Source organism: Mustela putorius, unplaced genomic scaffold (assembly GCF_011764305.1).
Source record: "Mustela putorius furo isolate JIRA1106 unplaced genomic scaffold, ASM1176430v1.1 tig00003913_pilon_pilon_pilon, whole genome shotgun sequence".
Lineage (NCBI taxonomy): Eukaryota > Metazoa > Chordata > Mammalia > Carnivora > Mustelidae > Mustela > Mustela putorius.
Genome location: NW_025422060.1, coordinates 4,495,618 through 4,567,706, shown reverse-complemented (window position 1 = coordinate 4,567,706; position 72,089 = coordinate 4,495,618). Strand labels below are relative to the sequence as shown.

At 38.6% G+C, this 72,089-nt stretch overlaps 1 protein-coding gene across 4 annotated transcripts; it reads right to left on the bottom strand.

Annotated features, from left to right (window-relative positions):
* Positions 1–21,871: 21,871 nt before the first annotated feature.
* Positions 21,872–67,256, bottom strand: ITGB1 (integrin subunit beta 1). 4 transcript variants are annotated; one of them, XM_045069213.1, is made up of 17 exons: positions 67,092–67,256; positions 49,436–49,502; positions 46,882–46,967; positions 44,245–44,467; positions 42,569–42,739; positions 41,791–42,029; positions 39,111–39,266; positions 38,243–38,338; positions 37,899–37,988; positions 34,873–35,013; positions 34,508–34,707; positions 32,488–32,726; positions 32,042–32,264; positions 31,187–31,419; positions 29,317–29,483; positions 28,294–28,374; positions 21,872–23,092 (listed from the first exon to the last, which is right to left on the bottom strand). In XM_045069213.1, the coding sequence occupies exons 2-16, from the start codon at positions 49,500–49,502 to the stop codon at positions 28,300–28,302; spliced, it is 2,406 nt and encodes an 801-aa protein (XP_044925148.1). In that variant the 5' UTR covers positions 67,092–67,256; the 3' UTR covers positions 21,872–23,092; positions 28,294–28,299. The 4 variants fall into 4 exon arrangements, with proteins under 4 accessions (XP_044925148.1, XP_004774338.1, XP_044925147.1 ...); XM_004774281.3 differs by lacking the exon at positions 67,092–67,256 and adding an exon at positions 66,625–66,740; XM_045069212.1 differs by lacking the exon at positions 67,092–67,256 and adding an exon at positions 58,811–58,829.
* Between the last annotated feature and the right edge of the window lie 4,833 nt (positions 67,257–72,089).

Here is a 72,089-nt window from a genome sequence, read left to right as displayed (position 1 = left end):
TAGATAGCATTTATGATACTGAATTATGTTCCCTCTATCCCTATACTCTGAAGAGTTTTAATCAGGAAAGGATGCTGTATTTTGTCAAATGCTTTTTCTGCATCAATTGAGAAGATGTGCTCTATCATGTTGATTAATTTCCAAATATTGAACCAGCCTTGAAGCCCAGGAATAAATCCCATCTGGTCATGGTGAAAAATCCTTTGAACGTACTGTTGAATCCTATTGGCTAGGATCTTGTTGAATACTTTGGTATCCATGTTCATCAGAGATTAATGTGATTCTCTTTTCTGTGATTCTCTTTTCTGATGGGGTCTTTGGCTTGGGGATCAGGATACCACTGGCCTCATAAAACAATTTTTGGAAAATTTCCTTCCATTTCTATTTTTTGAAACAGTTTCAGTAGAATAGGTATTATTTCTTCTTTAAATGTTTGGTAGAACCCCCCTGGGAAGCCATCTGGCCTTGGATTACTGATTTTTGGGAGGTTTTTGATTAACTGTTTCAATTTCCTTGCGGGTTATAGGTCTGTTCTGATTGTCTCTTTCTTCCTGTTTCAGTCTTGGTAGTTGATGTTTCCAGGAATGCATCCATTTCTTCCAGATTGCCTAATCTGTTGGCATATAGCTGTTGCTAATAAGTTTTAACAATTGTCTATCTCCTTGGTGTTGGTTCTGATCTATCCTGTTTCCTTCATGATTTTTTAAATAATTTTTTATTTTTTTATTAACATATAATCTATTATTAGCCCCTGGGCTACAGGTCTGTGAATCACCACGTTTGCACACTTCACAGCACTCACCATAGCACATACCTTCGCCAATGTCCATAACTCCACCACCTTCTCCCTACCCCCATCCCTCTGGCAACCCCAAGTTTGTTTTGTGAGATTGAGTCTCTTATGGTTTGTCTCCCTCCCGATCCCATCTTGTTTCATTTATTCTATTCCTACCTCCCAAACCCCCCACATTGCCTCCCAACTTCCTCATATCAGGGAGATCATATGATAAATGTCTTTCTCTGATTGACTTATTTTGCTAAGCATAATACCCTCTAGTTCCATCCATGTTATCGCAAATGGCAAGATTTCCTTTCATGGCTGCATAGTTTTCCATTGTATATATATATATACCATATCTTCTTTATCCATTCATCTGTTGATGGACATATAGGTTCTTTCCATACTTTGGCTATTGTGGACATTGCTGCTATAAACATTTGGGTGCATGTGCCCCTTCGGATCACTACATTTGTATTTTCAGGGTACATACCCAGTAGTGCGATTGCTGGGTTGTAGGGTTAGCTTTATTTTCAACTTTTTGAGGAACCTCCATGCTGTTTTCCAAGTGGTTGCACCAGCTTGCATTCCCACCAACAGTGTAGGAGGGTTCCTCTTTCTCCGCATCCTCCCCAGCATCTGTCATTTCCTGACTTGTTAATTTTAGCCATTCTGACTGGTGTGAGGTGGTATCTCATGGTGGTTTTGATTTGTATTTCTCTGATGCCAAGTGATGTGGAGCACTTCTTCATGCATCTGTTGGCCATTTGTATGTCTTCTTTGCAGAAATGTCTGTTCATATCTTTTGCCCATTTCTTGAATGGATTATTTGTTCTTTGAGTGTTGAGTTTAACAAGTTCTTTATGGATTTTGGATACTAGCCATTTATCTGATATGTTGTTTGGAAATATCTTCTCCCATTCTGTCTGTTGTCTTTTGGTTTTGTTGACTGTTTCTTTTATGATGCAAAAGCTTTTGATTTTGAGGAATTCCCAAGAATTCATTTTTGCCCTTGCTTCCCTTGCCTTTGGTGATGTTCCTAGGAAGAAACTGCTACAGATGAGGTTGAAGAGGTTGTTGCCTGTGGTTCTCCTCAAGGATTCTGATGGATTCCTGTCTCACATTGAGGTCTCTCATCCATTTTGATTCTATTTTTGTGTGTGGTGTAAGAAAATGGTCCAGTTGCATTTTTCTGCATGTGGCTGTCCAATTTTCCCAACACCATTTGTTGAAGAGGCTGTCTTTTTTCCATTGGACATTCTTTCAAGCTTTGTCAAAGATTAGTTGACCATAGATTTGAGGGTCTATTTCTGGGCTCTCTATTCTGTTCCATTGATCAATGTGTCTGTTTTGTGCCAGTACCATACTGTCTTGATGATGACAGCTTTGTAATAGAGCTTGAAGTCTGGAATTGTAATGCTGCCAACTTTGGCTTTCTTTTTCAATATTCATCTGGCTATTCAAGGTCTTTTCTGATCCCATATAAATTTTAGGATTATTTGTTCCATTTCTTTGAAAGAAATGAACAGGATTTTGATAGGGATTACGTTAAACATGTAGATTGCCTTAGGTAGCATAGACATTTTCACAATATTTGATCTACCAATCCATGAGCATGGAACATTTTTTCATTTCTTTGTGTCTTCCGCAATTTCTTTAATGAGTACTGTTTAGTTTTCTGAGTACAGGTTCTTTGCCTCTTTGGCTAGGTTTATTCCTAGATATTTTATGGTTTGGGGTGCAATTGTAAATGGGATTGACACATTAATTACTCTTTCCTCTGTTCTGTTGTTTGTGTAAAGAAATGCAACTGATTTCTATGCACTGATTTTATATCCTGATACTTTACTGAATTCCTGTACAAGTTCTAGCAGATTTGGAGTGGAGTCTTTGGGTTTTCAACATATAGTATCATATCATCTGCGAAGAGTGATAGTTTGACTACTTCTTTGCCTATTTGGATGCCTTTAATTTCTTTGTTGTCTGATTACTGAGGCTAGGACTTCTAATACTATGTTAAATAGCAGTGGTGATAATGGACTTCCCTGCCATGTTCCTGACCTTAGTGGAAAAGCTGTTTTTCTCCATTGAGAATGATATTCATGGTGGGTTTTTCATAGATGGCTTTGATGATATTGAGGTATGTGCCCTCTATCCCTACTCTTTGAAGAGTTTTGATCAGGAAAGGATGCTATACTTTGTCAAATGCTTTTTTCACCATCTACTGATGCAACTGATTTCTGTGCATTGATTTTATATCCTGACACTTTACTGAATTCCTATACAAGTTCTAGCAGATTTGGAGTGCAGTCTTTGGGTATTCCACATATAGTATCATATCATCTGCAAAGAGGGATAGTTTGACTTCTTCTTTGCCAATTTGGATGCCTTTAATTGCCTTTTGTTGTCTGATTGCTGAGGCTAGGACTTCTAGTACTATGTTAAATAGAATTGGTGATAATGGACATCCCTGCCATGTTCCTGACCTTAGCAAAAAAGCTCTCAGTTTTTCTCTGTTTAGAATATTTGTGGTGGGTTTTTCATAGACGACTTTGAAGATATTGAGGTTTGTCCCCTCTACCCCTACACTTTGAAGAGTTTTGATCAGGAAAGGATGCTGTACTTTGTCAAATGCTTTTTCAGCATCTATTGAGAGTATCATATGGTTCTTGTTCTTTCTTTTATTAATGTATTGTATCACACTGATTGATTTGCAGATGTTGAACCAAACTTGCAGCCATGGAATAAATCCCACTTAGTCGTGGCGAATAATCCTTTTAATGTATTGTTGGATCCTACTGGCTAGTATTTTGGTGAGAATTTTCGCATCTGTGTTCATCAAGGATTTGGTCTGTAGTTCTCTCTCTATTTTTTTTTTTTAATTTATCAGAGAGAGAGAGAGGGAGAGAGAGCGAGCACAGGCAGACAGAATGGCAGGCAGAGGCAGAGGGAGAAGCAGGCTCCCAGCCCAGCAAGGAGCCTGATACTGAGCCACACAGGCGTCCCTGTAGTTCTCTTTTTTGATGAGATCTTTGTCTGGCTTTGGGATCAAGGTAATGCTGGCTTCATAAAATGAGTTTGGAAGTTTTCCTTCCATTTCTATTTTTAGGAACAGTTTCAGAATAGGAATTAATTCTTCTTTAAATGTTTTGTAGAATTCCCCGGGAAGCCATCTGGCCCTGGGCTCTTGTTCGGAGATTTTTGATGACTACTTTAATCTCCTTACTGGTTATGGGACTGTTGAGGTTTTCTATTTCGTCCTGGTTCAGTTGTGGTAGTTTACATGTCTCTAGGAATGCATCCATTTATTCCAGATTGTCAAAATTGCTGGCGTATAGTTGCTCATATGTTTTTATAATTGTATTTCTTTGGTATTGGTTGTGATATCTCCTCTTTCATTCATGATTTTAATTATTTGGGTCTGTCTATTTTCTTTTGGCCAGGGGATTATCAATCTTATTAGTTCTTTCAAAGAACCAGCTCCTAGTTTTGTTGATTTGTTCTATTGGTTTTGTTGTTGTTGTTGTTTTGGTTTCTATATCATTGAGTTCTGCTCTGATAATTACTATTTCTCTTCTCCTGCTGGGTTTAGGCTTTGCTGTGTCCCACAGATTTTGAACCCCTGTGTTTTCATTACCATTTGTTTCCATGAATTTTTTCAATTCTTCCCTAATTTCCTGGTTGAACCATTCATTTTTTTTAATTTTTTATTTATTATAAACATATGTTTTTATCCCCAGGGGTACAGGTCTGTGAATCGCCAGGTTTACACACTTCACAGCACTCACCAAAGCACATACCCTCCCCAATGTCCATAACCCCAGCCCACTTCTCCCAAACCCTTTCCCCCAGCAACCCTCAGGTTGTTTTGTGAGATTAAGAGTCACTTATGGTTTGTCCCCCTCCCAATCCCATCTTGTTTCATTGATTCTTCTCCTACCAACGTAAGCCCCCATGTTGCATCACCACTTCATCATATCAGGGAGTCATATGATAGTTGTCTTTCTCCGCTTGACTTATTTCGCTAAGCATGATGCGCTCTAGTTCCATCCACGTTGTTGCAAATGGCAAGATTTCGTTTCTATTGATGGCTGCATAGTATTCCATTGTGCATATATACCACATCTTTATCCATTCATCTGTTGATGGACATCTAGGTTCTTTCCATAGTTTGGCTATTGTGGACATTGCTGCTATAAACATTCAGGTGCACGTGCCCCCTTGGATCACTATGTTTGTATCTTTAGGGTAAATACCCAGGAGTGCAACTGCTGGGTCATAGGGCAGTTCTATTTTCAACATTTTGAGGAACCTCCATGCTGTTTTCCAGAGTGGTTGCTCCAGCTTGCATTCCCACCAACAGTGTAGGAGGGTTCCCCTTTCTCCGCATCCTCCCCAGCATCTGTCATTTCCTGACTTGTTGATTTTAGCCATTCTGACTGGTGTGAGGTGATATCTCATTGTGGTTTTGATTTGTATTTCCCTGATGCCGAGTGATATGGAGCACTTTTTCATGTGCCTGTTGGCCATCTGGATGTCTTCTTTGCAGAAATGTCTGTTCATGTCCTCTGCCCATTTCTTGATCGGATTATTTGTTCTTTGGGTGTTGAGTTCTTTATACATTTTGGACACTAGTCCTTAATCTGATATGTCATTGGCAAATATCTTCTCCCATTCTGTCAGTTGTCTTTTGGTTTTGTTAACTGTTTCCGTTGCTGTGCACAAGCTTTTGACTTGATGAAATCCCAATAGTTCATTTTTTGCCCTTGATTCCCTTGATTTGGCGATGTTCCTAGGAAGATGTTGCTGCGGCTGAGGTTGAAGAGGTTGCTGCCTGTGTTCTCCTCAAGGATTTTGATGGATTCCTTTCTCACATTGAGGTCCTTCATCCATTTTGATTCTATTTTTGTGTGTGGTGTAAGGAAATGGTCCAATTTCATTTCTCTGCATGTGGCTGTCCAATTTTCCCAACACGATTTATTGAAGAGGCTGTCTTTTTTCAATTGGACATCCTTTCCTGCTTTGACAAAGTTTAGTTGACCATAGAGTTGAGGGTCTATTTCTGGGCTCTCTATTCTGTTCCATTGATCTATGTGTCTGTTTTTGTGCCAGTACCATGCTGTCTTGATGATGACAGCTTTGTAATAGAGCTTGAAGTCCGGAATTGTGATGCCACCAACGTTGGCTTTCTTTTTCAATATCCCTTTGGCTATTCGAGGTCTTTTCTGGTTCCATATAAATTTTAGAATTATTTGTTCCATTTCTTTGAAAAAGATGGATGGTACTTTGATAGGAAGTACATTAAATGTGTAGATTGCTTTAGGTAGCATAGACATTTTCACAATATTTATTCTTCCAATCCAGGAGCATGGAACATTTTTCCATTTCTTTGTGTCTTCCTCAATTTCTTTCATGAGTACTTTATAGTTTTCTGAGTATGGATTCTGTGCCTCTTTGGTTAAGTTTATTCCTAGGTGGGGCACCTGGGTGGCTCAGTGGGTTAAAGCCTCTGCTTTCAGCTCAGGTCATGGTCCCAGGGTCCTGGGATCGAGCCCTGCATTGGGCTCTCTGCTCAGCAGGGGGCCTGCTTCCTCCTCTCTCTCTGCTTGCCTCTCTGCCTACTTGTGATCTGTCAAATAAATAAAATCTTAAAAAAAAAAAAAGTTTATTCCTAGGTATCTTATGGTTTGCGGTGCAATTGTAAATGGGATTGACTCCTTAATTTCTCTTTCTACTGTCTTGTTGTTGGTGTAGAGAAATGCAACTGATTTCTGTGCATTGATTTTATATCCTGACACTTTACTGAATTCCTGTACAAGTTCTAGCAGTTTTGGAGTGGAGTCTTTTGGGTTTTCCACATATAGTATCATATCATCTGCGAAGAGTGATAGTTTGACTACTTCTTTGCCGATTTGAATGCCTTTAATTTCCTTTTGTTGTTTGATTGCTGAGGCTAGGACTTCTAGTACTACGTTGAATAGCAGTGGTGATAATGGACATCCCTGCCGTGTTCCTGACCTTGGCGGAAAAGCTTTCAGTTTTTCTCAATTGAGAATGATATTTGCGGTGGGTTTTTCATAGATGGCTTTGATGATATTGAGATATGTGCCCTCTATCCCTACACTTTGAAGAGTTTTGATCAGGAAGGGATGCTGTACTTTGTCAAATGCTTTTTCAGCATCTATTGAGAGTATCATATGGTTCTTGTTCTTTCTTTTATTGATGTGTTGTATCACATTGACTGACTTGTGGATACTGAACCAAACTTGCAGCCCTGGAATAAATCCCACTTGGTCGTGGTGAATAATCCTTTTAATGTACTGTTGAATCCTATTGGGTAGTATTTTGGTGAGAATTTTCGCATCTGTGTTCATCAAGGATATTGGTCTATAGCTCTCTTTTTTGATGGGATCCTTGTCTGGTTTGGGGATCAAGGTGATGCTGGCCTCATAAAATGAGTTAGGAAGTTTTCCTTCCATTTCTATTTTTTGGAACAGTTTCAGGAGAATAGGAATTAGTTCTTCTTTAAATGTTTGGTAGAATTCCCCCGGGAAGCTGTCTGACCCTGGGTTTTTGTTTGTTTGGAGATTTTTAATGACTGTTTCAATCTCCTTACTGGTTATGGGTCTGTTCAGGCTTTCTATTTCTTCCTGGTTCAGTTGTGGTAATTTATATGTTTCTAGGAATGCATCCATTTCTTCCAGATTGTCAAATTTGTTGGCGTAGAGTTGCTCATAGTATGTTCTTATAATAGTTTGTATTTCATTGGTGTTAGTTGTGATCGCTCCTCTTTCATTCATGACTTTATTTATTTGGGTCCTTTCTCTTTTCTTTTTGATAAGTCGGGCCAGGGGTTTATCTATTTTATTAATTCTTTCAAAGAACCAGCTCCTAGTTTCGTTGAGGTGTTCTATTGTTTCTTTTGGTTTCTATTTCATTGATTTCTGCTCTGATCTTTATGATTTCTCTTCTCCTCCTGGGCTTAGGGTTTCTTTATTGTTCTTTCTCCAGCTCCTTTAGGTGTAGGGTTAGGTTGTGTACCTGAGACCTTTCTTGTTTCTTGAGAAAGGCTTGTACCGCTATATATTTTTCTCTCAGAACTGCCTTTGTTGTGTCCCACAGATTTTGGACTGTTGTATTTTCATTATCATTTGTTTCCATGATTTTTTTTCAATTCTTCTTTAATTTCCCGGTTGACCCATTCATTCTTTAGACGGATGCTGTTTAGTCTCCATGTTTTTGGGTTCTTTCCAAACTTCCTATTGTAGTTGAGTTCTAGCTTCAGAGCATTGTGGTCTGAAAATATGCAGGGAATGATCCCAATCTTTTGATACCAGTTGAGTCCTGATTTAGGACCGAGGATGTGATCTATTCTGGAGAATGTTTCATGTGCACTAGAGAAGAATGCATATTATGTTGCTTTGGGATAAAATGTTCTGAATATATCTGTGATGTTCATCTGGTCCAGTGTGTCGTTTAAGGCCTTTATTTCCTTGCTGATCTTTTGCTTGGATGATCTGTCCATTTCAGTGAAGGGAGTGTTAAAGCCCCCTACCATTATTGTAGTATTGCTGATGTGTTTCTTTGATTTTGTTATTAATTGGTTTATATAGTTGGCTGCTACCACGTTGGGGGCATAGATATTTAAAATTGTTAGATCTTCTTGTTGGACAGACCCTTTGTGTACGATATAGTGTCCTTCCTCATCTCTTATGATAGTCTTTGGCTTAAAATCTAATTGATCTGATATAAGGATTGCCACTCCTGCTTTCCTCCGATGTCCATTAGCATGGTAAATTCTTTTCCGCCCCCTCACTTTAAATCTGAGGTGTCTTCAGGCTTAAAATGAGTTTCTTGGAAGCAACATATAGATGGGGTTTTTTTTTAATGTTTTATTTATTTATTTGACAGAGATCACAAGTAGGCAGAGAGGCAGGCAGAGAGAGAGTGGAGGAAGCAGGCTCCCTGCCGAGCAGAGAGCCCGATATGGGACTCGATCCCAGGACCCTGAGATCATGACCTGAGCCAAAGGCAGCGGCTTAACCCACTGAGCCACCCAGGCGCCCGGGTTTTGATTTTTTATCCATTCTGATACCCTGTCTCTTTTGACAGGGGCATTTAGCCCATTAACATTCAGGGTAACTATTGAGAGATATGAATTTAGTGCCATTGTATTGCATGTAAGGTGAATGTTACTGTATATTGTCTCTGTTCCTTTCTGATCTACCACTTGTAGGCTCTCTCTTTGCTTAGAGGACCCCTTTCAATATTTCCTGTAGAGCTGGTTTGGTGTTTGCAAATTCTTTCAGTTTTTGTTTGTCCTGGAAGCTTTGAATCTCTCCTTCTATTTTCAATGATAGCCTAGCTGGATATAGTATTCTTGGCTGCATGTTTTTCTCATTTAGTCCTCTGAATATATTATGCCAGCTCTCTGGCCTGACAGGTCTCTGTAGATAAGTCTGCTGCCAATCTAATATTTTGACCATTGTATGTTACAAACTTCTTTTCCCGGGCTGCTTTCAGGATTTTCTCTTTGTCACTAAAACTTGTAAATTTTACTATTATGTGACTGGGTGTGGGCCTATTCTTATTGATTTTGAGGGGCGTTCTCTGCACCTCCTGAATTTTGATGCTTGTTTCCTTTGCCATATGGGGGAAATTCTCCCCAATAATTCTCTCCAATATACCTTCTGCTCCCCTCTTTCTTCTTCTTCTGGAATCCCAATTATTCTAATGTTGTTTCGTCTTATGGTGTCACTTATCTCTCTAATTCTCCCCTCGTGGTCCAGTAACTGTTTGTCCCTCTTTTGCTCAGCTTCTTTATTCTGTCATTTGGTCCTCTTTATCGCTAATTCTTTCTTCTGCCTCATTTATCCTAGCTGTCAGAGCCTCAATTTTCTATTGTACCTCATTAATAGCTTTTTTGATTTCAACTTGGTTAGATTTTAGTTTTTTTTATTTCTCCAGAAAGGGCTTTTATATCTCCCGATAGTGTTTCTCTAATATCTTCTATGCCTTTTTCAAGCCCAGCTAGAACCTTGAGAATTGTCATTCTGAACTCTTGATCTGACATATTATCAATGTCTGTATTGATTAGGTCCCTAGCCTTTGGTACTGCCTCTTGTTCTTTTTTTTTTTTTTTTTTTTTTTTTGGTTAATTTTTCCGCCTTGTCATTTTGTCCAGATAAGAGTATATGAAGGAGCAAGTAAACTACTAAAAGGGTGGCAACAACCCCAGGAAAATATGCTTTAACCAAATCAGATGAGATGCCAAATCGTGAGGGGGGAGAAAGGGGATAAAAAGAGGTTCAGAAAGAAAGAAAGAAAAAAAAAAGAAAAGAATTTTAAAAAAACGAATAAAGAAAAGTATAAAAAAGAAAATATATATTAGATAAACTAGTTAAAAAATATTAAAAAAGAAAAGGGTAAAAGTTTTTAAAAAGTCTTTAGCAGAAGAGAAAAAAAATGAAAAAGAAAAAAAATTAAATTAACTGCAAGACTGAAAAATCACAGGGAGTAAGCCATGAGTTCCATGCTTTGCTTTCTCCTCTGGAATTCTGCTGCTCTCCTTGGTATTGCAACCGCACTCCTTGGTAGGTGTACTTGGTCTTGGCTGGATTTCTTGTTGATCTTCTGGGGGAGGGGCCTGTTGTAGTGATTCTCAAGTGTCTTTGCCTCAGGTGGAATTGCACCGCCCTTATCAGGGGCCGGGGTGAGTAATGCGCTGGGGTTTGCTTTCAGGAGCTTTTGTTCCCTGAACACTTTCCACTTTCCATAGAGTTCTGGAGGAAGGGAATGAAAATGGTGGCCTCCCAATCTCTGCCCAAGAGAAACCGAGAGCTTGGGGCCCCACTCTTCAGTGCACACTTGGAGAAAAGCGCTCAATCACTCCCATCTCCCTGGCCTCTGGCTGCGCTCCGAGCTCACTCAGCCTGTGACCAAGTGTCTCTGTCTCTGGCACAGCAGATCCCTGCGCTCTTCTGGGGGCGGGGGGAGGTCTCCCCGGATCCTGTGGGGTCCCTGATCAAAGAGCAGTGACCTGGCTATGCCATGGAGCACAGTTTAAGGTAACTTCGAGTTGAGAGCTCACTCCTTGGCTCCGTCTCTGTAGCCGGCTTCTCCGCTCTAATACCTCTGAGCTCTGTGACAATCAGACAACCCTGATCCTTCTGTGACCCTGTGGGACCTGAGACCACGCTGTCCCCACATGGGATTCACCCCGGCTTAGCCTCTGGAGTGATGTCCCTCAGTGGAGCATACTTTTAAAAGTTCTGATTTTGTGCTCTGTTGCTCCATCACTTGCTGGGAGCCAGCCCCTCCCCCCGTGATCTATCTTCCCATCGCCTGGATTCACTTCTCCGCAGGTCCTACCTTTCAGAAAGTGGTTGATTTTGTTTCTAGAATTTCTGCTCTTCTCTTTGATCTCCTGTTGGATTTGTAGGTGTTTGGAATGGTTTGATAAACTATCTAGCTGACCTCCTGCTACCTGATGTCATCCCAGCCTGCTACTCCCCCACCATCTTGACTCTTCCCTTCCTTCATGATTTTATTAATTTGGGTCCTTTCTCTTTTCCTTTGGTTAAGTGTGGCCAGATGTTTATTAATCTTATTAATTCTTTCAAAGAACCACCTTCTAGTTTGTTGATCTATTCTGTTTTTCTGGGTTTTATTTCATTGCTTTCTGCTCTAATCATTATTATTTCTCTTCCCCTGCTTGTTTCAGCTCTGTTCGCTCTTCTTTCTCCAGGTCCTTTAGATGTAAGGTTAGCTCATGAATTTGGTATTTTTCTAATTTTTTGAGAGAGGCTTAGATGGCTATGTATTTCTCTCTTAGGACTGCCTTTGCAGTATCCTATAGATTTTGATCCCATATATTTTCATTCTCAGTAGTTTCAGTGGATTAAGTTTTCTTTAATTTCCTTGTTGACCTAATCATTCTTTAGCAGGACGCTCTTTAACTTCCAAGTATTTGAGTTCCTTCCGAGTTTTTTCTTGTGGTTGAGTTCCAGTTTCAAAACACTGTGGTCTAAAAATATGCAGGGAATGATCTCAATTTTTTGGTATTGAGACTTGATTTGCAATCCAGTATGTGATCTATTCTGGAGAAAGCTCCATGTGCACTCAAGAATGAGTATTCTGTTGTTTTAGGGTAGAATGTTCTGTATATATCTACGAAGTCCATCTGGTCCAAAGTGTCACTCATAACTATTATTTCTTTGTTGATCTTCTTAGATCTGCTTAGATGATCTGTCTATTGCTGGAGTGAAATGTTGAAGTCTCCTACTAATTGTAATATTATCTATGTTTCTTTAATTTGGGTATAAATTTGTTGATATAATTGACTGCTCCCAAATTAGGGGCATACTTAAAATTGTTAGATCTTATTGGGTAGACACTTTAAAGACGATACAGTGTCCCTCTGCCTCCCTTACTAGTCTTTGTTTTAAAATATAACTTGTCTGATATGAGAATTGCTACGCCAGCTTTCTTTTGAGCTCCGTTAGCATAATAAATTCTCCATCCCCTCACCTTCAGTCTGGAGGGGTCTCTAGGTCAAAAATGAGTCTCTTGTAGACAGCAAATGGATGGTTCTTGCTTTTTTATCCAATCTGATACCCTATGTCCTTATATTGGAGCATTTAACCCACTTACATTCAGAGTAACTATTCAAAGATATGAATTTAGTGCCACTGTATTCCCTGTGAAATATTTGTTTCTGTAGATTGTCTCTGTTTCTACCTGGTTTATATTACTTTTGGGCTCTCTCTTCGTTTATAGGATCCCCTTTAATATATCTTGCAGGACTGGCGTGGTGGTCACATATTCTTTCAGTTTCTGTCCGTCCTGGAATTCTTTCTCTCTCCCTTCCATTCTGAATGACGCTTTGCTGGATAAAGTATTCTTGGCTGCATGTTGTTCTCATTTAGTACCCTGAATATATCGTGTCAGCCCTTTCTAGTCTCCCTGGGCTCTGTGGATAGGTCTGATGTAAATCTAATATTCCTACCTCTCTTGGTTAGGAACCTCATTGTGAGCTGCTTTCAGGATTTTCTATCTCTGAAATTTGTAATCTTCACTTTTATAAGTTGGGGTTTTGATCTATTTTTATTGATCATACCTCTACCTCTCTACCTCTTCGACATGAATGCTTATTTCCTTCTTGAAATTACGTATTGTTCCTTCAGCCTTCTTCTGGGGGAGAGGCCTGCTAGGCTGTCACTCAGGCAACCCTGCTTAGGCAGAGTTGCCCTGCCCCCTGTGGGGTGGTGGGCTCAATGGAATCCAGATTTTTGAGCTTTTGTTCTCTGGCGGCTTTCCACATCTCTGCCCTCTCTTCCAAGTCAAAGCAGAAATAACCACACCCAAACCTCAGACCCAGAGCAGACAAATCTTCTGCTCTTCACTGAGCTCTCCAGGGTACAAAGTCTCTGTCTGTCTGTACTCTAAAAACCACAGCCTCCCACAGTAGTATAGCCCACAGCAACCCTGGGATCCCAGAGTTTGATCCTAGGGCTGGGTACGTTTCTGACCTTTGTGCTTCTAAAACTTCAAACTACCCCGAGTTTGCACCTCTGCTCCTGCAGCTCCTGGATCCTGGCTGGGGTCTGCTCTAACGCCCTTTCACCACTGCTACTGGTCTGCAAGTCTGTACCTGGTCCCCAGCTCTGGATGCGTTTATGCTCTGGTGTTAAATCACCTTCTCAGCACCACCTTATGGTGGCTCCCTCCTCTTTCTGTTTATCTTCCAATATCTGATTGCAGAATCATGGCTCCACCCTTATACCTCAATACTGCCAGAGATTTTCTGCTTGTAGAAATTTAGATATATATTCTTACATCTCAGGCTGATTTCATGGGTGTTGAGAATGGTTTGGTAGATATCCAGCTAAATCAGGCAATCGGCTGAAATAGGGTCCCCTACTCCTCTGCTATCTTAACTTTCCCCCTTACAGTTAAAATTTTTAAGAAAAAAAAATAAACTGAAAATGAATTATACATCCAAACATAAAAGTGGAACAATTATAAAACTAAATCAGAACAGAAAAAAAAATCTTGATAACCTTAGGGTAGGGCAAAAATTTCTTAAACTCAAGCAACACTAGATGTAAAATTTTACAAATATAATAAAATAGGTTTCATCAATATATGTCTTCTGATCTTTGAAAGAACCACTACCAAAAAAAAAAAAAAAAAAGGCAACCCAGAGACTGAAGAAAATGCATAATACACAATACATATATCTAACCCAGAATTTCTAAGATATATAAACAAGTACTACAATTCAAAATAAGCAAACATTATAAGCAATTCATAATAAGCAAAATCAATTTTAAAATGGGCAAACGATTTGGACACTATGTAAGAGAAGAAAAGGGAGAAGGTGAAGTCATTTTCAGGCAAAACAGGGAAGACCTGCACTATGTAAGAAATGTTAAGGGAAGCTATTCAGAAAGAAGGGACATAATACCAGACAAATTTTTATCTCCACAAAAAAATTCAAAGAACTAAAAAAATGTATCAAAACATTTAGTTTCAGCCAAAGCACTAGTAGGAGGGAAAATTATACAATTAAATGCTTATATTAGCAGGGAAAGAGGTCTAAAGTCAATAACACAAACTTCTAACTTAAGAGAATAGTAAAATAAGAACAAATCAAACCCAGGGCAAGGTAAAGGACTGAAACAATAAAGAGGAGAAATCAATGAAATGAAAGCAAAAATACAAGGGCTCTTGGGTGACTCAGTCGGTTAAGCATCTGCCCTGGGCTCAGGTCATGATCCCAGGGTCCTGGAAGTAAGCCCCACACTGGGCTCCCTGCTTAGCAGGGAGTCTGCTTCTCCCTCTCCCTCTGCTTCTCCCCCCATTCCAGCGTGAGCTCTCTCTCAAATATTTTTTTAAAAAATTTGAAAGCTGGTACTCATATTTGAAAACACCAGTAAAATCAGTAAAACTCCAGCTAGACCAAGAAAACAGACAAAGATTAGGACTGAAAGAGTGGACAGCTCTACTTGTCCCACAAATAATGCAAATAATCAGAAATCTTACAAACTACTATATGCCAATAAATTTGACAAATCAGATATATTGGCCAATGTCTTAAAAACAAGCTACCACTACTGGGTATTAACCCCAAAGATACAGATGCAGTGAAAAGAAGGGCCATATGTACCTCAAAGTTCATAGCAGCAATGTCCACAGTCACCAAACTGTTGAAAGAGCCAAGATGCCCTTCAATAGACGAATGGATAAAGATACGGTTCATATATACAATGGAGTATTATGCCTCCATCAGAAAGGATGAATATCCCAACTTTTGTCTCAACATGGATGGGACTGGAAGAGATTATGCTGAGTGAAATAAGTCAAGCAGAGAAAATCCATTATCATATGGTTTCACTTACTTGTGGAACATAAGGAATAACATGAAGGACATTAGGAAAAGGAAAGGAAAAGTGAATTGGGGTAAATCAGAGGGGGAGATGTAGCATGAGAGACTATGGACTCTGAGAAACAAATGGAGGGTTCTGGAGGAGAGAGGTAGAGGGATGGGTGAGCAGATATTGCATGGAGCTGTGGGTGTGGTGCAAAACAATCTTAAAACACTGAAAAAATAAAATTTAAAAAAACAGTAGAATTCAAAAAAATAAATATAAAAATAAAATAAAAAACACAAGCTACCAAAGATCATGCAAGAAATAATAATCTGGATTGTCCTAGCTCTATTAAAGAAAATGAATTCAGAGGAAAGAACATCTCCCAAAGAAAAATCCAGGCACAGATGGCATTAATAATAAATTCTAATAAACATTAAGGAAAAAATAATACCAGTTCTACACAAACTTTTTCTAAAAGAAATAGAAGGTACATTTGATAATTATTTAATGAAACAAGAATACCAAACCTGACAAGTACATTATAAGAAAACTAGTCAGTATCTCCTCATGAACACAGACACAAAAATCCTCTCCAAAATATTGAATCCAACAACAGATAGAAAATTAATACATTATAAGCAAAAGTGGATTTTTGCCAAAAACGCAGGGAAGGTCAAATACTTGAAAATCAATTATAATAAAGCACCATTCGTTAAGTAAGAAGAACCATCTCAACAGATACAGGGAAAAATCTGTGACAAAATTCAACATGCAGTCATGATTAAAATAAACACACACACACACACAAAACAAACTAGGAATGGAAAGGAACTCCCCCCTCCCCGATAAATGGCATCTACTAAATGCATATTGATAACAGCACTCCTACTCAATATCATAATGGAAGTCCTGCCACTGTAGTAAGGCAAGGAAAAAAGTGGAAAGGCAGATGATTGCGAAGAAATAAGCCTGCTTAGATTCATAGACCACGTAGTGTAAACATAGTAAATCCCAACAAATACATAAAAAGCTACAGAACGAATAAGTGAGATTAACAAATTCATAAAATATTTCAAAACACCATTTGTGTTCTATATACTAGCAACCCCCCCCCCACCGAAAACTGGTATTTAAAAATAGTACCATTTAAAGAAGCACTAAAAAAAATTTTAAAACATGGGCTTAAATCTTTAAAAATAGTGGAATTTATGCTGTGTGCATGCTGAGAATTACAAAACACTGATAAAAGAAATCCACGATGATGTTAATGGGTAGAGAGATAATGACCACGAAAAAAAAAAAAAAAGACTCAAAGTTGTTAAGATTTCAGTTCTCCCCAGACTGATCTATAGATCTAGCCATCACATGTAAAACCATGTAAATGGGGCACCTGGGTGGCTCAGTGTCTTCGGCTCAGATCATGATCTCAGGGTCCCAGGATTGAGCCCCACATCAGGCTCTCTGCTCAGCAGGGAGACTGCTCACCCCCACCCCACCTGCCTCTCTGCCTATTTGTCAAATAAAATCTCTGTCAAATAAAAATCTTTTTAAAAAAAAGTAATGATTTTTGTAGAAATTTTCAAGCAGATGTATTTACATGCAATGGCAAAGGAACTGGAAAAACATACTGATTTTGAAAAAGAATTATAGGATACACTTTATCTGGTTTTAGGTTTTACTGTAATATATGCAGTAATAAAGAAATGTGGTATTGATGAAAAAGCAGAAACAGATTGTAAGAGCAGAATGCAAAATCAAGAAATGCATCCTCACATACTTGTTCAATTGATTTTTCTGTAAAAATGCAAAGGCAATTAAATGAAAAATGAATTTTTCAACAACTAGTGCTGGAAATACCAATGTACATATGCAAAAAAAAATCAAAAATTTAAATTCTAAAAAATAAATTCCAACTCATAAATATAAAAAAACCCAAAAAAGTAAAGTAAAACATAGAAAAAAGCCTTTTATTTTTGTTTTCAAGTAGGCATAAATCTCTTGATTTATAATTTTATGTTAATAAAATTAGCTTCATAAAAGTTAATAATTTAGACCTCAAAAAATTTTTAATTTCATCTTCCCAATAATTCTGTTCCAAGCCAAGATACCAGATTTAAAACAAATCAAATGAGACAGTTTTCAGCACTTGGGACATCCCCGAGAGATGGGAAATGGAAATGATCTCTAGAATCATCCCAAGTTACAGTCTTTAAAGCCTTGCCAGGACAGGACTCAGGGAAGGTGCACCAAGGCACAGTTTAGCAACCTCAGCTCCAGGGAGTCCAAGGACAACAAGCAGGGTAGAAGATGCAGGGCAGAGTGAAAGGAAGAACCCCTGCTGAGGGTCCCCGTAAGTATTGAGAACACTGGCAACTATGTTTGCATGAGGAAATGACCTAAGGTTGAGGAAAGTTATCTACCCTAAATGGTCAGAAGCTTGCAAATAGCCAGGAATGATGACTATTCCTACCAGACTGGAAAACCTCCTTAATCCCAAAAGCCTTGTGTAGGCTACCCAGAAGGCTCTTGCTTCACTAAATCCAAGGATTTAGTGGCTAAGCCCTGGATTAAACACTGGTCTGGTTCTTTGTTGGGTGGGCCCCAACCTGTTGATATTGACACTCTGGGCTAGGAATGCCCAAGGCACATGTCCAGCCCCATAGAACTCCTCGTGAGCTCCCAGACATGTCCCCCACCAGGGCCAATGTTGTGGCTGGATGGACCATTGTGGTTCTTACTATGAGGACAGGATACATATAAGGAAGAAATCATCAGGGAACTTGAAAAAACAAGATTTCTTACTCACAGTTTTCAGTGGGTACATGAAATGCCTAAGGGTCACACAGCGAGGTAGGGTAAAGAGAGACAAAGCACAGCGAGATGGGTCCCTGCCATCATCAGGGTCTCATGTTTTCTGCATTTGCTCTTTATTGGCCAATCTAAAGCACCAGAGTGGCGAGCTGTGGCTCAGGAAGGTCAAGGTGGGGTTCCCTGAACAGTTATCTAGGTTGCCCAGGGCTTTCTGCAAGAGGGATCTTCATGGGTGGGGGCAACCTAACTCCTTATCTGGTTGTTTAGCTATTAGCAAAACCACTTGGATTGTTTCTGCCTTTTGGCCGTTATAAATGCTGCTGCAGTGAATACTGGCACACAAGCATCTGAGTAACTGCTTTCAATTCTTCTACTAAACTAGAATTGCTGGGTCCTATGGTAATTTTAGGTTTAGCTTTTTCAGAAACTGCCAATCTATTTCCCAAAGCTGTTGCACTATTTTACATTCCTCCCAGCAAAGCACACAAGTTTTCTAAAATTTTCCACATCCTCAACCAACACTTGCTGTTTTCCACTTTTTTTTTAATTTTTAATTTCTTTTCAGCGTAACAGTATTCATTGTTTTTGCACCACACCCAGTGCTCCATGCAATCCGTGCCCTCTCTAATACCCACCACCTGGTTCCCCCAACCTCCCAACCCCCGCCCCTTCAAAACCCTCAGATTGTTTTTCAGAGCCCATAGTCTCTCATGGTTCACCTCCCCTTCCAATTTCCCTCAACTCCCTTCTCCTCTCCACTTTTTAAAATTATTGCCATCCGAGTAGGTGTGATGTGATATTTAACAGTGGTTTTAATTTGCATTTCTCTGTCGTACATCTTTTCGTGTGATTATTGACCATTTGTTTCTTCTTTGGAGAAATGTTATTCAAGTCCTTTGTCCATCATCTTTAATTTGGTTGTCTTTCTGTTGAGTTGTAACTCTTTATATATTCACCCTTTATCAGATATGTGATTTACAAATACTTTCTCCTGTTCTTATTACATTTTTATAAGTAGACTCCACATCCAACTTGAATTCACAACCCTGAGATCAAGGGTTGGATGCTCTTCCAACTGAGTGAGCCAGATGCCCCTTGTCACTTTCTTGATAACATCCTTTAATGAACAAAAGTTTCCAATGCTGATGAACTCCAAATCATATTTTTTCTTCTGTTGCTCATGCTTTTGTGTCATGTCTAAGAATACATAGATAAATCCAAGATTATGAAGAATTACCATGTTTTCCTCTAAGAGTTTTATGGCTTTAGCTCCTAGATTACTGATCCATTGTGAGATAGTTTTTGTACATGGTGTGAGGCGGAGACCTAGTAAATCTAGGGATAAGACAGAAACATAAAGTACAAGGGACATGTAGAAAAGCTCGAGGATCTGAAAGTGGAGTTGAAATGGGGACACTGAGACAGTACATTTTAAATGGTTGCTGAGAGGTCACTTAGCTATTTAAGGAGACCTGGATGCTGATTATCTCCCAGGAATAATCTTGATCAGCAAGCAATATTAATATAACATTGCTACCTCTAAGTAAATTCAGGAACATATCAAATACTACACATAAAATGAAGGCAACTTTGTCTTCTATAAATTATTACAATAAAGATGGGTTAAATAATGGAATTTAAATATTCTGAATAGTGTTTTCAGTCAGTGATTCATAATTAACTCTGCTTAATATACCAGTCTACTTTAGAATGTCTCAATAATAAACCCGGAGTAAATAAAAAATCCAATAAAATTATATGAAATATCACTAGTAAGCTTTTATGGGAACTCTATACCCTTTAAAAATTCAGAGAAGAGGGGCGCCTGGGTGGCTCAGTGGGTTAAAGCCTCTGCTTTCGGCTTAGGTCATGATCCCAGGGTCCTGGGATCGAGCCCTGCATCAGGCTCTCTGCTTAGCAGGGAGCCTGCTTTCCTTCCTCTCTTTCTGCCTGCCTCTCTGCCTACTTGGGATCTCTGTCTGTCAAATAAATTAAAAAAAAAAAAAAAAAAAAAAAAAAAAAAAAAAAAATTCATAGAGGATAAACCCAATGAACACTTAGAGGTATTACGGAAGGAAATGAACATAAGCATTGTCTTTATCACAGGCTTAAGGGAGTATTTGTTTCATGTATCATCCTAGCATTTTTGTGCCTCAGAGGTTCTAGTTGAGAAGACAGGTCATCCTTATAGTGGTAGAGGCTTAATGGGCTCTTCAATCTTGATCTAATCCAGCCCCTAAATCTGCTCCTACTGATCAGTCTGATCAGTCAAAAGCCACTTTGATTCTCAGAAGAATCCTAAAACATGAGAGATTCTAAAGACCCAGTCTCATGGGCTCAAAAAGGGTCCTGAAGATACTGTCTCCGAACTCCTTTGAGTACATTAGGTCAGAAACATCCAAGGCTTCAAGGAGACCGGCAATAAACAAAAGACAAATGGCCTCCAGTCAAGGTTGTCCCTCAAATTCTAGTAGCAACAGAAGGAAAAAGGGCCAATTTCACGTTTAAAAAGTTGACCATCGTGACTTTTTAAAGTAGTATGATGATCCATTCCTGTGACTCTAGGTTTTATCTGGGCATCTCTGCAACAAATGCCACTACTGACATTTGACACTCACCAAAGCATTCATTAATGATACTTACATTTTGTAAATTTTCATAACAGAGTTTGAATAAAAACAAAAAACTTTTAACTATTTTTTTATTTCAGGGTACTTATTTTTTAGAAAATGTTTCATTGGAGGTCAAAATATACTGTCACTAGGAAAATAAATATTTCAGTGAGAAAGTTCTATGCGACTTCAATCAAAGCTAATTTCCCATCTCTTGAAATTGTATTTTGGAATTACAAGTTTTACAACCTAAAATTATTCAAATGTCAATGCTCTTACAGTCAGTATGAGAAATAAACTCTATACAGTTCCACCAGCTTCCAAATAAAAGAATTTCCATCTTTGTAAGTTGTAATATAAAACCTGAAAATTCACCATATTTCAGCCTCAAGGACATATATGTCAGGAAAAAAAAACATGTATGTATACAACAGTGCCTTTGTTCCTATAATATTAAAAATGGTTTAGTCTAAGCTAGGAAATACAATTAAGTGGAATAAGTACAAACGGACACCAGTTTTTAGAAACGGGAGGATGCCGCAAATGTGAAGTTGAAAGTCTGAACACAGTCCTCCCCCCAAGTGTTGCTGACACTTGTTGTATGCTCTAGGAAGAATTATGTCTTCTAATATACTTTACACAAGTATGTTTTATAGGTGTACATACTTTCTCACCAATAAACCAAAACCAAATGAAAATAAAATTTCCTTATCAGAAAAGTAACAGGGACACCTATGGTGCTGTCAGTTGAGGGCTCCACTCTTGGTTTCAACTCAGGTCGTGAACTGACTTGTGGGATTGAGCCCTGGGCTTGGCCAGGAGTCTGCTTGAGACTCTCTCCCCCTCTGCCCCTCTTGCTCTACTCTTTCTTCCTCTCCCCTTAAATAAATAAATAAATATTTAAAAAAAAAAAAAAAGGAAGAAAAGTAACAATCCTGTCTGGATCTTAAACAACAATTTCCAGCTTCTAGTTACCAGTTCTAAGATACTCACAGAGTTAATCCTGCTTGATGCAGGGATGAAAGCCATCTCCCGCCGCAGGGTGCAGGGAGCAGGGAGCGAGTGGCCCAGAGAGGGCTGAGGATTTAACCACTATTATTTAAAGAGCCCAGAGACAGTCTGAAAAATCTCTTTGATCACACCACTTTCCTTCTGTCGCTGGCACATCTTTTCTTTTTTTAAGAAATATATTTTATCTTCTTAAGTGAAATATCCATTAACCAGAAATACTTTTAGTCAGTCTAAGCTATAAAAATGTCATGCACAGAAACTGACAAAACAGCAAAACATCCAACTTACATATTTTAGGCATATTTATTTAATAAATAACTTCAGTAAACAGCATGTAAAAAGTGAACTGTTAAAATTAAAAGGCACTTAACACAAGAATGTGACTAGGATGAAACAAAACGGGCAAATGGTGAGAAGGAAATATACAGTGGTCTGTTACAGCGTGGGCCGAAGGGGGGACGTAAGTGAGGACTGAGGACTTCACATGTTCATTAAAAAGGCAAATTTACAGCTGAAATGTCAAAGAAAAAGTACTGGTAAAAAAAAAAGTCTAACCCCCAAATTGCAAACAAATACATTAAATGATTAGAAGAGGTGAGGTGATAAAAAGCACCAGGCTTTAAAAGAAATACAATGAATAAAATAAATTCACCCAAAGGTCCTCAATTCAGCAAATATTTTGTAAATTAAGGCCATTATGTAAATGATGCTAAATTAAGGACTTTTTTGCAGAAAATTTCCCATTACTTTTATCCAAGGCTTGACTTCCTAAAGTAAAGGCAACGAGTTACCAAGACTAAGTAACTCTTAAAATGGCACACAGGTTTTAAAGCTATGTTTTCCCTTCCTAACTCTCTTTCTCCCGTGGCCTCTGTAGATCAAATATTTCAACTATTTTACACCAGTAATTCCCAATATGCTCAGTCTTTCAGATATGTTATCAGTCTTGTCTACTAGGCAAAGAGCAAAGTAACAAATTTAAAACAATTCTAAACTAGCTACGTCGGACATTTACTTTGGATTCTGTAAAACTAAAACCTGACATATCTGTAAAGCTAAAAATCAATTTTAATACTTGATTAATGGAAACTCTCAGCATACTCGTTACTTTAACTACTGTCCTTTCAATCACTCTAGCAATATCACTTAATCCCCAGTAAGAGCCTGATTTCAACAGTCCAGGAGGAAAAGGTCAAAAAGGCACAAAGTGACCTTCGCTGAGGAGGATAAGCATCGTGTCTCAAGTTTTTTTGTCAGTCCCTGGCATTGGTTATAACATTATTTTCAAAATAATAAAAACCTTTTTAAATTATACATATTGTACATTTCCAAAAACTGCACATGAGAGAAATCATAGTGCTACTGCCCTAAAGCTACCTCACTGTGACTGTGAAAATTACCACTCTGCACTCAGTGTCGTCAGTCTGCACAGGTCACGCTCATTTGCCCTCGTACTTTGGATTGACAACAGTTGTCACAGCACTCTTATAAATCGGATTTTCACCCTAAAAAAAAAAAAGTAAGAAAAACAATCGGTTTACTAAAATCGTGTAGTATTATTAAACAATATTGAAAGTGAATGGTCATTTTTGGACATTCTTTCCATTCTTATCTGTCCAGATATCACACTCAATTTTTAAAAAGGCATTCATGGGACGCCTAGGTGGCTCAGTTGGTTAAGCGGCTGCCTTTGGCTCAGGTCATGATCCCAGCGTCCTGGGATCGAGTCCCACATCGGCAAGGAGCCTGCTTCTCCCTCTGCCTCTGCCTACAATTCCACCTGCCTGTGCTCGTGCTCTCTCTCTCTCTCTCCCTCTAACAAATAAATAAATAAATAAAAATCTTAAAAAAAAAAAATAAAAAGGCATTCATAAAAGTTTACACAGAAATGAAACCTGAAAGCTTGGCTCTTGAAGTGGAAAGGCGACCCTGTAATCTGGCATCATTTCATTCCAGAGTCCTTCTACACAGCAGGATTAAGAATGTCCTCCATGGCAGAGAATGTGCTATTTATTAAGGCTTCTCTCCTCTCAACTATAGTTTTGAATGCCTGTCTTAAAGAAGAATTAACCCCTCTGGCATTAATTGCCTGATTCTTAACCCTTCATTGTGGGTAAGAAGGTTCTTGATAATTCCTGGGAATCCTGTACTGTCATCTCTGTGAGGGAAGCGTTCTCCTGAGGCTCTTCCACCACAGAACTTACTGATAGAGACAGTCCTGTGACAAGGCTGTCTGTCACAGGATTGCTGAGGGTCCTGTGCCTCCACAAGTTGTCACATTGCCAAATTTGCTTAAAATGTTAACACAAATAATACCATTCTTCATGAAATAATTGTTAACCTTCGGTATCACACTGGTAAAATGTTTTATCTTTATTGCAATACTAAATTGTGTTAAAGAGTACTGAAATCAAGCCCAGCGAATGACTCCAAGCCATCAATAAAAGAGCTCTTCCAAGATCCAAAAATATGCAGGCACTGATGTTTTCAGCAGGCAAACAACATACACTCCCACACTACCATTTTCTTAAAAAACAAAAACAAAAACAAAAAAGAACAAAACCCTTACAAAACCCTTATGCTAAGAGTGATACATTTCAATATCTACTATAGCAGTTTCTTTCTCCTATCCTTAAAAGCCAACTGAGAAGTATGGCCATAATCCTCTATCAGAGGAAATTACAGTGAGCACAAATCAATAAATGTTAAATAAAAACTTAAGGTATTAATTTTTAGGTAAAAATTAAGACTTTGAAATGCTGTTTGGTTTTGTATTGTACCATAGAGCCATTTGTGGTGACTTTTAAAAATATTTGTAGAAAGCATCTAAATAGTGATTTTTGCTTTTAAAATTTATTTATACTTCACTGCAGATTATATTTGGATACGGCTTTTATTGCTGCAATTTTTGCCCTCTACTAGGGTACAATCTGGTGGATGACACACATGCAAATAAGTTAAGGCACTTTGATACAGTACAAAATACAACTACGTACACAATATGGGAGCAGTAAAAGAAAAAAGGGACTTAGAGAAGATTAAAGGTATTTTCAGAGAAATTGATTATAGATAAAATATTAAAAGATAAATAGAAACACAAGGAAAATCGAAGTTCATAGGCAGTCAAGGTCTAGGGGAAAAAATGTCACATTTGTGTAGAAATACATAGAGTTTAGAAGTTTTTAACAGTGTGAGTGTAAGTGTATGTCCTGAGGTGTCAGCAAGGGAGAAGAGACAAGAGAGAAGGACAGTGCCAAATCCTAAAGGTCCTGTAGGCCACCCTGGAAAGACTGAATTTTATTGCACAGATAGGAAATCATTGAGGAAAGTATAGCGTGTAAAGTTGGGTGGTCCTGAAACACATCAAATAAACCACTACCACTTCAGCTCAGCAGTTAGTCTGAATTCCTATTAAGACAGGACACTATATTTTAGTCCAACCCCAATCCCACCCCACAAAATACAACTTGACCAGTCATTTCAGAAGCATGGAACTCAGGATCCCTCAGAGACAAACATTATATAATCTGGATGATTAAAAAAAATACAGGAGGATATCAACTTCTTATCTCTTATCCAACTGAAGCTAATACATTATTATACAGATATTACAACTGACACTTCATAACGGAGACAGGAAACTGGATCCTGGCAACTACATTCCTAGCAAGTTATATAGTACAAATAAGTTAAACTCTCTATTTCCATTCTATTTCCATGATGCTAAAACTAGATTCTTCCAAATATACTGACAAAAACATATCACGATTTTTCTTTAAAACAATACATTAGATCAAATATTTCCTACTTAAGAATTGTAAGGGGGGTAAACTCATATATAAACCAAACCAAACAAAAAAAAAAAAACCCCAAAAATAAAAAAACCCAGAAAACAAAACAAAACAAAAAAACACCCAAATTACTGATGAGTCCAAAGTACATAAGGCAGAAACTTACCTTTGGAGAAAAGTGCCTTTTCATATACACAAATGTTTATATATTTATTATTACATCCAAACAAAAGTTTAACATGCAAGGTTAGAGGTAAAATTAAACTATCTGTGTTAGGCATCATTTTTAAATGGAGGTAAACTAAAGTAAACCAGATTAGTTTCCATCGTTCAGAGTGCAACCCCACCCCTATCTTGAAAAAAAAAAAATTAAAAGCATATTTAAATCGAGAGAAAAGGCTTATATTCAGCAGTGAAGTTTTCTGCACTCAGTAAAATGTCATCTTTATGTTTATACTGGAATGACTGAGAGCAGTGGCTACAGAATCATTACGGATTATAAGATAACATACTAGATAGACAACACACAACTGTGAGAGATTAGGAAGCTGCATTTAAATTTGCATAACAGCAAGGAGGATAGACAATTTTTTAATCCACTTTAAAATTATAAAGTTAATAAATTTGACTTTACCTACATAATAGTCTTACGACATAAAGTAATTACAATGTCTGTTCATTACCTGAAATATGTTAACGACATAATTCATTGATTGGTAAACGCTGGTCCCATATCAGAAAAGTGTTTCACAATCAAAATTTATTTTCATTGCTTAATGCACATTAATTTCTATTGTTTATTTCTACTTTAATTTTTTGTGAGAAAACATCTCAGAATAACCGGTAGCCATTAATTTATTGGATTTCAATAATGAATAATAAAATTTTAATGAAACTTTTACTTCTTGAGTTATCCAAAAGGCTTATGTTGGCTGAAGAAGTAATTTTAGCCAAAATTAATGATATAAACCTTAAGTTTCACTATTACTGATTAATTTCCTTCAGTGTACAATTTCATGTGTAGTAAAGGTAGAAATTACACCTTTTAATAGAATACACAGAAATTTAACTCATTTGAGAAGTAACCATATAGAATTGTCAATATTTGACCTACCAAAAAAAAAAAAAAAAAAAAAAAAAAAGGGAAGGAAGGAAGGAGGGAAGGGGGGATAGGAAAGAAGGAAGGATGGATGGAAAGAAGGAAGAAAATTGAGCAAATCTGTTTCCTTCTAAAAATACTCCATGGAAAGGATTAAGGAAAGAGAACACACCAAGTCTAGACTACTACAAAAATGTACCAGCCTGCCCATATATGAATGTGACAGTAATCTTCTGCCATCAAATTTAATTTTGCCATTGAATAAGTCTTAAAATCTGCTTAGAAATAAAAGAAAAATCTGACAAGTAATGGTTTCCAACAGTCTTAAAAACACTGAGCAATCCTGTATTTAAAGTATACTCTCAGTAAATAAGCAAAAAAAGTGTCATTAAGTGGTATGTCTGTTACAATGTTTGTCCAATGCATTAATATTACAATGTTACTCTAAGTTACTACAAGCGTTAAAAAGCTGAAATTCTCTATAAAGAATGATCTACCTCTTCTTACCAGGTAACAGAGTCTCCTGAAGGTGAGTGACTGCTGCTAGTACACTGTAGTGGGTAAGAACACAGACCCTGGAGTCCAAACTGCCTGGGTCTGATTCTGAGCTCTTCCACTAACCAGTCTTGTGTGAGCCTGGTCAAGTTACCTAACCCTTCTGTGTCTCCATTTTCTAATATGGGAAATTTTTAAAAAATGTCCTTGGGAAAGCAAAGAGGAATTCTGAATCACCAACCAAGAGAATCTGTTCTTATTATAACCTTTTAAATCAGTTTTGGAGACTTACATAATTGTATCAAAATATGCTAGAAGCATTTCATGAAAATTCAGATATAAGGAAATCCTGACCACTAAAAGAAAATAAAAAATAATAAATAAAATAAAATAAAATTTTAATAATATTTAATAATATTTTATAAAATAATAAAACAAAAGAAAAAATAATAAATTTGTCATTCATGTAAAATGTACATTCACCAAAACAGATGACCCTAGCTCAGTGAATAGGAAAAGCAAGCCTTATTACAACTTTGAATTTTCAACTAAATTTTTATTTAAAACTGTAAATGGGACTTTCTCTTTAAAGTCTTATTTTTTTTTTAAGAAGTTCAGTGTTAGATTTGAATATTAGAACCATTCAATAACCAGAAAAAAAAATACATAAATAAAAGGTCTTCTGGTTTTTAATGGAATTTCAACTTAAATCAAGAACTAGAGAATCTCCAAATAGTTCTAGAACCAATGATACTGTCGTTGCATATTATACCAATGTTTCACCAGGTCACATTTATTTTACTATCTTGCAATTTAGATTTCACTTTTATTTTTCACTATTTCACCCTGAAATCTCCATATAGTGACTCATATGTAAGGATAATGCCACCTGAAGCGCAGAAGCATCGTGAAAATTATAAGTGACAGGCTGGTATCACAAACGCAGTTCATTAGCCAGACACCCACACCCACACAACAGAGGTTATTAACAGCTCCCCATTAAAGATGTGACAGCTAAGCTCTGAACAGCCACGCGGCTCAATGCTATCGAAGGGCTGGGCTCTGACCCCCGGTCGGTCTGACCACAAAGCACGTCCTCTTTTTACTACAACCCAGCTGCTGCTCCTGCACCAGAGAGCTGATTTTAAAGCCCTTGGAAACACTAACTCTAAATTAACACACACACCAAAAAAAGCCACAATATAGCCGTATAAATAAAGCCAGACTTTAAAAAAACAGCACCAGTGATAAAGCACACACAGTGCAGTAAAAAATAATACGAGTTCACATGCAAAGACAGAAAATGAAAGAAAATACGAACGGCAACTTAGAGACCAGCTTTACGTCCATAGTTTGGATTCTTGAAATTATTAATAGGACTCTTGTAAATCGGATTTTCTTGCTAAAGTAAAAGAAATAGTTTCTAATGATTTCATCAGAAAAAAAAATTGACATGTATAGTGTTTAACCACTATAAGAGAATTTTCACTATGTTATAAATTTTACTTTTATACTTCCAAATATCATTATATAAAAAATAACAAACTGCAGTAAAATGCAAATGACTAAAATTCATTTATACTTTAAAATTACCAAAGACTGCCTTCTTGTGTCAAAAGATAAATATATGAAGGCCAACATTTGGCCACCCCACCCTTGGACTTCATATTTCAAAATACATTATATGCTAGCACAACATTCCACTCACTCACAGCTTTTAAAAATTTTTACAAATGTTATTAAGTTGTAATTTGCAGAATGTTAAATATACCCCCTTTAAGTATAGAGTTGTACATACATACCCACAAGCAAGATCATCCCAAGAAGATCCCTTGTGCCCTCTCCCCCCAACTCCAGCCTCTGGAAACCACTGATTTAGTTCTGCCCCTATAGTTCTGCCTTTTCCACAATGTCATATACGTAGAATCATAAAATGTGTAGCCTTTTGAGTCTGGCTGCTTTTGATTAAGGTTCTTCATTAGAAAGGAGAGAGAGAGAGAAGCTTTCCACTGATTATCTTTTTACACAGGTAACATTATTTAGAATTCTACTTTACATGAGATGAGAAAAGGCAGAAGAGCAGATTTAAGATCACAATTAGGAAATAAAAACAATGACCACAGTATTCAGAAGATCCTTTCTTAAAATGTCTTGTTTTAAGGGGATATATTTAAGATGTTTTCTGCTTTTCACTAAATACAAGTTCTCTGAGGGACGAACTTCCGGAGAAATAAAAATACTTAAAGAGGACTTTAATAATCAGTTTTAGAGTTAACAGACAAGCCTTAGAAGTGTTACATTGACTTTGTAAACCTCCTTACATTTTAGATGTTCTGCAACTTACCGTGTCCCATTTGGCATTCATTTTCTCCTTTTCGAATTTCGCAAATTCCCTTCTGTCATGAATTATCATTAAAAGCTTCCAAATCAGTAGCAATGCAAGCCCAATAAGAACAATGCCAGCAACCACGCCAGCTACAATTGGAATGATGTCTGGACCAGTAGGACACTCTGTAAAATCAAAAGGAAAGAGTGAGCCCACAAGGAATGATATAGGCAAAGTACGGCCCAAACTACAAAGACCTCATTAGTCTCGTATCCAAAACATATAGGAATAAAAACCCAAAATAAGTAAATGAAAAGAATTCTGAAGAATCTATAAAAATGATTCTAGTTAGTGACTTGTTAGTGACTTTATAAAGCCATAGGATACATGATCAATAAATAAAAACTATATGCATTTATATTATACAGAAGTTCATTTCTACATACTGGAAATTGAAATTTAGAAAATAATATGTTTTACAATAGCATCGAAAATCATGAAGTACTTATGTGCACATCCAACAAAATATGGGCAAGATTTGCATGCAAAAATTACTAAGCACTGATGAAAGAAATCAAAGACCTGAATAAATGCTAAGATGTCACTTCTCCCCCAATTTGATCTACATAAACTCAGTGCAATCCCAATCAAAATCCTGGCGGGAATTTTATAGATATCAGCAAGTTAATTCTATATGCACAAGGAAGGCAGAGAACTACAAGTGTTTCAAAAACACTCTGGAAAAGAACAAAGTTGGATATCTCCTATCACCAGATTACAAGACTAACTATGAAGTAACACTAATTGAGATACTGTGGTATATTGGCTAAAGGTCAGATGCTCAGATTAATGGAACAGAATAAATAATCAGAAATAGGCCAACATACATAAGATCATCTGATTTTTCAACAAAGATAGAGAAGGGTCAATCTTTCCAACACACAGTGCTAGAAAGACTAGACATCCACATGCAAAAAACTGAACCTCACTCCATATACTAAGAATAACTCAAAATGAGTTATAGACCTAAATGGAAAACCAGAAACTATAAACCTTCTCGAAGAAAACACAGGAGAGAAGTCCTTTTGATCCTGAGTTAGGAAAAGAGTGCTAATGTAATAGTAAAAGCAAGATCCATAAAGAAAAACTTGACAAACTGTAGTTCATCAAAATTAAAGCTTCTTTTAAAAAACACTGTTAAAAAGGTGAAAAGAGAAGGAAGCATTAACTGGTAAACAATATTTGTCAAACACATACCTGGAAATGCAAAACAATACAGAAACTTCCAAAAACACAGTTTGCCTATTTCTTACAAAGTTAAACATATGCTCACCATATGCTCTGAAATTCATTCCTACTACACTTCCAAAAGAAATGAAAATTTACATTTCACAAAAACCTGTATACAAATGTAGAGAGAATATACAAAAAAGTGTCTATAAAAATCAAAATAAAAAATGTTTCATCTTCTGAGAAGCTGAAAATTTCATGCTTTACAATATCCTTTAACAAATTATCTTTCCCAGTAGTACCTAAACCTAAATCAACCTCAAACTTAAGCGTCATCAATAATGATCTAAGTCCTAGTAAGTTCTTGGTTAAAGAAGAGTCCGGCAGTATGCTGAGTGTATGCCAACTGTTTTATGTGGATTCACGCATTTAGTCTTCAAACTCTCCACTCCTAACATTCAAGACCTGCTTTCTCTTTTCCTTATGTCTTATATAGTTAACAATACTATTTTAAGCTTTGAGATTTAAACTGCCTTAACTTGAACCTAAAATAATCCAGCTGGAGGCTATCATTGGGTGTTAGAGAAAATGCCAAGAGGCCTAAGTAGTAGCAGAAAGAAGAAAAAAGAAAAAGAATGTACAACGATCAGATTTTTACCCGGAGTCTCTACAACATGAACGATGGCCTCATTGTTCCCATTGACTGAGTATGTGAAATAGAACCAGCAGTCGTCAACATCCTTCTCCTTACAGTGGGACAGGGGATCAACCTGGCCTGGCTGTGGTAATTTGTCCCGATTTTCAACCTTGGTGATGTTGAAATGTGAACATTCCTGTGCACACGTGTCTTTCTTTTCTCCTTTATTGAAGGCTCTGCACTGAACACATTCTCTGTGAAAATACAAATTATATTAAAAAAGTATTTAAAATTTAAAATGAGTATTTGCTGAAAGACTATTTCCTGTGAATAAATGGAGGCACACAGGACACTTCTAGATGGAAAAATTAAATATAAAAATGCTCGTTTCCCCAGTGAAATTACATAGTACAGTTCAAACTAAAATCAAAAAGAGAAGTAAAAAAGTAGTAAAATAAGACTAACCTTAACAGACATTATAAATGCATAGCACAAAACCAAAATGATTTCAACAATGCGTTGTTGATACAACAGTTCTTCAAAAGGCAAAACGTTCAATTTTGCTTAGTTTAGTCAAGAGACAGTAATTAAACAAGTGGTAATACTAATTCACAAAGGTCACCATGTGGAGTCAAAGACATAGCCAATTCGGACCAAAACGATGGCACCAACTACTCTCCTATAACAAACTTAAGTATCATACAACAAACACCAGCAACTGAGAAAGGATTTTTAAGACGCAGAGCGGGCCACCGTGTGTCAGAGATTTTATTTCCAGCGTGACCGAGTATCAGTACTATTCTGGTTCTAGTCTAATACTACACAGGTCAACAGACAGCAAATACCAACTGTTTCCGGCACCTGGGAAGGACTTACTTATGTTCCGCACAGACACCGAGGCAGGTCTGACACATCTCACAGGTCGGCCCTTGGAACTTGGGGTCAGTGCACTTACAGGCGCCACACTCGCAGACGCCCCGACCGTTGCAGATCTGTCCGTTCGTGGCCAGGCACGAAGTTGTGTCCAGAGAACAGTCACAGGCACTGCCAGTGTAGTTGGGGTTGCACTCACACACGCGACACTTGCAAACACCATTTCCTGGGATTAAGAATATCATTTCTCACAACAGTGGTAAAGATATCAACCATGGCACCGACTTCAAAGTCAAAATAAGCAGTGATGTAGAAGAACACGTAGCTAAGGATACACGGACCCTACAGTGCTGCCCTTTTTCTACTTATTCACCAAGAAAACTCCTAATGCTTTTTTACTGTATTAGATGAAATCACACTTTAGAACGATTTTCAGACCCTTTTCTCACCTCCACAAATTAAGCCATTGGATCTATCGCAGTTGAAATTATCACACTCGCAGAATTTTCCGGAATAAATTTCATTTGTATTATCCCTCTTCCTACAAACACACTGTCCACAGACACACTCTCCATTGTTGCTACAGATTTCCGAACTGTTTTCTTTCCTGCAGTAAGCATCCATATCCTCACTGTTCACTTCATCCGTGCTACATTCGCAATGTCTACCGACTCGGCCCTCGTTGCACCTAAAGAAAGAACCCAAAATTTCAATCACATAAAATAAAAATTTAAAATAACAAGTCATACTGTGAGAAAGATGGGGAGAGGAAACAAGACTGTGAATGGTATCTTCAAAATACAATTATATTAATGGGAGTGTTCACACCACATGTCACAGACATGTATGAAAGTGTTCATATGTGCACACATGTATGTGTGCATGCACCAGCTAAGTTCACATGGAATATAGGAAAGAGACTAGGGGAAAAAAATGTATTCAGGAAAATAACCATTTTGATCAGGATGAAAATATCATCTAGCACTGAACAGGTAAACAAAACATTTGGAAATATAGGAACAACTTACTTTAAAAGAGTATGTTAGTTCTGTTCTCAAATGATATGCTATCACATTTGGTATTATAGATGAAGCATCTCTAAATTTAAAGCAATGGTCCAACCATTAATCTAAAAAAGTACAATAAACACGCCCCAAAAAGTGCACAGAAGTTAAAGAAAAACATACTGACCACAGCATTTAAAAATATACTATTTAAAAACAGGTACATCCTATGGGTCCAGACTTTTCGGACACACTGCATTTTTTGAACAGCCAAGGGTTAAGGACACTGGAAATATACTAATGTATATTAGTATATACATTATGTAAATAATGTAAAGGGGAGGAAGGCAAAATATTGTTTTTTTAAAGATTTATTTATTTTAGAGAGAGTGAGCATGGACGCAGGCCCGCAGGCTGGGGGCGGGGGGAAGAGAGAGAAAGAGGGAATCCTTAAGCAGACTCCCCACTGAGTTTGGATCCAATGCTCCTAGGCCTCAATCCCACAACCTGAGACCATGACTGGAGTTGAAATCAAGAGCTAGCTAGCCACTTAACCAACTGAACCATCAGGAGTCCCAGGAAGACAAGACATTTTTAAGATTCTTTAGTTAATGAATTTTACTAAAAATGGATCTACATGACTCCATCAGGACACATATAACATAAAAAAGTAAAATGTAATATTTAAATTGTTATCTAGAATAGACAACTAGTAACAGATGGTGAAATCCAGCCATTTATTTTTCTCATGATTAAAAACCCTTCAACGCCTAGTCATTTGGGGCTGACCTTTAGATCAAAATACTCTCCTCTTCCTCCTATCTTTCAAGGAGAAAGCTATATTCAGAATCTATTCAATCTTAATTTTTAATTAAAAGGTAACCACCACAGTGTAAAAAAAAATTTTTTTAAATGATTCGATTGTAGTTTTATTAGTAGATTCCATGTTCAAAAAATAGTTTCTCTTTTTACTTTCACAAAATATATTTGTTTTTAAAAAATTATTCCAACAATGCAGAAGTACATGCACAAGGTGAACACCCTTTACTGCTTCCTGGTTCCACTTCCCCGATAAAACCACTGGAAGTTTGATATATCTTCCTAAAACCCTTTCTGTAAATGTATTTTATATAAGCTTATTTAGCTCTAGAAAATTCAGATTGCTACTATATGAGGGGAAAAACCCAAAAGCTACCTTAACAATTTGTTAAATGTATGTCTTAGATGGCTATAAAATTTTTTATTTCAAAGAACATCTTCTTGACAAAAAAGAAGGCAGGGAAGAACTTTCTATAAATACCACACAAGATCCTCAAACTGACCTCATGGTGAGCAGCACTGGTTGAAACAAAGAATTTACTTGCTCTAAACAGACTTTTTTCTGGATTTCTCAAAAGAGCCTGCCCACAACTTTCTAAACCTAATGTAGCTCTCTCTCTGTCATTCTCCATCAACCTCAGCTCACCTGCAAGCTCCACACTCGAACGTGCCATTTCCTTCATGACACTTTGGACTGCTAGGGATGCCTTCGCTTTGGCATTCACATTCACAGATGAACTCAAGAATAACTTCTACTTCTTCAGTAAAGCCTAGAGGCTTAATTTTAATGGTTTCAGAATTCTTATTTGGACATTTATTTGAAGTTATGCTAATTTCAAATTGAACCTTGAAGGAAAAAAACAATTAAATTAACCACTAGGCAATTTAAATCTGTTAAAAAATATTTCAAAATGCTCATTTCTTTTACTATTTCTCAAATTATAAACTAGATTTGCTTATAAACAAGCATTTTTTTTTCTTTTTCTTCAGAAAAATGCTTATATAACTTACCTCATCTCCAATGGAAATATTGGAACATTTTCTTCCATTCTCCCCAGTTCCGTTTACTCCATTCTTACAGTAAGATTTGTAATTTATTGTTACTCCTTCTGGTAACTTGCTATTTTCCAAAATGACTTCTGAGGATAGGGACTGAAAGAAAGACAACTATAAAATATACTGAATGCATAAAACCAACAGGCAAAATGAACTACTAAGAAATGTTATTATTTAAATAAAAGATTTGGAACCAAATCCTGAATGACCAGAAAACACATGACTACAGAGAAACAGGCTCAAATCAAAATTCTTCAAAATACTGTACATGATGGTCCATATACACTATGGAGTATTATGCCTCCATCAGAAAGGATGAATACCCAACTTTTGTAGCAACATGGACGGGACTGGAAGAGATTATGTTGAGTGAAATAAGTCAAGCAGAGAGAGTCAATTATCGTATGGTTTCACTTATTTGTGGAGCATAACAAATAGCATGGAGGACATGGGGAGATAGAGAGAAGGGGGTTGGGGGAAATTGGAAGGGGAGGTGAACCATGAGAGACTATGAACTCTGAAAAACAATCTGAGGGTTTTGAAGGGGCAGGGGGTGGTCGGGGTACCAGGTGGTGGGTATTATAGAAGGCATAGATTGCATGGAGCACTGGGTGTGGTGCAAAAATAATGAATACTGTTATGCTGAAAATAAAAAATAAATTAAAAAAAAATACCATTTCATGAAAAAAAAAAAAAGAATCCCCTTGTAACACACATATTCATTTTGTCATTTCTTTAAAATATATATCACCATGGAAACCAAAATTTTAAAATTCAGTAGTAAAGGCAAAATGTAATACGTTCCTTTAGGTTAAGACTTTTATTTCTTATGAACCTTCTTTGGAGGGTCTCCTTTAGACATCTGTCTTTCTCTTGAGCCTTAAGCACAAGGACAGTTGCCTCTTTTAATTTGGATACTGCATTAAGGTATCAGGGCTAGATAAGTCCAAAAACCACAGATTGTGCTAACAAGTGTAAGTTTTATGTCAACTCTTATGTCATTTGTGTTTTTACAAAAGATCAAGCAAATTAAATACTAGGACAAAAAAAAAAAAGAAAAAAGAAATCAAAGGAGTCCCAAAAACCCATCACTAAAGAAGACAGATGGCAAATAAGCATCGCATACAATGTTTCACATTACATGTCATCAGTTCTATGCAATTTAAAACATGAATAAGACATTACTATGTATCTATTGAATGGTCAAAGTCCAGGCAACAACAGGACTAAATGCTGATAATGATGTGGCACAGCAGAAGTGATCATTTTTTACTGGTAGGATTGCAAAATGACACAACCACTTTGGAAGATACTTTGACAGTTTCTTAATAAAATAAACTTGTCTTAACCATGCAATCCAGCAGCCCACAACGCACGAAAACATATCCACATAAAAACTACACTTCAGGATGTCTGGGTGGCTCAGATGTTGGGTATCTGACTTTGGATCCAGTAATGATCCCAGAATCCTGGAATCCAATCCAGCATTGGGCTTCTTGCACAATGGAGAACCTGCTTCTCCCTCCACCTGCTACTCTCCCTGTTTGTGCTCTCCCTCTCTCTGACAAATAAATAAAATATTTAAAAATTAAGAAAAGAAAGTAAGATGGAGGGCTTGGGTGGCTCAATCTTAACTCGAAGGCTCAGACCCTTAACTGTAAGCATCTGCCTTCTGCTCAGGTCATGATCTCAGGGTCCTGGGATCAAGCCCTGCATCAGGCTCCCTGCTCAGCGAGAGGTCTGCTTCTCCCTCTCCTTCAGCCCCTCACCCCTGCTCGTGCTCTCTCGCTCTTAAATAAAATCTTAAAAAAAAAAAAAAAAGGAGTATTTGTGCTTAATTATTGCTGATCATACAATACAGAAAAGTTTTCAGATTAAATACGAGGAATCCTAAGAACTCAGAACATATTGCCCCATTGGCAATATGGCTCTCCTCTGGCCCTACCACTTCCAGCCAACTAAGGACACAGGTAAACAACTGACTATATAGTCTAGGAACAAATCTGTTTAGGAGCCATTACAGACCAGGCGGCAAGCTGTCTCTCATTCACACACCTACATGCATGTGAGTTAGGAAAATAATGCGATATTCTGTTGAGTTGGAGAACAACTATAGGGAAGACATGGAATAATTTAGAGTCTTGAAAATCTTTGCAATAAAAAACCCTCCCTGAGTAGGATCTCTTTGAGTAGGGTCTTTCCAAAACATTTTGGGAAACCGTCCTCAGCATAAGGTAAAAAGTATCTAAAATTCAACCTGTCAAAAGGTTGAGGGGTAGAAACATAATGGGTACAATATTACAAATATCTTTTGACTACTTAAAATGATTGTTCACCAATGCTTAATGAGAATCACTAAATGTACTCTGGATTAGAGCTCTAGACAATTCGACTTTCTTCCATGTGTGAGGGAAGAAAAAAAAATCATATCAATCTTTCTAAAATTGCCAAGTCTCTCTCTCTCTCTTACACACACACACACACACACATATATTTAACTATGTACATATTTTATGGCAAACGTATATATGAGTGCCTCTGTATCTCTTAAGAATAGAAAACTGTATCTCTGAATCCATGGCAAGAGAAGAACTGGCAAAAAAGCTTTTCCAGAACAATTCCTCAAAAGAGATGAATCTAAACTGGGGGGAGGGGGAGAGGAGACAGAGGTAATCTTTTAAGTCTAAATATAAGTTATGTTTCACTTGTTTTCCAACAAGGAAACCTACTTAATAACATCAAACAGACATTTAGAAACCTCCCCAACATGCCTTTAATGTATTTTTGCTTTGTTTAGGATACGTACATAATTCTGCTTCTGTAAGAAAATGTAAGTGGTTTTTGCTCCAGATACACAACATGTTAGTTTTACGCTGTCCTCTGGGTTGCTAAATCATGTATGAAGGGACATTTACTTTCTCTGGGCAAAGTACATTCAACAGGGTATTGTTTAAAAGAGATCTTATGCAGAATGTACTTACATTGTAGGCATCAATAATCAACTGAATTACGTTGCTGGAATTTGCAGATAATGTTCCTACTGCTGACTTAGGGATCAAATTTTTCAGTTCCTGAAATTAAAAGATAAAAACTGTGAATACAAACAGTATTCATTCAACCGATAAGCACAGACTGAATATGTAAAATACTGAAGTATAAGCGCCCTAGACAGTCTCTAAATAACTTAAGGAGTCAAACCTGAAAAAAACTAGTCTTAGATGTAATTAAAAATAGAAAGCACTACTATAAAATCCAGTCTGTCTGGCTAGTAACACCTTCCCATATTTCAATCAGACATATTTTGCTTCCACACACATATACTTACCTTGTAAACAGGCTGAAATTCTTCTGTAACTGCAAAAATTGTCTGAATGTTATTTTCACTTAATTTCTGGACAAGGTGAGCAATAGAAGGATAATCCTACAAAATGAAATAAAATTTAGTATGTAATTACATCCAATGTATTCCAAGTTTTTCAATACTTTTTCAAAATGATGATTTGCATATTTAACTGCATTGCTTATACAAGCCTGCTTGAAATAACACAAATAATTGCTGAAGTGGGAGGTGTGTACATGTGGGTTTCTAATCTTCTATCTTCATATACACACACACACACACACACACACACACACACATAAATCAACTTCCACAATAAAAAGGTGTTAAAAAGCAAGATCTATGCTTATTAAATGTTAGAACAATAAAATTAAAGAACTGCCAATAACTATAGGTTATATCATGAATCACCAAAATTCACCAGGTTTAGACTGCTTCTAGAATTTGAATAATTTGCCAATCTTTGTTTTTGGTAAAAGCAGAGTGCCTACTTCCAAAAATCTTATATAAATAAGAGGAGGAGTATTGGACTATACAAATCATCTGTATGGACATAGTACCAAATTTGCTATGAAATGATGTGTGCAAGGGAAAAGACACATAGCGATGAGCGGAGGCATGGAGTGAGAGTGTCCAAGCAGCTGCTTTCACCTAATGAGGCCCTTGTCTACGCAGCAGGAAACAAGCACAAAACCACATCTTCAGACACAGGCACTAGCTTCCTTGCACATTAGGTTAGGGCCTGTACTTACCAAAATAACAAACCCACAAGCCAGTCGCCCACACTATATTTAGTATTAAACACCAAAATCCCACATAAATCCATTTAATATGTAAGGAATTCAGCACTCACATAATAATGGCTCATTGTGTACATATCATTTTCCAGGTGACACTGTCCATCATTTGGTAAAACAATGCCACCAAGTTTGCCATCTCCGGCAAAGTGAAACCCAGCGTCCGTGGAAAACACCAGCAGCCGTGTAACATTCCTCCAGCCGATCAAGGACTTGAAAAGAAAATGATTTCAGCTTATATACCCTATCCACAATCACTGGGCATGAAGCTGTCATCCTCACATAGGCTCCCACTGTACTTTTAACCTCATTCTAGACATTCCCCGTAGCTTGTCTTTTTGCGGTGCTAACATTCGTACTGATACCTGCACAGAGACCATGACAGAGGGCTCCTCCATCCCCCAGGAAAACTGTGTCTTGCCTGTTTGTCCATTTCTCTCAGCTCTTTTTAAAAAACTGTATCTTTTAAAACCAGTATCTCCCTCCCCGAGCACAGGGTAAGCTCACTGCATGTGCGGCAGGGACCACATCTGGCTCTGCTCATCATCATACCTCCAGGAGCCAGCATAGGGCTTCACAAACAGCAGGTGTTCAATGGGTGCATAAAAATGTATCAGCCCATTCCGTACTTCACCTTACTGCTACTCTCATGTTCCCATCCATCCTTCACCCTGCTTTTAGCTTCAAAAGTATATACCTCCTTTATCAAGACTCCACATTAGGCCTTCTTTTTTTTTTAACTACAGAAGAAATGATCTTCTCCCAAGACCTGCCCTGCTTAATTCCACCCACCATGCCTCATCGGTACTACTTGTTCTCGTACTTTATTCTCCTACTCATTCAACAAAGGATTTAAGGTAGCAATAAAGGGGCACCTGGCTGGCTCAGCTGGTGGAACATGTATCTCCTGATGTAGGGGTTGTAAGCCCCACTTTGGGTGTTGAGATTACTTAAAAAATAAAATCTTAAAAAAACCCAATAAAGTAGCAAAAAAAATCCTTCTCTCTCTATGGTAAATTTATAATTGTATTTGTCTAAATTTACTCAATACATCTGTGTATAGCCCCATAAAACTGTAAATTCCTTGAAGGCAAGAATGGAGGGCACTGATGCCGGTGATCCAAGCATTAGGACGCTGCGTCTAGAGAAGCAGGCGGAATGGTTGCTCTCAGTCAGCATGGTAAAACACAGAAGGACGGCAGCAGCCGTGGGTGCTATGGCTTGTTTTAATCCCAAAGACTGAGGCACAGATGGAGCAGCCCAGACAATGTTCTCTCCACACTGAGCTGCTAACAGGATCATGAATCAATAGCTCCAAGAGAAGGGTGGCAGGCGAGGCAGTACCAGGAATATTAGTCTTTCTTCCGCATTAAAAGCAGAGGCTACCCTTTGACAACTGTCCTAGGGAGAAATCAAAACTAACTAATACATGGGTGCCTGGGTGGGTTAACTCTCAGTGGGTTAAAGCCTCTACCTTTAGTTCGGGTCATGATCCCAGGGTCCTGGGATGGAGCCCCGCATCAGGCTCTCTGCTCAGCAGGGAGCCTGCTTCCTCCTCTCTCTCTTCCTGCCCTCTGCCTATTTGTGATCTCTGTCAAATAAAATCTTTAAAAAAAAAAAAATTAACTAATACAGTACTTAATATTTGCAGAGAGCCTCCTGGCACTCTGCAAATACCGTATTGAAGCTCTGCATATTAATTAGTATTTAAGCTTCCTAACAGTCCTACTATCCCTTCTCATGGAGAAGGAAACCGCCCTCCAGTGGGACTAAGTACATTGTCCAGACTCGGCGGCAATGGGACAATGTGAAACAGTGTCCTAACAGTCTAAAAATGGTTCTCTCAACCACCACAACCATATTGTTAAACCACATCATTATCTTAGATGTAGCTGTACCTTAGCAAAAACTGGTTGAGGAATAATCATTAAAAAGCACCTGGAAGCAGAGAAGGTCTTCTAGGGAACAGGGATACCACAAGGAAAAAAAGGGGGGGGAATGAGACAGAAGTAGGTACTTAAGACAAACCTTATTTACCTCACAGTGCTCTCTAGTATGAGCTGCAGCTGTGTCATGAAAACGTCACCTCAAAACCTTCAGCTGCTAAATGTGTCATAAAATACTACCACTAGTCTAATGGAGATGAACATGCCACTACTAAAAATCTCCCAATTAAAATGATTACTAAGCTATGACTTCTCAAAATCTAGTTCTCATATAGTTTATAAAGTAGGATGCAAAAAGTTCCTGCTTTTTGAGTCACTAAGACACAGGGAAGACATCCTTCAGAGGTGACAGGCAGAGCAGAGCCCATCGAAAGGAAATGGCACCTGAGACGCTGTTCTAGCTGGGCTCTCTTGGTGCTTGGCCAAGCATAGCTCCACCTTTGTCTGGCACAAGCCGGAGTCAGGACACCTGCGCCTCTTCTAAAATCCTAGAACACCAGCCTAAGTACAACTACACCGCCGCACTGTTTCAAATGGTGAGCATGCTGGCTTTTAAGATCCTATGGAAATGAAGTAGCTGCCCAGTTGAAACAGGGGACATAATGATTAAATAAGCTTTTACAAAGCACCTGTGTAGCTAGAAGGAATTTAAGGGATCAAATTCTGTACTCCTCTGAGATCATGAAGTATGATTTGGTAAGCAGGTAAGTTCTTCCATCCTCACCGATAGTAAAACCACACTTACAATTCATACAAGTAATGTTCCCTTGTAGGAAATGAATGCACTTACTCCACAAACCGCAACTTGCATGATGGCATCAAAGCCACCTTCAGGAGAATCCAAATTTCCAGATATGTGCTGTTTACCAACAAGTTCATTAAATACTTCCCCTTTATCAGTAAGACTGAGCACATTTTTGTAGCTAAATGGGCTGGTGCAGTTCTGTTCACTTGTGCAAGGGTTCCTCAGCTTGGCTGGTGTTGTACTAATATAAGGCATCACGGTTTTCTCCACAAATGAGCCAAATCCTGTGAAGAAAAAATGCATACAGAGAGATGGATAGATGGATGGGCAGACAAACTTGCGTTAAAAAGAATAAAGTTATGTTACCACATGTACATCAATCTTCCATAAGAAATAAGATTTTAATAATAAAGTTTGGAAAGGAGATCATTATAATATGAAAAATCCGGGGCTGAAGAGAGATTATTATTAGAGATTATTAGATTATTATTAGGCTGTACAGACAGGTGTGGTCATATTAATTAGTAATGGAACAGAACTGGAATACTCAACATGCTAATTCACAAATGAATGAATACGCTCCTATGAAAACAAGCATGCATTTCATTATCTACGTGATATAATCTGTGTTAAGTAATATGACAGCATAAAGTAAAAGAGGAACAAGGAGGCACAAAAATTGCAGATATGTGACAGGAATATCAGTTTCACCTCTGAAAGAAAAGGCTAAAAACTGGCCTACTTATTTCACAAGTATACAATGAAGAACAAAACTGCCAGGACTTATACAAATGAAAATTACGAATGTTCCCAATAATCCTACCAATTCGGAAGTCTGAAGTAATCCTTCTCATTTCATTCATGAGATCTGTTCCGAGACTTTTAACATTCTCCAAATCATCTTTCATAGAGTAGGAGAGGTCCATAAGGTAGTAGAGATCAATAGGATAGTCTTCAGCTCTCTTAAATTTTAACGTAAATATCTGTGGCTCCCCTAATTAAGCAGAGATTAGAAAATGAAGTTAGTTGCCAGCAATCACAAACAAATGAGGAAAAGCAAACTGGATTTACAGACTGTATTATTGCCATAATTTTTACAAGACCCTGGGAAGTCCACTGGCTAACTAAACTCAATCTCAACAAACACTTACCATGCCAACCCTGGGCACGCAAGATGAAAAGGACAACACTCCACGTGGGCAAGACAGACAGACAGCTGACTTAGAACTATGACCAAGGACAACAAATAGATGGGAGAGCACGCATCAGACTGGGCTGGGTGAGGCAGGGCGCACTACAGCGTGCACCTGACCTTTTAGAGACCAAAAGTTCTAAAAACAGTCTGTTCCCTGTTTATATACGTAAGTGAACAAGATCATCTGATTTTTACTTTCAAAAACATGGCAAAAAAAAAAAAGTTTTAAAAATGAATGACAGAGACAAGAGATTTGTTAAGAAACTACTGCAAAACTCTTAGGGGAAGACAGGAAGATCCGAACCAAAACCATAAGGAATAAGAAGGGGAGAGAGACACAAGAGGCGTTAAGGTAGAATTTGCTCAGGAAACAGAGGAGAAAGAGAATATTTGGGTGAAAAAACCATTGCATGTTAACTTGCAGATATTCTCTATACAGATTTCTAGTATGCAGCTGGGTGAATGGGTTTGGGGCTTAATAGAAAAGGCTATGTTACAGCACACAGATGGTTTTAATGCCATGAGAGAAAAATCAACAATGAAGTGGACTGCAAAGAAGAAGGAAGTAGAAAGACACGGGAAGGAGTCTGGAAAGCAATATTAAGAGAGAAGAAGAAAAACCAGGAGTGATGTAAGAGCCAAGAGGGAGCATTTCAAGAAGTTCAAAGGTGTTACTTGGTACAAGAAGGTTAAGGGAAGGGCGGGGGGGGAAGGGCCTGACAAGAGTCTATGAGGTTTGGTGGTTCAAGGTGAAGGCAGAGCTTTGTGAGAAGAGGTTGAGAAGCAGGCTGAACAGCGGTCAAGAGGGGAACTCATGGAGACAATGACTGTGTACCATTCTTTTCAGAGAAAAGGGACGGACACTGGAAAGAGTAGGAAAAGAGCTTGTTTTCTTTTTTCTTTTCTTTTTTCAATGCAAGACTGTCAGAGACTCTTATAATAGTTTAATATTTTAATGACATTAAACATATACAAAGGAAAAACACAAGTTAGAACAGTGTGTTTATATCAGGTAATTGTACCACAGGATGGACACTTTTATTTTTAAAACCCATTAAATAGAATACTTTCTCTTTCACAGAATTTCCTTCAGACATTAGGCAACCTTCATTATTTCAAGTATATGTGTCTAACAAATTGTTATGTCTGCAAAAAACTTCCAAAATTTGACATATTCCACATTTCTGTTTGAGTGCCGGTCCATATGTGAAAATGAGCCCTATAAGGAAAACTCAAAAGAGGCTTACATAGTCGTCAAAATCTCAAGCTGAAATAAAAGTTGTCATACAACTTGATTTCTGTACCTGATCGTAATTGCAAAACCAACTGCTGAGGTTGGATCTGAGTAATATCTTCTGGCTGGAGCTTCTCTGCTGTTCCTTTGCTACGGTTGGTTACATTTTTATTTTTCTTTATATCTTTGGAGCCTCTGGGATTTTCTATGTCATCTGGATGGCAACCCTTCTTTTTTAAAGCTTCTAAATCATCACACCGTGCAGAAGTAGGCATTCCTTCTTGTAAAAATGTCTAAGTGACACACAAAATATAGGTATAAACAATAAGTATAATGGTCCAACATTCTGAGTAATCATAATTGCATATGTGCAATTAAAATGCAAAAAAAAAAAAATCAAGTGACACAACTAATATACTTCATTTCTGGTTTTTAAACAAAATGCTCCCTTCACCCCAATCATACGCTCTTATTTTAAAAAAAATGAACTCATTCTCTAGAAGAGTAATTCCTTTATAATTACTATATTACTAGTAATGAATTACTTTAGTACTATAGAGTTGACCTAAGTGTACATTTTAACTGTCCCACCTTCAAATTCAAAGTATCTAAATCAAAGAAATTCTGCAGTAAAAATCACACAGTCAGCATGCTTAATGGCCACTAATAAATAATGTATATACCCAAAAAGTCCTATATAATTCTCTCATATTATGTAGTATTCTCCTTATTTTGAACAACTCAGTGTTTAGGGAAAACATATTACCCTGAAGGTGTTTCAGTGAATGACGTAATTTTTATAAAGGAGACTGAGAAATTTAACACAGAGGTAGTAAGTATTCCTGGAGACATGAAAAAATTTCAAGTGTTGGTTATTACTTTAAATAAGGCTTTTAAAATTCATTTTGAAAAACAATAATCACAGTGGTGATTACATGACAATATGAAACAGCAATCAATAAAATCTGATCACATGATAAGGTCATGAGTATATTTCCATAGAGTACATTTTAGTATAAAAATAAAAAAGTCTGAGTGCTATATAAATGCTACTTGTAGCTTGGGGTAAAACTTCCAGTAGTGATATGATTTCAAAATGTGTTATAGCTCCAACTTAGATGGAAATAAAAATTTTATCAGATGACTGAATAAGTATCTTAGTGAAAGCAAAAACACTGCTGTTAAGATGGATGCAAAACCTTTGAATAAAAGTTTTTCATGAAATGTGAGAGTGGAGAAAAACAATGGCATTAGTGTGTGGGTATGTGTCACTTTTAAACAAGTACCTATAGTAATCAATTATTATAATAGACATGTGATTATTTCACATATATCCCTACAAATTTTGTATGTAGTTATACTAAGCCAAAGATTTCTTTTTTTTTTTCTTTTTAATCTTGACATTGGGAAAATGAGGAAATGCCTTTTCTCTGAGGTCACTTTGTGTTCAATTTTATATGCTATTTTTTTCATGCCTAAGTGAGGATATTTAAACACAAGAATACACAATGGTTTGAATCAGTTATTTTGAAGGGACACAACACTAATGAGAGCATTTATGGAATCAGAAAAACAACTAGAAGGGAATACAAAGGGTCAGATAGTTCAAAGCTGAACAACTTTTACATATCATCAAACCTAAAATACAACACCAAAGCACAGGAGCCTAGCGTAGAAACTTTCAAGACCGTAACTCAAATAAAATTTCACTAAACACATTCCAAAATCATGCCACAAATTTCAAAGACTAAATTATTTAAAGAACAGTTTGGCAAGTTAAGCCCTTCCTGAGACAAACTGAATTCCAGAATACCATTTTTAGGAGAACAAAAGTATCACTGGAAAAATTTTGAAGTAACAAAACAGCTGAAATGTATAAAGTCCAATGCCTGAGTAAAAATCAACAATAAACCTTTGAGCTTCTGATATTATTCACTCTAAGAATAAATTATATTTCCTCGAATGACTTCCCAGTACTTCCTGTTCTGACACTCATTCACACGTTTATTTCTTTAATGTTTAGTAGGCTTTGTGAAAGGAATCAAGTTAAGCAATGTACACAGATGACAAGAGTGAATAAAATTTAAACCGTAACCTGAACAGGTTTTTATTTGGGATGCAAATCAATCCTATATTAGTTCTAACTCAGATATAATTAGTAAGATTAGCTTACACCTCTCCTGAAAAAAAAAAAAAAAAAAAAAAAAAAAAAAAAACCTCTAAAAACAATCAAATTAAATGGCTAGGGATTTGGAGAAGCTATTATAATAGAAATATAATGCATTTATAATAGAAACATAATGCATGCCACAAGGGTGAGCTATATATGTATTTTAAAATTATCTAGTAGCCACATTAAAAGAAAAAAGAAACAGGAAATTAATTTTAACAATATATATAAAATATTACCATTTCGACATTATTAATGATTGTTTTTTCATCATTAAGTCTTCAAACTCCAGGATACATCTGAGGCTTATAGCAATTCTCAATTTGGACCAATGTGGAACACGTTTCAAGTGCCCGACAGTGACATGGGCCTAGCGGCTACTGAATTAAACAGCACACCTCTACACCATCACATAGTTGATACCTACTCAATAAACATTCAGTGAAAATTCTTATCTAACATTTCCCAAGGATTCAATATTGGATCATAGTAAATGACTAGAGAATAAATGGAAAGGCCTTGAACAATTTTACTTACTGAATTTGTACACCATCCACAATTTGGCCCTGCTTGTATACATTCTCCACATGATTTGGCATTTGCTTTTAAACATCTATTTTCATCTGTTAGGACGAAGAATAGACAACTTTACTTGAAGTTTCAAGAAAGAAAATAATTAAAAATGATCAAAATGACAAAATACAATACATATAAACCTTAAGTATGAATAACACAACATATGTCATGTATTGTTACAATTATATATTATAAATATGTATTACATTTTATTAATAACGTATAAAAATTGTTAATACACTGATCCAGACCTACCCCAAAGAGGTGATGTTACATTACCTTGGCATAGAAAGCCATGAAAAGATAGTTAGCTTTCTTGTCTTCTATAGCAAAGGCTAGGTACTGGTACTAGTAATCTATACATTCTTCCTTTCTTCAAAGGCATAATTTTAGGATCTACTATGTTGGACAGTCATAACTATCTGGAGTTTTCTTACAACTACATATAATATTATTTCCTTTAATTTAAGTCATACTACCACACCCATACCCACAAAAGCATCTGCAAAAGACTTCCCTTCATTTTTAAGAAGGTAAATACTTAAAAAGCCCATATTCATCCAGTCCACAATCCCATGATTTTTCAGGCTCTATGTGGTAAGAATGTCTCACATTTCTTTGAATCCACCTAAAGATCAGCATGCCTTTCATGTGGTAAAAGCACTAACATGGACTGTCTCCAATGTGTCTGCTCTGATTATAAATCTAACATATATTCAAAATAAGAAAATTTGCAAAATATATAAAAGCATAAAGAACAAACTCAAAATCACCCATAATCTACTCACTAAGGGATAACTACTGCTAACATTTTTGTATATTTCTTTCCAGTCCTTTTTCTATGTAGATTAAAAAAAAAAATAGCAAGAAAGTACACATATAGACATTATTTAAATAAATTGAGAATATACATTTTGCATACTATTTTTATACTTAATCCTAAGTGTTTCATTACAGATTCTTTAAAAAATGGCTCTTGATGATTATATATTTCATTATCTTAATGTGTCCTATTTGATGTTGGACAAATTTAGATTGTTTCCATTGCATGCATGCGTAGTTTTCACACATTTGCTCATAATGCACGCACGAACCTTCCAAATACATGTATACACATATGTGCACATACATGCACCCTTCTGAGGACCATTCTCACAGTGGAAAACTCTGATCCTTTTTTCCTTAGCACAAACTAAAAAGGAGAATACTTGAGTTGGAGAGTATTCATGTTTTTAATATTCTCAGTATACACTAATTTCTATCCAGAAGAAATATTCAAATTTATAATCCTACAAGCAGTATACAAATACCATTTTCACCAAACCTTCAACAAAGTACTTTTTTAATATAAAAAATCTTTTACTCATTTAATGAATATAAATTAGAATATCAATTCTATTGTCAGTTATTTAAGTTTCATTTTTACCAGATTTTACTGACCATATCTTTTATACATTTTGTTTGTATCTTTAGCAAATTTTTTTTTCTGTCATGCTCCTCTATTTTTACCGGATATCAACACATGCTAATCAAATTAAAACTCTGCTTAGTTTCTCATCTTGTTGATGGTGTTCTGACATCCAGACACTTTGGGTTTTTATGTTGTTGGTTTTAGATCATCAACTTTATCAATAATTTCCTTTAAGGTTTTTCTTCACTTTTCCATGTAGTTAAGTCCTTCTTATTCTAAGATTAAATAAGTGCTCTCTGCAATGTATTTTCTGAAATTTGGAGAAGAGAACTACAAATCCATTATTCCAGATGTGGATGTACCATGGTTTGTAAGAGGATTAAATATATTTTTTGGCTTTGTTTCATTCCTCTTCTAGATCATGCCAACATTTTGCAAGACTTTTTTTTTTTTAAAGATTTTATACTTATTTGACAGAGAGAGATATAGCAAGAGAGGGAACACACGCAGGGGGAGTGGGAGGAGAAGCAGGCTTCCTGCTGAGCAGGGAGCCCGATGCCGGTGATCCCAGGACCCTGGGATTCTGACCTGAGCCGAAGGCAGACACTTAATGACTGAGCCACCCAGGTGCCCCTTTGCAAGACTTTTTGATCAAAAGTAAGAACATCTTCTAGAAAGTGAGTTGTTCCTGGTTTCATTTTTTTAGATAGTAACGGTTCATTTATAATCCACCATTTTACACACTCACTTTATTTTCTTCTAAATGTGTGACACACCTTTGCTTTCTCTATGCTCACTTCAACACTCTATTACAGTCTTAAAAGACCTTTCTGTTGTGTTCTGTATTACTACCACTTCAGCATTTCTTTAGCCGACCTGCCCTGTCGCCCTGTCGCTGTTCTGGGTGGCAGCAGTGAGGGGCTGGATATTGAAGGGTCTCGCAGACGACTCTAAGAACCTTTACCCCAAGTGAAATTCGGCCCTTGCACAGCTTTCAGAAGGAGCAGTATTTTGCGGCTTAGACTTGCTCAAGAATGTAATTGGTCAAAAAGTAATACAAAACACTAAAATGAAAAGACAACTGAAAACTTTTTATTTTTTTACCTGCTTGGCCAAACACACAGCAAACTGAACCAATCAGCCCAATCCAGAAAATCAGCTGTAAATTCATCTGAAATACAAAATGTACATTGCTAAATATTAAGAAAATAACAAAAAACAGTAATACATTAAACACAAAACATTCCCACTCACCTTATCTTCTGTTGATTTTATAAATATAATCCCTCTCAAACCATTTCTTCTCCAATCCCTCTCTATAACTCTTTTATCCTCCCCTCCCCTCCCCCGTTACCTCCCCTGTCAATTACATTAAATTAATGTCCACACCAGATCCCTAGAATCCATTCTCACCTTTCTCCATGTCAAATAGATTTTAATGTCTAATTAACAATGCTCAAGACGTGTCACGTATTCCCAAACACTATAAGAGCCATAAACAGTCTTTGTTCCATGGAATCGCTATGTGTATTACCTCCTGTGGCTCCCAGGAGCCACACAGCCATCCAGATGCTGCAGTCACATTAAATACTGCAGGTCAGTCTGAGTGAACTTGTCAAAATCCAGATGGCTGCTTACAACTTTTCAATAATGTCTATTTCTCCTCAGGCTAAGGCCAACATCCTGCCCAAGGCCTGACTTAATTTTTGAGGTTGAGCTCCTGTAATTAGTTATCTTTTTTTTAATAAAATAACGTCTATGCATGGGATTAGTAAAACATTTAGTTCAATTCCCTGTCATCTCTAGATCTACAAACTAGACTAAAAAGAAAAAAAAGAAAGAAGGAAAAATAAAAAGTACAGGAGGGGAGCCTAAAAAGACCAAGACACCTCAAAAGACTGACAGGGGTTTGAGTTGTCTTCTAGAATCTCTAAAGAAAAATTAAGTAATCTGTCCATTATCGAGAATCACCCCAATCTGTAGCCATTAGGTATAGGACAATTTCCTGTGAATCAGTTTTTCACAATATTGATCTATACTTACTTCAGCTACGGCTCCAGCCATAGCTCACAAACCCTATCCTTTCACTGTTTACTGTTCTTGGACTAGCAGCCAATCACATATAAATATCTGCCTCTCCCACAAGAACACAAAAAAACAAAGAGAAATATGATAAAATCCCCAAAAAGTTAGCTTACTAGTTATCAAAGACATACAAATTAAAGCAATACAAGGTAAACCAGAAAGAGAAAAAGGGGGCGGTGTTTAACCCAACAAAACTTCTGCAGATAGCTGACAGAAACCAGAGATGGCTCTATAAACTGGTATAATTTTGGGGGAAATAATTTAACCTGTATCAAAAGCGATAAAAAAAATGTTTCTACCTTCTGACCTTGCAATCTAGCTATTATTCATCCTAAGGAAATAGTTAAAAATGTAAAAGGTGATATACACACACAACTGATTTAGTTACAACAGGCATAAACACAAATGTCTTCTACTCAGTAACAAGAAAACAGCTAACTGCATCAACCAGATGGGACTAGTAGAGTCATAAAAATAAAATGTAGTAACAACAAAAGGTTGTTAGAATAATTTTGAATGCAAAGTACATATTTAGATGACAAGTATGTGAAAATAATAGTACATGAACATATAAAGTAACCAAGGAGTCCTAGAGATGACAGAGACTTATATGCATAATATAAAGACAATGGTGGGGGTGCCCGGGTGGCTCAGTCACTGAAGAATCTGACAATTTCAGCTCAGGTCCTGATCTCAGGGTCCTGGGATTCAGCCCTGCATGGGTGGGGCTCCATGCTCAGCAGGGAATCTGCGGTCTCTCTCCTTCTGCCCCTCCCCAATGCTCTCTCACTAAATTTAAAAAAAAAAAAAAGAAGAAGAAGAAGACAGGGACGCATGGGTGGCTCAGTGGTTTAGTGGCTGCCTTCCCACTCAGATCATGAGCCCAAGATTCTGCGATGGATCGAGCCCCACATCAGGCTCCTTGCTCAGCGGGGAGCCTGCTTCTCCCTCTCCCTGCTGCTCTGCCTGCCTGTGCTCTCTGTCAAAATAAAAAAAAAATCATAAAAAAAAACAAAACTTCCATTCTAAGATGCTATTCCCACAACTCCCAAAGAGTGCTTCAAAGCTGTGCTCAGAGCACCCCAGATTCCTGTGCCTCTTCTGCTGTCAAATGTTTAAGTTTTCTCTGGGGGCTTCCCAGAGAAGGGGAGTGAGAGTAACTTACGTAACCACACGCTCTACACTTGCTCAGAGCAGCAAGTCCCGCTATGCAGCAAGCCTAGTTTTGTTTACGCACCACTTGTAACTGCACCCAAAAGACCGTAACTGTGCAGAGTGTCATAGAAGTGGGACATGCCTACAGTTTGCCTTGTATGGCCTCTCCAACAGGTTTATATGCAATAAATCCATTAGACTCAAATTCTAAGCAATTCAAATAACATTACCAATTCCAAAGTTATGCAAAAAGGCCCTGGAACATGAAGACTGTGATGAATGAATCATCCGGGCAGTTTCACACAAAAAAACAGAATAAATATCCGTCCCATATATGGGCTGGTACGGTTCTTCAGGACACTCCTAGGGCTACTTCAAGGGCCCTAGACTGCTCTGAAAAACGTTTTAAAATATTACACAACTCAGAGAATTACCATGAGGGCAGAGTTAGGAGATAGGAGCAGCATTGTTTCAGGCAGCCTCACAACATTAGGCCACCCACTTTTAAAACAGACTTTAAATGCCCCGTCTTCTCCTCCTCCTGTAAACCTTGACAAGTCGAAGATTAGCCTTCTGAAACTCCCTTGCTCTGGAAGGCCCCAAACCCAGAGGCAGGCAAAACAAGGCTTTAGTGTAGAAGAGCAGCTGAAAGAACAAGACGGCTGCAAAGAACAGTTCAAAGACACTTGTCAACTCTCCTGGCACTGGTCAGCACACTGGCAAGAGAGAGATTGGCTGGTGACGCCTATAAAAGGCCAGGCTTTCCCTCTGGGAAGCAGAGAGGCCACTGGAGACAGAAGAAGACAGCAAAGAAGAATAAAGAGCAGCGAGGACAAGACTGGGAAGAAACTGGGTTAGCAGTGGCCGAGGAGAGGACAGCAGGCTGTGCAGAAGACGCAGCACAGGAGACAGCAGCCTCCCTGTCAATGAGGACAGTCCCTGAAGGTACTGGACGCTCCTCCTGCATGTGGGGCGGGAAGAAGGACGCACCAAGAGCTCCCTGCAGCCTTTCCTCCTATGGCAGCTCTTCTCCAAGCGTGATCTAGGCAACATCTGCTTCAGATCTACCTGGATGCCAGATCTACCCAGGCACCTAAAACCCACAGGCTCAGTAGGCGAAATCTATTCTCCTCTGATTCCCCAGCTTAGCAGTTTCCTACCATGGGCATTCCTCGAAGAACCTAAGGGGCTGGCAGGGAGAGATGCCTCCAAGGCATTATCCTGATCCAATCTTCAAAGGTTGTCTACACTGTTGTAGTTATCTACACTATTCTCCACTTTGTAATCTCCTACTCCCTCCCCAACTGGCTGTAATTGACGTCCACTTCCTACCATGCATGTGAAACTGCTCGTGCAAAAAAATAACATTCCAGGCCTTCCACTACTCTCTGCATTCATTCATTCAGGCAAAAATGCCGTGACTGCCTACAATAGGTCGCCTGGGGAGATACATCCATTTCCCATGCACCGAATCTACACACAGCACTTAATCCATTTCACCATTCTTTCTTAACCCACTCTGTTCTCTCCGGCTTTCCTGGTTTCTCCCCCACCTCTCTGGAAGTCCTTCCTCAGCCAACTTTGTCAGGTTCTGTGCCCAATCTGGAGAAACAAAAATCAGTCTCAAGGAATTTTCCATTCAGGCAAAAATACAAATGATTACAATATGATGTGATGGTTTCTGTAATGAAAATAAGGAAAAAGTGCTCTGAGGACACCAAAATTGGCCTGGCCAAGTTCAGTGGCTTCATGGATTTGGCAAAACAGGCAGGCAGATGAAGAGAAATGTTCCAGGCAAGAGGTTTGTAAATGCAAAGCCGTGGAGTCCTAGGAAGAATTACAGTAACTTCTTTCCAATCTCATTTCTAAACATACATGTTTGGTGACCCCCACTCCCACCCCCAACCCAACTGGGATTGTCTCACTTTATCTGCACAGAAAAAAAGGTTAGAAAAAATATATTTAAGGGCGTTGGTGGCTCAGTCGGTTGGGCGTCTGCCTTTGCCTCAGGTCATGATCTCAGGCTCCTGGGATGGAGCTACATGTTAAGCTCCCGGCTCAGTGGAAAGCCTGCTTCTCCCATTCCCTCACCCCCTCCGCCTGCTTGTGCTCCCTCACTGTCTCCTTTCTGTCAAATAAGTAAATACTTTTAAAAATATGTATGTATGAGGCACCTGGGTGGCTCAGTGGGTTAAAGCCTCTGCCTTCAGCTAGGGTCGTGATCCCAAGGTCCTGGGATCGAGCCCCACATGGGGCTCTCTGCTCAGCGGTGAGCCTGCTCCCCCCCCCGCCCACTCTGCCCGCCTCTCTGCTTACTTGTGATCTCTCTCTCTGTCAAATAAATAAATAAATAAAATCTTTAAAAAAAAAATGTATCTATATTATATACACACACGTTATAGTTTAAGCTGGTCTGTGGGATGATTATTTTGTCCCTGTAATTTTCTTTTTTCTTTTTTAAAGATTTTATTTATTTATTTGACAGAGATCACAAGTAGACAGAGAGGCGGACAGAGAGAGAGTAGGAAGCAGGCTCCCTGCTGAGCAGAGAGCTCGATGCGGGGCTCGATCCCAGGACCCTGGGATCATGACCTGAGCCGAAGGCAGAGACTTTAACCCACCGAGCCACCCAGGCGCCCCTGTCCCTGTAATTTTCTACAGTAAGTAAAAATTACATTATAATCTTAAATTTTAAGAATCTTAAAATCATGAAGGCTGAAAAGAATCTTAAGATACTTAAGCATTTCTGAGACTAAAATTGTAAGCAAGGTTGGAGGAGTTGGGTCACAGAGAGCCTTCAAGGCCACCCCTGCTCAAAGGGTTTAGATTCTACTTTGCAAATAGCAAGGAAACCAGGGAACAAATGGGCCAGGGTAGCACACGATACAGACATGACAGAACTCCGCGAGGCAGAAGATGAGCATCAAGCTAAGAGCTGCAAAACAAAGCCTGCTTTCCCTGCCGGGGCTCAGCAAACACCTGAAGGTTCAGAGCGGCAGTGAACGAGGATGAGAAGACAACTGTGGGATTAGGAGGCAGCACAGCTTGGAAAAGGAATCATCCCTTTCAAACAAAGAAGGCAGAAGGAGAATGACGTCAAAGGAGCATATAATGCCTTTGTTTTAGAACCCAGGAAGGTGAGATGCTTGAGGGACTTCTAGGAAGGTTACCTACAGGAAGGTAAGACATAGGTCTTGATCTCAGGAGATAAGTCAGGGTTAGAGATGACAGATTACCCCAGAATGGCTGCCACAGAGGCAGCAACTGAAACTATGAAAGTAGGAGGCCGTGAAGGAAAGAATACTCAGGAAAAGAGGCGGGCTCACGAGGTGAGGACCCAGGAAAGGGTACTTGGATGGAGCCCGGGGCATCCTCGGAGCAGAGAGGACAGCATCCAGCCCGCAAGGGAGTGCGTGAGCCTGAAGAGAGGTGCTTCTCTCAGTCGGTGCAGGCCAAAACAGCCTAGGTTTGTTCTGAAAGCAGAGCCAGGACGACTGCAGGGCGGGGAGGAGGTAGGGTTCCAGGGGGGAGGTCCTGGGTACAGGTGGCGGCATTGCAGAGTGGCACTCAGGGCCCAGACTTAACAAAGGCACCACCACTCCTCTCACTGGGAATGACTTGTTCACCCCCATCTTTCCTGATGGGTTCCAGGCTTCAAGAAGACAGGGCCTTGGTGTGTCTTATTCTGAGACAGCAAGCACCAGAACCACTTGGCACAAAGTCAATGTTCAGAAATTTTTGCTGAACTGTATTAAACTGTATGATGTTTTTTCCCAACATGACTCAGAAGCCCAGCAAAGAAGAGTTTCTCAGAATTATTTTGCAGACTCTCTTTAATTAGAAAACAGTTACTATAGACACCCTCGTAATACCAATTTTCAATTAATTTAGGTATATACAGCCAACTTAAAACCAGACGTAAAATGCTTCATGGTCCTGGCTCTTATACGTTATGAACCAAGATTAACTTACACACACAAATAAAACTCGGCACCAAAATAATGACAACTCAGTTACAAGGTAGTCAACCAGATAATCCAGATGTTGGCCGCTTATTACCATAATTATTAGCACAAAAGCACAACATTTTTTATCAGCTCTGTAGCTCAAATCGCTGAGACACCTCCCACAGATCCTCGGACTCCCATTGGAACTCACTGAATTAATCCATTGGTTTCCAAGGCAAGCGTGGGTGGGCGGGGAGGAGGACAGGCTGTGCGGACAGCTAACAACACAGAAGAGGACAAAGGCAAAGGACTAGAGATCAGGAGAGGCAGGTGAGAGAAAAGGGGGCTCCTGCACACAGGGGAGGGCAGAGCCAAAAAGGAAGGACGGATTTAACATTGCAGAGACAGGTAAAAAGTTCTAAGCAAGGATAAGCTATGGGCAATTACTTGAGCCAGAGTTCCTTCTGAAAGCAGAGGCTGAGACAAAAACAGGCCTGCAGGCGATTTTTATTCAAAGGTGACCTCAGGGAAAGACATAGATACTGAAGAGAGTGAACCAAGATTGCCAATTCAGGAGACTTCTTTGCCATGTGGGTCCCCTGGGGGCTTGACCTGGCTGAGTTTTGAGAAGTGCCCAGAGAGTCTGTTCCGAGGAGGGTCTATGTAGAGAAGTACATTTACTAATTCCAGTCCCCACAGGTAAGTCTGCCCGAGGGGCACTCACTTCCCCCACACTTCCAAGAACTACGGGGCATCTGCCCAGAAGTCTGCACCAGCTTCTCGCCTGACCATCACCCAAAAGAATGCCCAGGAGGAGCCTGAGGCAAGATGCAGTTAGCCAAAGTGAGTCATAACACTAACTGCTCCCAGCGGCAGTGGCTGGAATCAGAGAAGAGGCCAGGAGGAGGTGAGAAGGACAGCAGAGGTCTCTAGCGCAGTGCTCGAAGGCAACCAGAGTTGAAAAAGTCAAGAAAACTGCTAGACCAGAATATGAGAGGTATTACCTGCCTGTATTCTTGAAGACTCCTAATGATGGCAAGAACTGGGGAGGTGATTTAAGTCAGATACATACACTAAATCAAATATAAACAATCTTTGTTTTCAAAATTTAGTGTTTAAGATACAAGGAGCTCTTATCCATCAACTACAGATGCATGAGGCTGACTTGTCTTATGAATTGCCATCTCCCCTAAAAGTCAGTGCTCGGTATTCTCTCTATATTGAGCACATTATCTTACTATTTAATAAAGACACTAAAGATAAAGATGACTAAAAATATTCCAAGGTATCCCCCAAAAAAACAAAAACAAAACCAGGAAGCTTAAGGAGGGCAAGCAGTATACCATAACACGGTAACATAGAGCCGAGGGCACCAACTTGGAGCCAGAATGCCTGGATGCAAATCTCTGAAGTAACTTAATTTGAAGGTTTTGTTTTTTTTCAACTATAATCGTAATCAGAAAATTTTGGATTAATGCACTTCGGGGAGAAACAAGATCTAGAAGAAAGGATATGTGTTAGAAATAAAACAACTGTAAACAAGATTAACATTCATTGTTATAGTCACTCAGAAACTTATCTAGATACATTATCAAAAGATCATTATACTGTATGACAATAAGGTTTAATGAGATGCTATCATATTAGACACCAATTATATTAATAATATAATTAGAGTCTTATTTTAGGTTCTACATCTAGGAAGGATTATTCTAATTAATGTGCTTTCTAACAATTTGTATGTAAAATAATAAGAAAAGCAGAATCTCAGTGTTTTCTATTACTACATTAGACAAAATACAGATAATTCTGAACCTGAGTATCAGAGACTACCTTAAAAAAAGAGATCATGGTAGGAGATGACATACCTAAAAAAAATACAGGGAGAATGACTCGAGGCTTCTTCTGTCTAGGGGAAGTAAAGAGGAGAGGCTAAAAGAAAGGAAACTTCCCTGAAAAGACCTCTTACTACTAAAAAAGGTGAATCCCAATACTGTGTACCAGTGGGATTCCAGCCATGGGTGGCTGCCCACTGAAGACTACAAAGAAAAAGAGGAAGAGTGGTATGCTTAAAGATCCAGTAGGCATACAGCAGGCACAGACAAGAATAACACAGTACACGGAGTTTTGAGGATTTAGGGTCATTTGTAACAAAAAGTTATCTCATTTTTATTTCAACACTTTCAAATGACTACAATAGTAGCAATAATGATAAAAATAATTATCTGTGCAGCTAGAAATGATATTACCTTTGGCTTACAGATGAGGAAACCAAATTACTGAGAGGTAAAATAACCTCTCCAGGGTCACACTGGTGGAAGGGAAATCAGACCATCTGAATTACATACAAGCTATCACCTGGTCTGTGCTTCATTAAACTCTAATTTTTTGAAGGCCTATTCAAGTCACTATTTAAAAAAAAAAGAAAAGAAAAAGAACATCCTTCCAGTGTGAGAATAGACTCACAGCATAAAAGTAGAAAGGGTTTATAATGTTCTGTGAGTTTATTTCTTAGTCCCTCAAACTGAATGGAGGCCAAGAAAAGTTAATTTAGCTGGCAAATTTCAATACTGAGTACAATATTGAGTGTACCCATAGGTTTTGTGCCTCGATTTCTACAGAGGTGTTTTACCCTAGTATTACTTTTTACCATATTCAAGTTTACCTATAAGGTCATAATTCATTCCTTAAACAATAAATCATCTTAAGCACCTCCTCCAAACAATTTCGTTTTAGTGGTTAACAGCCTAACTTTGTGCATTGTTCCCATTGTCAAAAACTGTACAGAATTATTTTAATCTCCACTCTAAATTCACCTTTATTCACCAAAGTGTGGTTTTATGTACTATTCAAACTTCTAAATACACACGTATTTAATATTTTTAACACTGCCACAAGTAACTCACGTGGCATTTCCTTTTACATTTACAGATAAAATCTTTAGAAACTTTAAAGTACTGTATTTGTAGAAATTGAACAATTACAGTTTAGAGAAAAATTACTTTAAAAGATGTGGTGAGTTAAATTTATTTCAAGTTTTTAAATAAGTTCCCCAAAACCCAACCAGTATAAAAAGAAGTCATCCACAAAAAATTTCTTCCTATCAAATCCTTGCAAAACGGTATATTTTTATTTAACACAACTTATTAAATTTAAGTCAGCAAATACCTATCACAAATCTACTGTGCAGACAAAGCCAGACTAAGTGACAAAGCTAGGATATGAACCTAGGTCTGAGCTCAAGCTTTCAATAGAAGTAGGTTTCTAATAAAAAAAGGTTAATGGTTTTTACCTTTCAAATACTCTCTTTTGGACAACAGAATTTGCTTCCTTTTTAATGTCATAACATTTTAAAATCTTTTCACCTAAAAGTAGAAAAGATTAGGATAACTACATTGAGGTGTATCATAAATCTCTCCTAAAAATATAACAAAGCTGTATTCATCCCAAGCCTGTCCCACCATCATTATTTTCTATATCTGCTCTTAAAAGGGAAAAAACAGTCCTATAAAAGAACATTTAAAAATCAATACAGGGCGCCTGGGTGGCTCAGTTGGTTGAACAACTGCCTTCGGCTCAGGTCATGATCCCGAACTTCCAGGATCGAGTCCCGCCTCAGGCTCCCAGCTCCTTGGGGAGTCTGCTTCTCCCTCTGACCTTCTCCTCCCTCATGCTCTCTCTCACTCATTCTCTCTCAAATAAATATAATCTTTTAAAAAAAAATCAATACAGAGCATAAAAACAACACAGAACCAAACTGAAAGCCTCAGAGAATTTACATGCAGCATTTCCCACTTCTCCCCATACAGCGGGCAGTCAGATGGGGGAGCCCAAATGGAAGGTGCTCAGAAATCCCACTTATCTCTAGTCCATCAAATTTGAGGGTGAGTGTGGGGATGCATTCCTCTAGGGCAAGAGCATCTTTCCCCTAGAGGAAGAACAATTAGAACTCAGCATTTTATTTCCCTCTCTCCGGCAGGAAGAGGTATGCGCTGATGACCATGAACGTGTTTATGACCCAAATATGAAGGCAGAATTAATGATTAACAAAACTTAGAAAGGATGAAGAAGAAAGAAAAAACAAGAGGAAATAAGAAAGAGGCCAAGTTCTCCAAGGCAAAGATACAACTTATAGAACAGCAGTCTGAACTAGAAACCTTTCAACAATTCACTACTCCTGCCAGAAGAAAAAACCGTGCTTTTTAAGAGCACCAACTCTTTCTTACCCAAGAGCAACCTCCACCTGAAGCTAATGAACTCAAAGGCAAAGATTAAGCTGCTCCAAAGCAACAGGCTCACAAAACAATCTGAAACCTGAGAACAGCCCATAACAGGACTAGATACTTTAAGAAAATGACAATAACAGACGGAAGCAAAATTCATCACTAGGAACTGGTCTACTCACCTTCTCCGAGGAAACATGAATATGGAAGATCAATCACCGTCACCCACCATCCAGCCCACAAGTGCACAGGAAAGATAAAGAACGGATATACAGCATGTTGGCACATAAAACGCCTCAAAGATAAATCGGTTGGGGGGGAGGGTGCAGAACTTAATTAGGAAAAACTTCTACAGAAGAAAAAATGAAGGGAAGTGAAGAATCTTATCTGCAAATAGGAGAAAACTGAGATGAATGTATTATACTCTTGAAGGAATGTAGAAAATCTCAATAGGTCTCACAGGGATCAGTCAAAAACAGTAAGATCATAGAACTAGAGGAAAAGCGTACAGAACTCAGGGAGGAAACTTAAGTTGAAATCCTTTACAGAACTCATAAATACCAGGAACAGGAACAACACAACACAACGAGCATGCTTGAGAAAACCCACACAGAATTCAAAGTAATTCAGGCCAGTCAGAAACACGATGGAGCCAACAGTGATCTCATAAGCAGGTCACTGGTATACTACCACCACCCCTCAAAAAGGAGAACCTACATGAAAAATGGGAGGAAAAAAAAGAATTGGGAGCTTTCCAGCCAGTGAACTGAGGAGATTTGGGAAGAGTGGCACTTCCGGTGGCTGCCCTATGCCTTCCCTCCATCTGGCTGTTTATGAAATACATCCTTTTATAATAAACTGCTAACCTATTTTTTTTTTAAAAAAAGTATTAAACTAAAAACTCAGTGAGGTGGCATTAATAAACTCAAATCTAAAGAACAGACTTAAAATACAAGAAGACACTTGAAACAAAACTATCAAGCCATACATAATATTTTAAAGCCTGATTCAAAATGAGCATGGAAAGTTGCCTGAAATTAATTCTTCCAAGCTCCCTTGCGCTGGACATTACCTAGCAACTGATATTTTTCAAACCAGCCTAGTGAGCTGTTCTTCTCTACACCTGCTACAGCTACAGATTTTGCCATTCCTTGAATGGAGAAAAGAGTAGGTTAGTAATGGTTTTGTTTGAGAAATTTTACTTTGGGTTAAGTTTATAAAGATAATTGTAAATGGAGCTAGCAAAACACGTTAACCATCCTGGTAATGGTATCAAAAAAACACTTGTTTACCATCTGTTCTACATTATCTTAATTAAGAAGAACTGTAAAGTATGTTCCCAAATTGTGTGATTTTACCTACTTTTAGGTGGATCACTCCAAAATTCTCACTTGATCAAAAGCTTAATAACTTTTGACTATACCTTTTGCCACAGCTCCTCTCTGCCCTGTAGAGTGGAACAAGCACAGCGCTAGGTCTATTTTAAATATATTACAAATGTTTTAAAAACTAAACATAGGGAGAAACAAATCTCTCATTGTAGTCAGCACAAAGCTGGAAATAATACCTACCTCAGAACTGTTCCAAAAGTAAAATATGATCATCAGTGTAAAAGCTCTTAGCAATACATATTTTTATGGTGATCTGCTGGTCACATTTTACTTAATTACTGAATTTGCTTCCTGCTTTCCAACTCATTCACTAGTCACAGGCTTCCAATGGTAAGAACCTGAGTGACTACTTAATAAACGGTTTTCAATCCTTTTAAAACCGTGCTCCTTTAACAAGTACAAATCTATTCCCTATTGTATTTTGGGGGTTTTTTCCTTAATATAACAAATGTACTTTTTCAAACTAAAACATCCTCCTCCAGCAATGAAGTATGACCTACCATGACCTCCTCCTGAGAAGCACTATAATAATATGAAAAAAATCATACATTAACTATAAAATATTTGAGCACCACTAAATTACTATTCTGAGTTTCACAAAGAGTAAGAAAGTTTACTCATATATTCACCCAATAAACATTTATACACTGAATGTTCCTAATAAATTTTTCATGTAAATACCTTCCACATCCACTGAAACTACATTCCCTACCATAAAATAAAAATGCTAACTTTTCTTTTCTTTTTTTTTTTTTTGGCTTTCACTGGCTCTTCATCTCTTTACCAACCACAATAAGCAGAATTAACTACTCCTTTCTTCATGGTACTAAAACATCTTCTTAAGTGTCTAGGATAGTAAATGACAAACCCTCAGTTTCAGTGATGCTCAATAATACAAACTTCTATCATAACTAAATGTACTCATGTCTGTGAACCACTTCAAGACTAGAGGGAGGACAAAATCCAGGCCTTCAACAGATGTGTGCACATGTACACATGTGTGCACGAGCACACACACGTCGAGTTGTCAAACAGTATTTGCTAAATTAGACTGAATTCTGCCTTCTACTTATACTGTCCTTGGAATAGGTCACCCATCTATTGTGCATATCTTTGTTCATACCATTCCAGGCTCCTTTATAAAGCATTCCAAAACCACTTAAGCCAAAGGCTGATCTTTTTCTCAAAAAGTACTACAGAAAATTATCTGGTATAGTACCTTGTGTAAAATATTCTTTGGTACTTGTTATGTTTTCCTAGATTAAACACAACTTATCCTAACTAGATGACATACTCAACAGCAAAGACCATGTCAACCGCTTGATCTACAACCACTGAGCACAGCATTTTTCAAATAACTGGCACTCAGTACACTGACGGATTAAAAGGTAACACACAGCAGAGTTACATCGGACGAGAGCTCACAATAATAGATGTGGCTGGTCAACGCGGGCAGGTTTTCTTAAAGCAATAATCTGCCACAGCACCCCTCCTCTCTGGTGACACAAGAAAATGGATGATCGTGGGAGAAGAGGGGCACTTCACACTGCCTGGGGTGAGTGGTAGCTATCCTTGAACTCACAGAATGACAGAAGGAAACCTACAGACCACTTCTTGATGGTGTAGCTGCAGAAACCAAAGCCCCAGAAGGCAAAGTATTCCAGCCAAGGTCATAGAGGAACTCAGCTGCACAGCTTACACCGAAACCCAGGTTTACCACCTCCCAATCACAAAGCCTTTAGTATATCAAACAGCTCTTCTAATGATGAGTCTAAAATGACTAGTAAGTCTTTTTGTCTTTACCTCAAACATGTCAATCACAGAAAAAACTCCCGAAGACCCAAATCACTCACTAAACTGTCACACAAAGGAATTAGGAATTCAAAGAAACGGGGGCAGGAAATGCTTCCCTGGATTCCTTTTCCTCCAACCAGCCCTAGACTGTTTATAAGTGTTCCCAGGCCTTCTGCCTGGCCCCCTTTCACTCTGCATACTCTCCTTTGGTGTTTTCAGCAGCAGCCCAGAGCTTCAACTAGCACTTACAGATTAAGAATCCCAGAATCTGAATCTCCCAACCAGACTTCTTGTTCTGAGCTCATTATCTCTGTATTCAACTGAGCTCCTGGACATCTCTACCAATGTCACTTTTAAAAACACTCAGCGTTATAAATACATCATTTCCCTTCCTTCGAGTCAACCAGTACCACCCCGTTGCGATCATACTGCCTGTCCTGGGAAATGACACCACCTAACCAGAAACCTGTGTCACTCTGGGTATCTTTCGCCTCTCTTACTTGAGACATCAAGTCTCATCAGTTCTCCCTCCTGAATACAGCAGTGCTTGTATCCACACCCAAAGCACCCCCTACATCAATGATTTCCAAAGCTTTTTGATCACTCACTTGTATCATTGAAAAAATTTCTGAGCTAATATATACCCAAAGTATATGTTTATTTATAAGTTAAAATACATGTATTTTTATAGCAATATAGTAAGATATTAAAAATAACAAAAATTTTAAACTTTAAATAAGATTTAAAATATATATATGTGTATATATGTATGTATATGTATATATATGTGTGTGTATATATATATATATGTATATATGATATTAAGCCTTGTATTTTCTTCCTATATTTCAATCAGTCATTTTATACATCCCTGGGGTCTAGGAACTTGTACTTTAGAGATGTATAATGACACTAGTCCAGGCAGTAAAACATATATACATATACATCTATATGGGGGGGTGTTTATTTAGGTATGTAGCATGGATATTTGAAGCCATTTCTTTTTACTCATACACACATATTTCAAGATGATATACACAATTTAACATATTGCTAAATACAGTTAACCTTACCATCAAAGTCCACAAACCAAAAATTAAGTTTAAAGGTAGCTGACTTCTAAAAACTCACTCTGTATTATTTTATAAACGTAACTCTGTAAGTCTTACAATTAGCCATCTCTGTGAAGAAGAGAAATTTAAGAGTACAGTTTGGCTCCTTTTGCACACGGTTCCTAAAGAAGAGATACCACATTTTTTTCACCTACCCACTAAGGCTGCTAATCTTCTGGGTTTTGTGGACTGCACCTCCTTTAACCCAAGTACATACCATAGTATTTTTTCAGCTTTCTACATCTATATATACTGCTACCATTTCAGGATGCTGAAGACTAATGTACTCTTCCTTACTCCTATCCCTGTCAACCCATCGCCCTTCCCCAAGACTCCCACTACAACAAAAAAAGACAAAAATCCCACAATATACAACCAAAGTTAGAACAGACCTGCTAATACAACAAGAGACATTTACACATTTGCACAATACAGTCCTATAGAGTTCTACCTACAACCTAATGCATCCTAACTTTCCATGCATAGTGGGGAAATCTTCAAAATTTAACAGTCCATATAAATCCTCAGACACTTTCGGCTTGTTACACATTCAGAAACTAAAAATCTCAGCACTCAGAAGTTCTGCAACTTTGAACAGGCAGAAGATGTTTCATCTCATTATTCCAGGAGTGTAGTTAAGAGCAGACCAGTGCACCAACCGAATATTAAAGAAAAATATTTTTCTGAGGTAGACTATTATACTACTCCCCCCATGCTGTACGCCACTATTTATTTGGCAAGAATCCGAATAAAGCTATTATGTGGCAAGCATTCCATTAAAACTAGCACATTAAACTGATTAATTCTATTACAAAGTGACCAGATGTCCCCAGAGAAGCTCCCGGAGTTAGGAAGTTATCGTTAACAATAAAGAACTCCATTTTCATTCAGTGATGGAAACTGGGGCCAGATTTTAATTATACTGACTAGAAAGTTAAGGGAAAACTACATGATTGTTAAAATTACTAAATGTAGCAGTTTTCAATATTGTTGATTCTATACTTTTTCATATACAGATTATTGAAGATATTATAATAACATAAAATAATAATATAGAATTTAGCATTCTTTTAAAAAGCGTTAACATTACAAAAAAAGTATTTCAGGTGTGTGAAGCCAACATAGATGCCTTAATTTGGAGTTGACTTGCTTTCTGTTTACAGAAATATTAACCACATCCCCTGTCTTTTTAGCTAACATTCTCAGAACATCTTCCATTTTATACCGAATTTTAGGATAAATTAATGGCTCTTTCCTCAGAGACCTGTCTCCAAACTACTGATTTGTTTCTTCCATTTCCTGTGTATCACTTCATTATCTTAAGTCACTCATTTAATATTGATCAATGAACAAAAACTATTTAAAAATATGAACACTGTAGTGGAATTCTTATGTCCTATCCCCTCTGCATGTAGATGTCCCCAAATATAGAATAAGCTAAACTTCATCTAAAATTTCTTAATCATTTCTAAATGTGGTCTATTAATATAACCTAAGGGTATACATTAAAAAAGATGCCTAATCAAAATTCATTTCACATTATTTTTGCACCATCAAAACAACAAAAAATAACCATCCAGTAATTCTACCCACATAAATATCTATGTGGACTGAGCCCCAAAGAAACCTTGCTAATGATGTTATCAATTACATCCTGAGTTTTTTTCTAAAAATCTTTTTAATATATCAAGAAGAGATGAAAAGAAGTCATATTTATTGAACACCTACTCGACTCTGAACTGTTTTATGTATTACATTGGATTTTCACAAGTATACCGTAGTTATGGAAGGCTCAAACATGGGCTCAGCCGCTAGACCCCATGGGTTCTCTACTCGCTAGCTGGACGATCACAGCCAAATTACTTAGGCTTCCTGTGCCTCAGTTTCTTCATTTGTAAAATAGGGATAAAAATGGCACCTACCTCATCGTATCGGTCCCAGGATAAAATGAGAAAATACAGGTAAAGTGCCTAAAGCTAAGCATGACCCACACTGCCCTTACTATAATAGCTACTTTTATTATTAGTGTGGATATTCTTGTTCCCATTTTACAGATGAGGAAATGGAAGCCTCAAGAGGGTAGTTTACTGTGCAAGATTTTGACTCCCAAACACAAATCTGGTGAAGTAAAAATGACTTCGGCATAAAATACTAGCCTTCTTAAAACCACAACTTGTTAGGAAGCCCAAGAATTGACACGTAGTAAGATGGCACCAGGAGCGGGTCGGGCACTGAATCTTGCGGAGCGCCTGGAACTCGCACTGCTGAGGGACCTCACACTCAAGTGCGGCCTCATAAACATTAAGTGGGGGAAAAAAAATAAAATATATATATGCCAACACCACGCCTTCCTTGCCTAGCGGCTCCAGGGTGCCAACTTTTGTCAGGGCCCACCCTACAATTCGTCCCAGGCCACAGGCCCTGAAGGCTGGGCCCAACTTCTGGAAGTTGGAAGCGAATTGCTCAACTCCACACCGCTCAGAGAAAAGCAGCCGGCGACAGGAATGGAAACAAAGGGAAACCGTCAAGGTTCGTTCAAAGTCCTACAGCGTCGAGTCCCGGGGAGGCCTCCACTCGCCTTCTCACCTGCGCGCGGCGGAGGCGAGGACGAAAACCTGGGCGCCGCGCGGGGTCAGCCCGCGCCACGGAGCCCAGGCCGCCAGCCGGGAAGGCTCGCTGCGAATCGCAGGTGTCCGAGGGGCTGCTCGCGCGCCCGGGTCCCCCGCCGACCCCGGCCCCGACGTGACAGCGCCCAGGCCCGCGACCCTCCCCCCTCGCAACGCGGCGGGGCTGGCTCCGCGCCTTCGGGCCGCCCGCGCCTGGGGAGGGCAAGAGGGGCCGCGGGAGAAGCCGGGAGCGCGGCCGTCCGCCCGGACTTCCTCTGCCGCCCCAGGGCAAGCATTCCGCCCCCACCCACGCCCCGGTCCCGGCGGCCGACCCGGCCCCGACGTCCCCCCCACGCGGGGCCGGGCCCGCGGCGGACCGCCCGAGGTCCCGCGGCACTCCGGAGCCCCGCGGTCGTCGCCTGCCCCGCCCCCCCTCAAGGCGCCTACTTTCTCCGGGCGGCGTCCAGGCCCCGGTGCGCTCGGTCCGGGCCTGCTGCTCCGCGGCTCCCGCTCGCTCTCTCCCTTGGGCAGGCGCGGCCTCCAGGCTCTCGGGCGCGGCGGGCTGCTGCGGCGGCTCCTCCTCCTCCTCCTCCTCCTCCTCCTCCTCGGGGGTGGGAGGAGGAGACTCGGCGGCCCGGCGCCGCCTCCCGGCAGGAAACGACCCCCGCAGCACCGCCTCCTCCGCGCGTCCGATCCTGCTCCTCAAGCCGCTGCCGCCGCGCTCTCCCTCCGGAAACGCATTCCTGCCTGGACGCGTCAGCCGCGCCGGAGGCGAGGAGGTGGCGGCGGGGCGGAGGAGGAGGCAGGAAGACCGCTGCCTGGACAAAGGAGTGGGGCGAGAGGGCCTGGGGCAGTCGCGGGGGGCGGGGCGTGGGACTGGGCCGGCCTTCGCCGTGCCTCAGTTTCCTTTCCTGCCAAGGGACGGAAGCGTCGGGGGAGCCCCAGGGCTCCGCACGGCCCCGGCAAGCTCTCAGGCCCCTGTGAGGGAAGACTGGATGGGCCGCAGGGAACCTGGGGCGGGACTCCTTTCCGGGCTTACATTCTACTTCCCCAAAGCCACACCCAAAGGTCCCTTTAGCCCGGGATTGTCCCGGGAGCCGAGACAGCCACCTACCCTACAGGGCTTCGTGGGGCCCAAAAAGTTTCACTTCCGGAAGGGAATTCGCTGAAGTTAACCCTGTGTTCTGGAGCGATCGTTTGCTTGACTTGGGTCTATGAAGTGGTGAAGACAGGAAGGAGGGCGATGCCAAGGAAGATGGGTTTTTAGGAAAGTTTTAGAGAAAAAAGAAAAAAACTGGTGAGTGAGGGATCTGTTTTTGTTGGATTAATCTGGAAGTCAATTTATGGGGAACAGCGATAGGAGGAAAAGTTTCTTCCATAAGAATGGAGTGTCTGTTCTCTTTCGCTTTTTTTTTTTTTTTTTTTTTTTTTTTTTTAGTAGGTGGAGATGAGTGCGGGAGAAGGAATAGTTGAAAGAGAAGGGAAACATTCATTATGAGACAGGCAGGACACATTTTGATAAGAGGATTGAAACTTGTACCACCCAACATCATACTGAAACCCAGTAATTCAGAATATGCTGCTGGCAAGCTGCCATCCCCTGAACAGAAAATGTTGTGCCCTGCCACCTGGCCAGCTTGCAGCACCCTGCTGGGAATAGAGTTCAAATAAGATTTGTGAAACCGAGAAGTAGTGTTTCACGTGGAGGAAATTAGAAGCGGAGATGCCCATTTGGCTGCCAATTTTAAATAAGAGAAAATAAAATAATCCTGCCTATGGAAAGTTTGCATTTTGCTCATCAGAAAAACAAATCTGTTAGATAATCTCTAAAGCGATTAAAGAAGAAATGAACATGATTTTTCCCACTTAATGGAGGACTTGAGGGTAAATGATGTTTCTGTATTACTATTCCAATAGTAAAGCTGCCACAAGACCTCAACATTCTTGGATTTAAAGAATCTGGGATTCTTGGATTGTTGGTTACACCACTGTTCAAAATTAATCAGAAGTAGCCTGGTCTCAACATGGGAGACTGAAGTTCAAAGATAAAACAGAATTGATTTGCTCTACATTTCCCAGAATTTTTTTCCCTATGTGTGATTTGAGGAGGCAATCTTTGCCAAAACAATATTATGAGGTTTAGATTTGTACAACCCTAAACTAAATTAGTTCAAGGGCAGTTGAATCATTTCTCTAATCCCAGTATCAAACACTGTTCCAGGGCACATGGTAAGGGCTCAGCTAATATTTGATAAATGCATAAAAGGTCCTTTTGCTCCCTTGGGGCCAGGTTAGAACATTTGGCTAAACTGAAGAATGAGTAGCAATTTATGTACAGAACTCCTGAGCCTTGAAAAAAAGAGAAATTAAAAAAAAAAAAAAAACATGTTATCTGAGAAAAACAGTAATTGGTCAGGAGTATGCTATACAGGTGATTTCATATAACTATTCATGAATAGTTGGCTAACTATGAAATTTATGACTACTTAAAAAAAAAGGATTGGTCTGTTTTACTATGCTGAACAGGAAGTCCTAGTAAGTAGGAATAGTGTAAGTCACACTGCTAGATCGTATCATGACAGGATATCTATTGGTACCATAACTTTCAAACAAATTACATTGTACCTATACTGTCTCCCAGTTATCAGTTGTCTTCTTCCATCTCATAAGTTGTTATCTCTGATAATTACAAGTTGGTCTTTCCTTTAGTTTTGTCACCATACTACTATATGTTCCTTGAAATGTACCTCTCTATTTGGGACACCTGGGTGGCACAGTTGGGTTAAGGATCCGACTCTTGGTTTCAGCTCAGGTCCTGATGTCAGGGTCATGAGATTGAGCCCCATGTCGGGCTCTGCACTCTGTCAGGTCTGCTTGGGTTTCTCCCTCCCACTCCCTCTTCTCTTCACCTACCCCTCTCTCTCCCTCTAGAATAAATAAATCTTAAAAGGAAAGCCATGTATCTTTATTATCTTTATTCACCTACTGTTTTCCAAAGCGAAGTTTCAATGTTGCTCACCGGCAAAGACAGTTGGATACAAAGCTTCCCTTCAATCTACCTTTAATCCCTACTTCCATGTATGATTAAAGGATAGGCTTACAAAAATGAAAGGAACCACTAATATTTAGTGAGGCACAAAACAAACTAAAGGTGCTTAGGAGCTCGATTATCTCTTTTAAACAGTGGGATCACAGTTTGATTACTGACCTTTAGATCTAGCCGGTTATATTTAATCCCATGATTATGAAATCCAAGATGGGGAGTGAGTAAGTCGATTTTGGCTTCAAGAGTGGATAGCTGTGTTTCTTTTGCACTTTGAGCAGTCTTGGGACTTACCCTCTCAACATGACCCTGTTCAGTAAGCCACAAATCACCCCATGATTACTTGAAGGCTTTTCAATCTTTGGCAGTGGAAACAACCTTAAACAGTATAAACATTTATGGGCAAATAGTTTAGTATGTGTTCAGTTATAAATCATTTTCAAAGTGCAATAAGCATCAGAGGATCCTGTGTGGTTAGAACAAAGGATAAATACTTGCATTGTAAGAACAGGAGTATTCCTAAGACCAAATGTTTCTTGGTGTTGGCTGTTGACTGGCACACTCTGGCACAATCCACACCAGATCGCTTTTAAATAAGCAGGGAGACTCTCTGTCCTGATATGCCCAAGATATCCAGAGTTTGTTGTCCAAGCATAATTATTAATAGCACCCCTTTCGTTCCCAAAATTACATCCGGATATGAATGGTAGATTCTATGGTCATCCAATACATAAGAGCATCCAGATAATAAGGAATGAGAAATAATTTTACAAACTCATAGGGAATCCATGGGGACACATTAAAAATCAAGTTCCAGATTTACAGGTGAAAACCAATTCTAACATCAATGATGGGGGAAAACTGTGGGGACGAGTGTGCTAAATGAAGGGGTTCCTAATAATGAAAGTGCCCCAATGGAGTTTTAATTGAGGAAAATCTTTGAAAAGTAGGCTGGTCGGTCAACAAGACTTGTGTTTTATTTATTTTTTAGATTTTATTTGTTTATTTACTTGAGAGAGAAAGAGAGAGAGAGACAGAGATAGGGAGGTCGGGGGAGAGGAGGGAAAAGCCAGCACGGGGCTAGATTGCAGGACCCTGGGATCATGACAGGAGCTGAAGGAAGACGCTTAACTGACTGAGCCACTCAGGCTTCCCAAGACTTGTGTTTTAAATATCATTATAAATGTATGTGATGGGTTCTGGAACAAATTGATTGACAGTGGCTAAGTCAACAGCAACTTTTCTAAGAACTATTTCTGCAGAGAAACCTAGATATGTTTTCCTCACCTGCCACCTCCAGTGAATTAGAAGATAATTCCTCTTTAAATATTAAAAAAGGGACAAAGATGAGCAGACGGGGAGAGAAGGAATAAAAGTCACTGGTGATTTGTCTTATAATACTAATGTAGACGAGCTTCTTAATCATAAATCTTATGAATCTTATGAAGAGCTTCTTAATCATAAATAACCCACCTTCTTTCCTAAGAAAAGATAAAAAGAAACTAAAATCACTCTATTAAAATGTGAATCTGTGTGCTTTGGTTAAAGAAATAGCAGTGGCCCTGGGAATTAACTGACTTTTAGAAAAACAAGAAAGAGTGAGACAGTCCTTCCAGTTCCTTCTTTTTCTGTCTCCAAATAGACAAATAACATGCAAATAATTCTATATTGCAGAGAAACTGGAAGTGCTTTTATTTTGCAACTTGTTTTTTTGGCTTGGAGACTTTGATTTCATGAACAGTCCTCAATACCCTAATTGCCAGAGCCACCGTGAAAAATTCAGTTTGCTGCAAGGCAGCTACCAACTCTGTATACATCGTATGTGTCCATGTATTTGACTAGTTTGTCCTGAGTCTTTAGTTGGAACTTCACTCTTTTGCTTATTTAAAAGTAAAGTAGAAAATGTCAGAATGGTCTGACCTGATTTGCACTGTGTCCCTTATAACTCAGGCTAAGCTATTAAGTCTTTCCCTTTTCTAGATAACAGTTGCTGGATTATGGCTTTAAATAAGGGTCACTTAGAAGTGAGGCTGCCTCAAAGAGTTCTGCTTCCTGTTTTCCATATATAGCATCCCCATTTTTCTGTTGCTCAGTCCACAGAGTATGGCCTCCACTGGGTGTGAGCTCTCCCTGCCAGCATTCAGATGCTGAACATTTTTAAGAGCCCAGAGGGAGAAGTGTTTTTAGGCAGCTCTTTTCAGACACTGAGTTTCTTCAGCTGGAGAAGGGAATGTGCTTTCCCAAATAAGAATGAAGACTATGCCAAGTATAAGCAGTTGAATAGCCCTGGAGTTATTTTTGGGAACCAGGGTCATTCAGTTCGGGAAATGATGGTGCTACCCATGAGCTATGGCAAGTGATTAGAAAACATTATCTCTTTTTCTCATTTAACTTCTTTCGAG

Coding starts and splice junctions, on each gene's coding strand:
- ITGB1 (XM_045069213.1), bottom strand. CDS start 49,502: ATGAATTTACAGCTGATTTTCTGGATTGGGCTGATTGGTTCAGTTTGC. Junction 42,030..42,568: donor TACTTCAGACTTCCGAATTG/GTAGGATTATTG, acceptor TTTTCTTCACAG/GATTTGGCTCATTTGTGGAG. Junction 29,484..31,186: donor TCATGTTGTAGAGACTCCGG/GTAAAAATCTGA, acceptor TTGATTTTACAG/AGTGTCCTACTGGTCCAGAC.